The sequence below is a fragment of the Hevea brasiliensis genome, chromosome 3 (assembly GCF_030052815.1).
Source record: "Hevea brasiliensis isolate MT/VB/25A 57/8 chromosome 3, ASM3005281v1, whole genome shotgun sequence".
In the NCBI taxonomy this organism is placed as follows: domain Eukaryota; kingdom Viridiplantae; phylum Streptophyta; class Magnoliopsida; order Malpighiales; family Euphorbiaceae; genus Hevea; species Hevea brasiliensis.
The window spans coordinates 5,645,759-5,717,847 of record NC_079495.1 but is presented as its reverse complement, the minus strand read 5'-3'; the positions used below and the strand labels follow the sequence as shown (position 1 = coordinate 5,717,847).

Below are 72,089 nucleotides of genomic sequence, written 5' to 3'. Positions count from 1 at the left end.
AAGAAATTAAATTTATATTCAATTAAATAAGACAAGATTAGGTGCTTTGGTACAAGATGTGGCATTCCTTTGCTCGACTACATTGTAAATCAGGTAAGGGGGTGTTACAGTCTTAAACTGCTAACTAGGAGTCCCAAACTCTTGTACAGAAATAGAACTCTGTTATGGCATAACTATATCAAAATAGAGGCTGTCTGCAATCACTGTCATTATGGTGCACCATGGGGAAGCACGCAACTCTATACAATAATCCCATGTCGGTACTGTAATCTGCAGCTTATAGCACAAACATTGAGAACATTGCATAGTTAATATGGTACATCCCAACAGACTAGGTTTCCCAATCTCTTATCTCTCTTGAGCCCACTAATAACATAAACTTACTTTGACTGAGCTATCCACTAACGATTGCCAACAGTGATATCCTCACCCCTATCTAGGGTAGTTATACTATCATAACTCACCTTTCTGTACTCATGCCTCGTGCTAGATAGGCATGCCATCTAGCCCCATACTAACAAAACACAGAACTTTTTGGAGAACGTATTCTCATGGCAGACCTCAACACATTTGCTAGCTCTTGTTCACATTACCATGTACTCCATGAAAAATTAAGACACTAAACTGAAGCACTCTTATACTACTCAAGGAATAACACAAAGTCTATAAACAAGGAATTACAGAAGAAGATGAAACAGGATCCTATACTCCGCATATGACCTCCTAACAAGACTCTTTTTAAAACCCTAGACATGCACTTCCCATGAATCTAGAGTCTAAGCTCTGATACCAACTTTGTCATAGCTCAAATTATGGGCCGGATCGGCACTAAGACTCAGGTCAGCATAAGGCCCCCAAAGCTTGTAGTAAGCCTAACTATTTTCTAAGCTAACTATAAAGCCCATATTTGAGCCCAATTTCAAGAAATCAACCGGACAGAGTTCGACCATAATCTGGACCATCCAACGAGGAGTTCTCAACTCACCTAACCTGTAATCATAAAATATACAAATTTGGGGAGCTCAGTTCATCCTTACAATCCTCAATCAATCAATGAAGTCTAATAGGAGCTCAGCTCCCTCATCTATCATAAATAACCATTCCATCCAACATACATGCATAATATTAAGTTTACAATTTCAAAACAACAATCTTTTACCATTCCCAAACCAAATACGATAATCGTAGCACATGCGGAATTCTAAAGTTCAAATTAACAACATAAAATATTGATGCAGCAGCTAATGGACTTGCGAGGAAGGAAGTAGGTTAAACGCAAGAAAAGAAAAGCCCTCCTGTAACCTGAAAAAAATGGGGTGAACAGAAATGAGCGTTCAACTCATAGAGTAAGATATTGATTTTACATACAATTTCTATAACTATCTAAGTCTAATGCATCCCTAAGAATGAAATACATCTTCACATAATTCAAAAAAAGTCAAGTCATAATCACACTAAAGGCAATCTGGAGTACTCACATACCCGCGTGTCAAATCTATACTCACACACACACACACACACACACACACATATATATGGGAGCTGATCTCCTATACAGCTCTCTTAGTTCCAATCTCTGCCAACGAGATCAACTCAAAGTCGGACTTTCTCTTAATATCCAAATGCGGGGGCCAGCAAGATCAACTCGAGCCTTGTCTACCCTGACTTATCCATAATAAGGATTGGGTCCCAGCGAGTTAAGCTCCAGCCCCATCTACCCTTCCTACTCATATCCATATACACACCACATGCACACCAACTCACACACGCGGCTCTAGATCGCCATAAAGCAACAACCACAGCAATGTCATTAACTACAAATGCAATATAAGGCATACCTAGCAAATAATAATGTATATATATCTATAAGTGAAGCATGAACATGCCTTGAATACATAATAATATTAAAATTATAAGTAAAATCAATATCTACTCACAGTAATTCACAAGTCACTGTAGTGACTAGGCGAAGGAGGAAAGCTGATTCTGATCACCTAAATAATTTTATTAATGAATTCATCAGTATCAACACAAAATAATTATTTAAAAATTTAGGGTGTTACAAAAATAATCAATTTTAACTTGATTTAAAATTAATTTTAATCAAGCTAATGTTGATTTGATTTTATTTTAATCAAGTTATTAACTTTTGTTTATATTTTTAGTGTGAGAAGAAAATGACTTTCTTTTCAAAAAAATTAAACTTAAACTCAATTTATTAAAAATTTAATTTTTATCAAATCGAGCGGCTCAATTTATTTACACTTATTAGTTAGCCCATTAATTTAGAAATATATGCTTAGAATTTGAAACATTATACAGTTTTTTTAATGAAAATTTTATTAAAAAGTGGATCACCATCATAAAAAAACTTATTAAATATCTCATCTTTTAATCATATTAAATTGACATAGAAAGTTTATAAGAAAAATACTAAATTGTGTAACATTAAAAAAAGAGTTTGATTGAATTTTCTATAATTTTTCAACTAAATTTAATAAAAATACTTTGAAAATTTTAAAAATTTCAGGTGTGACTTATTAATTTATCACCATCTTTTACACAAACAGATTGTTCTAATTCATTCACTCATTCAACATCTTCTTTAAATTTATAAATTTAAAAAATTATTTATCTTAACTAATAAACTGATTTAACCAGCTTATAAGTTCTAAAAATAAATTCACTTATTTATTTATAATAATTTTTAAACTTATAAATTAAATTTATATGCTAAAATAATAAGCTGAAAGACCTTATTTTTTATTTCAGTATTTATAAACCTTGTGCTTATAAATTTTGTACTTATAAAATAATATAATTATTTATTTTATTATATTATCATCATTTAATTTTAAAATTTTATTATAAATCTTATTTAGTATTATTTTTAGTCATTTAAATAATAAATGTACTTATAAACTATTTTTTATCAAATACATTAACTACTCATTAGTCACTTATAAGTCAATTTAACCAAACATGCAAATGCTTATAAGTTCAAAAGTACTTACAAGTTAATTTTCATTCATAAGTTAAGTCAAACAACTTACTATTAAACTTGAAATCTTATCTGTGAGAGGAATACAAAGATTTATTGGGTCATTTTGGCCGAAGAATAAATATATACAATGGTACGATTAATCCATATAAAAATATTTCTGTAATTCTATGGAAGCTATCATTGATCCACTTATGTGGATGTAAAGATTACAGTCACCATCTAAATTTCTTCCCTCTCAAGGTATCATTTACCGGTGGCTCAGACTGAAGCAACACAACCTACGGTTATTCCGCCAGCTCAATTTCTTCTCTACCTGCAAACCATTTTCATGGATTCCATTTACCTCAATATCCATTTGCTTTTCGTTTCGCAATGTTCGATCCACAATTGATAGGTCTGTGATGCCATCTTTGGATGAACGCAACACCTGGTTACTTTCAATGGGAATTGGAAGATACTGTTCTGGTGATGCTGGTGCTATCTTGTTATGGTTCACTTCCCTTGCATGAGAATTTGATCCCACACGCCTGCTGAGCAAGATCAGACCAGTAATCAAACTATAGTATATAGCAACCAAGAACAACCAAAAGATGTATGATGAGAGTATCATTTTTCCTTGCTTTTCGGTTGAAGGGGCAAGTTAAAGAAAGCAAATGTTTCAGTATCTCATTCTCAAGCATTGTCATTTTTTCAGAAACAGAATTAAGAAAGATGGCATATAAATTGTTACAATAATGAAATTTTTGCTAAACAAAGACTTTAAAATGAAAGGAAGTGGAGAACAAAAAACAAATGAGTAACAAGAGATTATATGATTAAAATTCAAAATGTTTGTGATCATGGAATTTGAATAAGTATCATCACTAACAACATTATAATTATTGTAATCATGACAGGAATATATTTGACATTTAAGTACCTGACATCACAATTGCTGGACCTATTCCTGGATTCATGTGAAGTCCTCTCCACAGTTGTAACTTCTTCGGATACTTCAACAGAGACCTCTGAGTCTGAAGATTCTCCATCTTCTACAAAAGTTGAATCCTTTTCTGCACCCTTTTGTAGATTTGGAGTACCTTCACTGATTAAGCCAGAGGAAAACCTGCCTAGACTCTTAAATCCATGTTCCCGGACCAAAGAAATGGCCTGCTCTAGAGTTTCTAAAGCTTGTTCTACCTCAGGACTAACATGAATATTTGTTTTGCAGTTCACAAGACTCTCCTGTACAACTTTATCAGTTAAGGGTTGACCTATACTTTTGCCATAGTTCTTTAATTCTACACTAACATCACTCTCTTCTTCCTCAATTTCGCCAAATGTTTTCATGCCTGTAGTCAGATTAGTATTTTGCAAAATTTCAATCACACTGTCATTGCTTTGAACTTTCTGTTCTGTGTCGTCAATTTCATCTTTCAATTGTATGATTTCATCACTCTCATTTTCTTCAATCTCACAAAAAACTTTCTTGTCTGTAACTTGTGCATTCTCTGGCATGGATTCACTTGCACTTTCACCTCCCTGAACCTTCTGTTCCATTTCCTCCAAGTTTTTCTGCACATCTTTCAGAGAATGCTCTTGCAATGGAAGGCATGCATCATTCTTGAGTTCTTTCCCTTCCATAGTTTCATTTGCCTCATCAGTGGAATAAAGAGACTTGCGTATTCGAGCATACATTGGATCCTCCAAAGCTTTACTATAATCTTCATCATAGCTGGACACAGAAGCCACTGCCTGTAGTAGTTTAGAAATTGGCAGTCAGAGAAACAGTTGAACAATGAACAGGAATCGTGTATTCATGAGAATGCAAGGATGTATCCTCATGCATGGGCCATCAGATGCAGACCCTTACCAACCTATTGAGTTGAAATGCAGTAGATCCCAATGTGCCCTTAGTTTCACACCCCTATAATGTAAGACAATAGATAGAAAATTCAAGACCCTGCAGCTCCCATTGCAGCTAGAACACAAGAGTGCCTCTACAGAAGTTATTTTGGCTGGTGCCAGTTTTAGTAATTCTGTGAAGAGCCTGAAGCCTTTAAAGAGCCAAATGAGTTGGTCCCATTGGCTGGTGTTCAGTGCACAAAAATGATCCCAAACCAAATAATGAAGGGAAGAGCATCAGAGAAGAAATGTACAACCTTTTGATAGAGCTTGAAACCACCACCAATAAGCTGCCTTGAGATAAAGTTTATAAGGGATGGAGGGACAAAGTCCAGCTTCAAATCCACGTTTGCTATAGTCCTAAGAAATTCAGTGACAGTATTCAAAGCTATATAATAAAGAAGGTATAAAAAAAAAGAAGGAAGGTGAAATATAATGTCCTCTTCCTTCTTTCAGGTTATTTTCATCTTCTTTCTAATTAGCCAATCTTCTTTCTTAAGCTGCAAACATCCTCACTTTTATTCAAATATAAGAGAAACCGCCATACAGGAATGACCATAGGTCAATTCAAAGTTAATGTTGACAAGGTGAAAGCTTATACATTGGCTAATCATTCAGGTCATATCCCAAGACACCACTCTACAGTTCTACAGTGAGTCACATTGAATAAAAATCAATGGATGCTTGCATACATGGGTTTGGAACCTCTGAACTCTCTACATGTTCCTAATTCAAGATGTTATGAACCTGCACCTCCAACCAATTATGAGTTACCATGGAAGCAAAACCCTATTATTGGATGGACTATTGATTCAACTATGCATCAACTAAAAACCAACTCAGATTTACAAAATTTGGAGAGTTTCTTTTGGACTTAGATTTGAAATACATGAAATGATAGGATTTTACAAAGACAGAATCTGTGTCAAACTTTCAGACACGACTTGAAAATAAAAGTACCAAACATTGTAGTAGTACTAGAATAGATTCCAAAATCCATTAGTAGAATAGCATCTCTCTCTCTCATTTCAAGTAATTCAAATACACATCATGCGTTCTTTACTGATAACCATGTGCTATCAAACTACTTAGATTTCTATTCATCCAGTTATAAGCACAGATAGAGTACACAATTCACCTTCATTGTCTCGTTCGAGGTCTAATTGACTAGATAAGGGACACAAACACCTTTTTGAAAGGATTAAGGATGGATATTTGCAGTAATACACAAAACAAAGGATAAAGGAACAAACACATTCATAAAAGCTAGAAATTGCACAGATTAAGGAAAACTTGCTATAGATGGCGTTGCCATGTGCAGCATAGATGGTTGAATTCATTCAAGTTGAAGGGGTCAAAAAGGTAAAAGCCAGACCAAAAAATAACATAGTTTGAAATCTAACAGGATATTTTTATTACTGAGAATACAGTATTAAAACAAGACAAAATAGAAGAGGAATAAAAACATAACAGTTGACCACAACTATACTGGATTAAGATTTAGTTTAGTTAAGCTGTTTCTATTTCTACCAAACTCAAGTTTTCCTCTTATGGAACGCAAGATACTTGCATGTAAGTTACATTAAAAGGATTCATATGATACAGCCAATAATCACAACTCACCGAAAGTAACTTCTTTCTGAGGTCACTTTTTGTATGGCAAAACCTCCAACAACATCAATCCTTACCACATCCTTCACTTCAGGTATCCCATCCCTGGAAAATCCATGGGTAGTTTTGTCAATGCTCTCCAAATCCGATATCTGAAAACAATATTGTAATGAAGTTTTACTTGTTTAGCTTCAACCTAGGAAAGGATTAGCTGGATTTCAAAAAGTATGGCTAGAAAAGTAATTGCAGCTGAAATAGTAATGAATTTCACCATTTAAAAAAAATACCGTGTTTGAAAGAACAACCACCAGACCATCTTTGAGGTATTCAAATAAAAAATAGTGCACGACTGCCTCCCTAGCTGAGAGTGGCCATGTTACCTTCACCCTTTCTTCCAAAATTTAAGAAAAAATCAGCCTTTTTAAGCTGTGGGATTGAATCAAAGGAATCCAACAAGTTACTTTAAACAACTGCTAAAGTTTAAGCTTGACAAACCTCACTAAACATATTTGTTCACCAATCCGGACTTTTTGCAAACATTTGCATACTGTAATTTTAAAAGGCGGGAAACTAATCTGTGGCCACCTGGGAAAAAAAAATTTAAACAACATATCACCAAACTACAGTGAGCTTCAGTCCCACACTAAAAGTTCTTGCCAAACATCAATCCTCATCTCAAACCATGTAACTCGACATATAGTGTCTGTGATGCAGAGCATCCCCAATCCCCAAGAAATTTTAAAGGCATAAAAAAATAAATAAAGGAAAATCAAACAAACATATGTGCATTAGCACACACATATCCTTCCTATTTTAAGGGCAGGATCGCCCATGGAGATTCTTATTCTTCTAGTCGTGAACCTCCTTACTAATGAACTCATTGGTAAGCTATGGATATAAATGTGCCATATAAGCAATGTTCTTTCTTTAAAGAAATAAACGAGAAAGATATGGTTAACAAAGGAATATAGAAAAAAAAAAAAAAGAAGAAAAAAGTTAATTTTCAATCAACTTGCGGATGCTGCAACTAAAATTTCACCACATAAAGAAAAATATTAAATTCGCAACATGTACATCTGTTTTATCTCATGAACTCATAAAAATCATCTCAGTGAACATGACACATTACAAAATGAAGCAATACTCAAAGATGGACTCAATTGTTACCATTTCTTGTAGAGGGCTGACTCCCAAGAAATACATAAACCTGCAATAAATATGTTACTTATCAAATAAGTTTCTGATATGTATAGCATCAAAAGGCCTTAAATAACTGCCTACTTTTTGCTTGTAATTATAACTTGTACAATGAATCTCAAATTTTTATGTACATTTAATCCAAACTTACAAGTATCAATTGGCCCATCTACATAGCCTTCAACAAGTAAGGTATGAAGGGGAGTACCATGGGGTCCTTCGCGATACATCACACGGTACTCTTCCTTATCATCCTTTAACTATCAAGACAAGCAAACTTTAGCAATATCAGTACTGACGTCAAACAGAGAGGAAAAAGAATAAGATAAAAGAAAGCATGTGTTTGCAAGTGTCTGATGATACGAACCTGATAAAACTAATGGCCAACTACAAGAACTTTTTCACAAAAATTTCAATGTAAAAACAAGATGACATGTTCTCATCAGTTATTATTTGCTCACTTTTCATCGGACAAGATTTAGATTAACAAAATTTTCATTAGAAAAAAAAAAGGAGTTGGTTAAGAGGGCATACTTTCCATTCACCATGTGATGTCTGAGATGTTTTTGATGCCTCATGCTCACTAACAGAAGCACTCCTCAACATGTCAAGAAAATTGGATACTTCAGTAGTCCTTTTTTCTATTACATTCTCAGCACATCCTGCAAACACAGAGGTAAACAAAATTAGAGTGTTTGACAAATGCCACAGATCTTGACGGTTATTAGCTTACATGACGCTGTAACAAAAGCTACATCCCAAATGTTTGGAAGAGCAAATAAAAAAGTTTGAAAAATACTAGCCTTCATTCTCATTAGGTGAAGACTGGAGGAGCTGATTCCTCACAAGGGTTTTAAGTGCAACATTATTTGTCAGTTCATGGGATGCCAGTGTCCTGTCCAGCCTTTCTCTGTATTCTGAGATCTTCCCATTCTTCCCCATCTTTGCATCCACAAGCAAGTAAATGGACCCCTTTCTGAACTTTAGGGTATAAACTCACTCGCTTGATAACAAATTGCTATTATCTCCTAGCAAAATATTAAAACAAATAAATAAATAAATAAATAAAATTAAGAACTTATGATATTAATAGAAAGGCTAATGGTATGCAAAATCATAAACTTTGATGCTTTTAATTTTACCAATTTGGTACATCAGTTGTTGATTTTGTTTCAATTCTATCTAATGATTGGTAATGGATGTGTGCCAACATTATTGCACTTAGATGCAAGGCAAATAGGACATAACTTGTTCCCTTGGAAGATGTGTTCAGTCCTGAATCTAAAAACTACCAAATGCTTTTACTTTGCAAAATTTTTCCCCCTCATGCAGCTGCTTAAAATTCATTTTGAGATTTGTATTTTGCAAAAAACAACCATTTTTTGGCTCTTTAGGTTCAAGAAGCATCATCCAAGTTAGCCATTTTTGTTCATATTGACAGTCTACTTCAACACAACATCAGCATAGGCACATGTATTATACTTATTGGATATGATGGATAGATTTCAAGATTTTTCAAATCATTCAGCCTTATAAAAACATGCAGGAGTCATAAGGTCTCTAAAAATACTAGCATCAATAAGCGAATTGGAATAAAAACCCACTTATTGTGCTTTTATCATGCCTAGATAATCAGAACAGTTCCAAGATATTTCCGGTGTAAAACACTAAGAGGGACAAAGTTTGGGCTCCATTAGATTTATGCCCAGTATTCTCTATCAACATGGTCAGGGGGTAAGCATTGAATTTTGCTCTAGTAAATCCAAACCAGCCTTGCAGTTCGCTATCCATATCAACATTTAATATGCCCAGTTTTCTCTATCAAAAACACAAACTAAGCTGACTATTTCCAAGATGCAAACATAATCAACCTCACAGAAATGGTATTCAAAAACATAAGCAGAAAATAGAAGAAGGAAGAGTTCCCAGATGCAGAAACTATGAATATAATAAAAATTCTACCTCAATTGAAGCTCCCTAGCTGGAATCCAGTTCCCCTTTTCTGAAACTCAGAACACCACCCCAATTAAAAGCGCTGAAAATTCTCAGAAACCTAATGGGTGAAGATCTCAATATAAAACCATCATTATAGGTGAGGCAAAGGCACCTGATTCGTGACCATCCAGACGGGTAAAGAACATGGACTCTTCTTGAACTTGACGAATTCCAGACACAAAGCAGAAGAATCAGCCCAAAAACAAAAGAAATACCTTTCCCAAAATAACTAATAAACATTACAAAAGCAATTAATATACATTAATAAACAGTGAAGTTGACGCTGGTTGGATGGAATCATACTGATTTTAGGACACTTACGAGAGTGGTCCACGAGTAGGTGAACCAACAAGATAAAATCTAGGCAGTGGATTATGGATTAAATGACAGGTAATTAAAGATTGTAATTTAAAAAAAAAAAAAAACTTGAAATGAAATTGACCGGCGATCTTTTTCTGACATCTCTAACGTAACGTGAAATTACAGAACACTCTCAAGGTTGTTTTTTCTTCATACAAATGTCGCGGTGGCTCCTCACTTGCTGTGAAGGATTGTTTGGATGGGTGTGAAAAGTGTAAATAACGAATGGATAACTGAGAATAAAAGGAAAAGTAAAAAAAAAATAATAAAAAAAAATTTATATTTGAAAATGAATAAATTAATGAAAAAATAAAGGATGATAATATATATTTTTATATTTAAAGAGAGATGAAGAAAAGTTAAATTTAGAATGTGTATTTTAAATTTTATCTCTCTCTTCTTTTTTTTTATATGGTAACTAGTATAATGTTCATATTATGTGAATAATTTATAATTTTTATTTTTTAATTTAATTTTTAATTATATTTTAAATAATATAAATTATTATTAATAAACTAATTTAAATAAATTTATATTTAATTTAAATAAATTTTTATTTATTATAATAATAAATTTTTAGCTAATTTATGATATAATTAATTAAAATATTTATTTAATTCTTTTTATACAGATATTAATAATATTTTTTTAATCAAAATATTTTATTTAAAAAATAATTTAAATTTTATGAAATTTTTATATTTTATCTCATAATTTATATAAATTAATATTTATTTTTTATAAATTATAAAAAACACATTAAATTAATGATAAAATAATATTATTTTACAAATATATATATATATATTCTTTGTTATTAATATAATAAAAAAATTAAACTTTCTAATAATGAATTGAATTATTTAATTTAATAATAATGAAATTATATAACATTATTATTAATTAAAAATAACATTTTATTATATTATTTTTTAAAAATACTATATCTAAGTGTAAATTATTTTTTATTAATATGATATATTTTTTATTAAATAATTTTTTAAAAAAATAGTTATCACTTTACATAATTTATAATATAAAATAAATACATTTTCATAATAATTAAAATTTTAAAATATTCTCATTTTCTATTAATATAATAAATATAAAAAATATATATATTATTTTTCAAAATACATATTTCATAATTTTAATACTGTAACTTTAATTATTTTTAATCATCTTTATTTGCTGCTAAATTTTCGATGCAATCATATTTGTAATTTATCTTTGAAATTCTATTTCTAGATAATTTATGTATAAAAATATAGAAAATTAATTAAAATTTAAAAATAATTCTATTGAAAATTAATGATAATAAAATATGGATAATTAAAATATTAATTATCATTGCATTCAATATATAATTATAATAAAATAAAATATTCAAAAGTTTAAAAAATATTAAATAATGTATTTATATAAAAATTAATAATTAAATAAATATTAATTAAATATATTTAAATAAATAAATTTTGAAAATTACCATTAATAACTTCTGAAAGAAATAATAAAAAAAATAGTGTAAATAAAAAAAATTAAGAGCATTTAGGTGAAATGAAAACACTTTGTGAGAAGAGAGTGCTTGATATGTATTAAATGTCTCGTATGACATATTATATATAGACAAGTAAATGAAAACTATTTAAATAAAAAATTAATTTATAATTAAATATTATTTAATTGAAAAATGATAATAAACATTCAAATTCAATTTTTATAATACTAAAATATTTGCTATCCACTTGACCATTTGAATTAAATCGTCATAAGTTGGTCATAATGATAATAATAATAATAATAATAATAATAATAAGCATTAATCAATATTAGGAAAATGAAATAAACAAAAATTAAATTATTAACATAAAAAATAATACATACTAATTATAAATAAATTAAATCTCTATATTTTATTTTTATAACTTTTTATGTAAACTATATTTTTTGTCTTTTAAATTTTTTAATAAATATTTTATAATAAAAATAATAGAAAATATAACAATGTAATAAAAATATTTGTTAAAGATATGAAATAATTTAAGGTTAATTAAATTATATAATAATTGATTATGAGATTATAAATTAATGATCAATTTTCTTTAAACTAATGGCCATCAATGACCTTATTATTATTATTATTATTATTATTATTATTATTATTATTATTAGATTTTAAATTAGTTTTTACTTTAAACTAATACTACTATTATTATTAATATTATTATTATTATGGAAGGCAACATATGACAAATAATATTTTTGCATAAATAAATTTATTTAAAAAATAATATAAATAATTTTTAAATATTATATTTAATCATAAAGGGTCATAATTTTTTAAAAATAGAATTTTAAAGAAAATAATAATTTAAATCATAAATTTAAGATAGTATTATAAATAATAATGATAATTAAAAGAGAAATAAAAAATTAAATAATAATTAGTATTTATAAAATAATATAAATAATTTTTAAATATTATATTTAATTACAAAATGTCTTAATTTTTAAAAATTAAATTTTAAAGAAAATAATAATTGAAATCATAAATGTTAAGGTAGTATTATAAATAACAATGATAATTAAAAAAAATAAAAAAAAAATAAATAATAATTAATATAAAGGAGAATACGTATGATTAATTATAAAATCATAAATTAATAGTCAATTTTCTTCAAATTAATGACTATCTATGACTTATTATTATTATTAAGAAGAAAGATAACATGTGGCAAATAATATTTTTACATAAATAAATTTATAAAAAAATAATATAAATAATTTTTAAATATGACATTTAATTATAAAAGGTCTTAATTTTTTAAAAAATTAAATTTTAAAGAAAATAATAATTTAAATCATAAATATTAAGTACTATTGTAAATAATAATAACAATCAAATGATAAAAAAAATTTAAATAATAATTAATATTTATAAAATAATATATAAAATATTTAAATATTACATTTAATTATAAAAGGTCTTAATTTTTAAAAATTAATGTTTAAAGAAAATAATAATTTAAATAATAAATGATAAGTAGTATTGTAAATAATAATAATAACAATTAAAAAAGAAATAAAAAAATATATTAAATTATTAATAATGAATTAAATTATTTACTTTTAATAATAATGAAAATATATAACATTATTATTAATTAAAAACAATATTTTATTATATGTTTTTTAAAAATATTATATCTTTAAATTCTTATAAAGTGTAAATTTTTTTTATTAATCAGATGTATTTTTTATAAAATAATCCTTTCACAAAAATGGTTATCATTTTACATAAATTTATGATATATGATAAATATATTTCATAAAAATTAAAACTTTAAAATATCATTATTAAAAATACATACTAATTTTTAAAAAACAGATTCTATAATTTTAATATTGTAATTTTATTTTTTTTTAATCAGTTTTGCTTATAGTTAAATTTTTTTTATAATCATATTTATATTTTATTTTTGAAATTATACTTCTATAAAAAAAATATAGTTGAGAAATAATTTATGCATAAAAATTTATATATTTAATTAAAATTTAAAAATATTTCTATTGAAAATTAATGATAATAAAATATAAATAATCAAAATATTAGTTATAATTGTATTTGATATATAATTATAATAAAATAAAATATTAAAAAGTTTAAGAAATATTAAATAAGAAACTTATAAAAAAATAGTAATTAGATAAATATTAATTAAATATATTTAAATAAATAAATTTTAAGAATGATAACTAATAACTTTTAAAAGAAATAATAAAAAAAATAGAGTAAATAAAAAAAAAGTTGAGAGCAATTAGGTAAAATTATTTTTTACTTTAAATTATTATTATTATAATTATTATGAAAGGTTACATGTGATAAATAATATTTTAAATAATTTTTAAATATTACATTTAATCATAAAAAATTTTAATTTTTTAAAAATTAAATTTTAAAGAAAATAATAAATGATTATAGATCTAAAGAAGAAAATACCAAATCCTTATAGAAGATGAGACATAAAATTCTCTCAAAAGTGGTGATAAAACTCAAATCTATTAATAAAAATAGATTGAGAATAAATATAGATATGTTCTAAAAGGATACACATCTATAAATTATTAAAAAAAGACACAAAAAAAAAAGAAAAAAAAAAAGGGGTATGTACCAGTAAAAATACTCACCGGTGGTCACCCAAAAAGCTCACAAAAAGAAAATTGAGTTTAGAGAAAGAGGTGGCTAAGGTTTACAACTTTCTCCCTTTCTTTCTTTCTTTTTTTAAGTAAAATATAATACGCGAATATAACATCTCAAAAAATAAAATTTAAAGAAAAATATATTTTAGAAAAAAAAATATTTTCAAGAAGAAATTCTTTTCCAAAAGAAACTTATTTTGAAGAATAAATTTTACCAAGAAGTTTTTATAAGAATTTTTCATTATTTAAGAAATTTCCCCAATTGAGCATGAATGTTTGAAAGGGGGTTAAAATTTGTTTATTATTTATTATTTTAAAAACAAATATTTTTTTTTTTGGAACTTTTTATATAAAAGATTAGCATCAACACTACATGATCTTAATTATATGATATGCTGATATTAGCCATCCGCCACCTACCAGCTTTTATTTTCTTTTATCATCAAGTGGTCCAGTGTTTGATAATTAGAATTGGAATAGTCACAAAATAATGGTGATTGATAATTACATTTAACGACTTGGCCATACTATTTTAGCAACAAAGCATTATTTGGGTTAGACTAAAATAATTGGCGAAATTGAATTAATTTGAAAATTCAGTTCAATTTTTACAGATAATTTAATTTGATTCAGTTTTATTTTTAAATTTTTTATTTATTTAGTTTGATTGGATTTTAAAGATTAAAAAAATTTTCAAAAATTCCAACAAAAATAAATTAAAATTAATGATACTAATATTCATTTGTATCTTTTTCTAGCTTGGTGGTTAGCTATCTCTTCATTTGAAGGTCTTGAGTTTTGAGACACACACTCACCTTCCTTCTTTTTTTTTTTTTAAATAAACTTCTTGACATTAAATTATAACCATTCATTCTTGAGAAATAATCTCAACCATCCATTTCATATATATATATACTTCTTCTTCATTTTCATTTAATCTCCCTATTGCTGCTACCCTACCTCCCCAACCCCTTATCTCTTAAGCCCTGTTTGGTATTGAGTTTCAAGGCCTGAAACTGCTTTTCTGAATAAAAGCACCATTTTAGATGTTGTTGAGAAAACAGTTTGAAAAAAGCTATTTTGTTATTTTAGTGTTCTTGTGACACCCCTTACCCGTCTATAGTGTAGCCGAGCAAGATATGCCACGCAGTGTACTGGAACACCCTATTTTAATTCAATCATTTTTTTTATTCTTCCTAATTTATTTTTTTCATAGTTATGAAGTACAATTTATGAAATATAATTCATTTAAGTCATTTATTGAAATTATAATTTATTTGAGGTTCTGAAAATTTTATAGAAAATCCGGCAGAGTACCGGCTAAAAATGGAGAAAACAGTTCTTCGGAATTTGTGAAAAACACTTCCAATAATCATTTCCAATCATTCTCAAACTCCAATAACCATCAACATGGTCTCAACATTAGCAATCATTTCAAGTTCTCAACATTAATCCACAATTTCATTCAAATTCAAAATCAACTAAAATTTCATGTAGATATTCTCAAATTATATTAATTAACAAAATTCTTCAAAATATGTACATCAACATATGATTACATAAATTTACTATTTACATAAGTTCATAATTTACAAATCTCAAACTACTACCTAATACAAAATGCAAAAACATAATTTGAAAAGGGACCTAAAGGTCCTACCACTGATGCACTGTAGATGAGAGGTGACTCTGACGCTAGGCAGATCTGTGACCTCACCCAGTTTATGGTCTGCTAGGCTCTCTGTCTGTCTCTCCAGAACCTACGCGTGGCAAAAAGCGACGCGCTAAGCAATAATGCTTAGTGGTGCCAATAATAAAATAAAAAGAATTAATAAAAAAAAATGCAGTGAGTGCATTGATGTCTCATGCAGACAAATTTTTGATAATTATTGGTAGTTTTATTTATTTGGTACTTGTTATATTCATTATTTCATTAAATTTATCAACTTTCATTTTTTGTTGCCCAAGTAACCTATACTGGATGACTGGACTGGATAAACGGGTAAACTAGCACTGGGTATCAAGTACCTCGGGCCGTCACACCATCCGTCACATGTGTGTCTCCCGGTGTGCAATAAAACAGCTAATAAGCTGTAATAACATTAAGCACAAGGCCAAGTCTCAACACAATGTCAGAATGGCTAAAAGCCATGAAATCACAGAATGACATAATGCCATATGCAGTACTACTAACTGAACCCTATTGGCATGCCAACCTATCCAAACCAATCTTGCTAGGTATATTAGGGCATGTTACACTTTTAAACTTTACAATTCTTGAAATTTAAGTTTAGGTGTTACTATTCATTTCATTAGTCAACTAAAATGTTGACTTTTGCATAGACAATAGGTACATTGGTTCTAATACTCCCAACATACCACATTTTACATTCTAAAATTGTTGGTATTGGTTGCCAATATCATTTCTAAGCTTAGTGCTAGTTGTTCAAAATTTTCAAATTTCAAGCCTTGTGTTTACTGTTCCATTGGTCATTTTTACAGTAGGAATTTGGCAAAATTGTCTTCATGAAAGTTGTTCTTTATTTTGTCTAGTTACATTTCCTTTTTTGAATCACTCCATTTGGAGTTTTGTAGCTCAAGTTATGGCCTAAACACCATAACTGGACGGATTGGATAGAATCCAAAATTCTAGGCAAAACTGATTCTGCCTGATTTGGTAACCTAAGTTTGGTTGGTAATTTGACTAGGTTATGGTCAGAATTAGGATTTTTGTTCTCATGAAAGTTGTAGGTCTATGTCTCAGCTTTCTGTTGGTAAAATTTCAGATCAATTAGACCTTTCTACACTGAGTTATGACCAAATGAATAAACACTATTCATTTGGTCATTTTGCCCAGGCAGACTACAGGTCACCCAGATTAGGGCAATTTTTAGGTCAACTTAGTTTGGTTTTCTGGGCAAGGTTTCTATACCAAAGTTGTGCCATTATGTGTCTAGTTTCATGTCCAATTGGCCTTGCACCAATTGAACCTGTACAACCCAAGTTATAGCTGCCCAAACTGGCTGGACTCACATCCAGACCTGCAGGTCACACAAGGCAACTCAGCCAAACTCAAATCCCAAGCTACAACTCACTTCAATTCTTCATCATACACAGCCAAATGGTCACTAATTGACCATTTAAACTTTCATTCACCAACACATGAACAAGATCCAAGTTTTTGTGTCCAAACCCTAGCTCAAATTCAATGTTCACACAACACATGTCAATTAGGCATACTAATTCATTTCAAATTTATGTCTACACATCAACACCATTTCTAAGCTATTTTAAATCCATCAAAACCATCAACTACCACTCCCATAAAGCTGGCCAAAATTCCATTCTCAATTTCACGCATGATTTATCTCAATTTCTTAATTATTTGTTCATATTCAAACTAAATTTTAAGAAATAAACAAGATTAAGTAATTAACATGCACTAACCTCTTTGGTCTCTTTATTGGCTTGTATAAACCTTAGAGTTTCTTCACTTTATGATAATCAAAACCTTGCTCTTGATGTGAGGGTTAATTTTTGTGAAGGGTGTTTAGGGTTTTGGGGTGAGATTTGGTGAGTTTTAAAGCTTGTGTAAGCTTTAATGGTGGAAGGGCTAGGAGAAGAGGAAACGGGAAGGAGAAGAAGCTGATGACTTTTCTGATTTTTCTTTCTTTTTTTATCTTCTTTTATTACTTAATTTAGTGGCTTTTAATTTTGATTGGTGGAGATAGGGGTGATGATATCATGTGATGTCAAAATTATCATTTAATCTCATTTTCTTTCATTTTCTTGTCTACTTAATTTCAATTTAATTTTTAGCAATATTTATTCAAATTTTATGTCATAATAATTATTTACTTAACTGGACAAGTCGGCCAAAAATCATCTCTGAAGACGAAATGACCAAAATGCCCTCTGTTTAGCTTAACAGACTAAAATTGTCTGTACCGATTGAAAAATTTTTCTAAGCATTTTCTTGTCATTCTAATGCCATAAGAACCTCAATGACCCTTCTCTGGAGTCCCAAAAATTATTTTATGAATTTTCTCTCGGGTCTAGGGCTCCCAGTTGCGAGAACCGCAACTTTCCACTAGGTTACCCATCGCTAGGGCACCGATTCATTTAACTTAGTTGTATTTTATTTCTAAAATTTTTTCTAAATTTTTCTTATTAATATTTGAGTTAATTATGGTTCCTCACTTTAGTTTAAATATTTTTCCGGACGTTCTAACTATCCAGACAGACACTGGTCACCGGAACAGTAGAATGTACGGAGTTGCTACAGGGAGGGTGTTACAACTCTTCCCCTCTAAATGTGACACCCCTTACCCGTCTACAGTGTAGCTGAGCAAGATATGCCACGCAGTATACCGGAACACCCTATTTTAATTCAATCATTTTTTTTATTCTTCCTAATTTATTTTTTTTCATAGTTATGAAGTACAATTTATGAAATATAATTCATTGAAGTCATTTATTGAAATTATAATTTATTTGAGATTCCAAAAATTTTATAGAAAATCCAACAGAGTACCGACTAAAAATGGAGAAAACAGTTCTTCGGAACCTGTGAAAAACACTTCCAATAATCATTTCCAATCATTCTCAAACTCCAATAACTATCAACATGGTCTCAACATTAGCAATCATTTCAAGTTCTCAACATTAATCCACAATTTCATTCAAATTCAAAATCAACTAAAATTTTATGAAGATATTCTCAAATTATATTAATTAACAAAATTCTTCAAAATATGTACATCAACATATGATCACATAAATTTACTATTTACATGAGTTCATAATTTACAAATCACAAACTACTACCTAATACAAAATGCAAAAACATAATTTCAAAAGGGACCTAAAGGTCCTACCATTGATGCACTGTAGATGAGAGGTGACTCTGACGCTAGGCAGATCTGTGACCTCACCCAGTTTGTGGTCTGCTGGGCTCTCTGTCTGTCTCTCCAGAACCTACGCATGGCAAAAAGCGACGCGCTAAGCAATAATGCTTAGTGGTGCCGATAATAAAAAGAACTAATAAAAAAAAATATGCAGTGAGTGTATTGATGTCTCATGCAGACAAATTTTTAATAATTATTGGTAGTCTTATTTATTTGGTACTTGTTATATTCATTATTTCATTAAATTTATCAACTTTTATTTTTGGTTGCCCAAGTAACCTATACTGGATGACTGAACCGGATAAACGGGTAAACTGATACTGGATATCAAGTACCTCGGGCTGTCACATCATCGGTCACATGTGTGTCTCCCGGTGTGCAACAGAACAGCTAATAAGCTGTAATAATATTAAGCACAAGGCCAAGTCTCAACACAATGTCAGAATGGCTAAAAGCCATGAAATCACAGAATGGCATAATGCCATGTGCAGTACTGCTAACTGAACCCTATTGGCATGCCAACCTATCCAAACCAATCTTGCTAGGTGTACTAGGGCATGTTACACTTTTAAACTTTACAATTCTTGAAATTTAAGTTTAGGTATTACTATTCATTTCATTAGTCAACTAAAATGTTGACTTTTGCATAGACAATAGGTACATTGGTTCTAATACTCCCAACATACCATATTTTGCATTCTAAAATTGTTGGTATTGGTTGCCAATATCATTTCTAAGCTTAGTGATAGTTGTTCAAAATTTTCAGATTTCAAGCCTTGTGTTTACTGTTCCATTGGTCATTTTTACAGTAGGAATTTGGCAAAATTGTCTTCAAGAAAGTTGGTCATTATTTTGTCTAGTTACATTTCCTTTTTTAAATCACTCCATTTGGAGTTTTGTAGCTCAAGTTATGGTCTAAACACCATAACTGGCCAGATTGGATAGAATCCAAAATTCTGGGCAAAACTGGTTCTGCCAGATTTGGTAACCTAAGTTTGGTTGGCAATTTGACTAGGTTATGGTCAGAATTGGGATTTGTGTTCTTCATGAAAGTTGTAGGTCTATGTCTCAGCTTTCTGCTGGTAAAATTTCAGGTCAATTGGGCTTTTCTACACTGAGTTATGACCAAATGAATAAACACTGTTTATTTGGTCATTTTGCCCAGGCAGACTGTAGGTCACCCGGATTAGGGCAATTTTTAGGTCAACTTAATTTGGTTTTCTGGGCAAGGTTTCTATACCAAAGTTATGCCATTATGTGTCTAGTTTCACGTTCAATTGGCATTGCACCAATTGAACCTGCACAACCCAAGTTATAGCTACCCAAACAAGCTGGACTCACATCCAGACCTGCAGGTCACACAAGGCAGCTCAGCCAAACTCAAATCCCAAGCTACAACTCACTTCAATTCTTCATCATATACAGCTAAAAGGTCACTAATTGACCATTTAAACTTTCATTCACCAACACATGAACAAGATCCAAGTTTTTGTGTCCAAACCCTAGCTCAAATTTAAGGTTCACACAACACATGTCAATTAGGCATACTAATCCATTTTAAATTTATGTCTACATATCAACACCATTTCTAAGCTATTTTAAATCCATCAAAACCATCAACTACCACTCCCATAAAGCTGGCCAAAATTCCATTCTTAATTTCACACATGATTTATCTCAATTTCTTAATTATTTGTTCATATTCAAACTAATTTTAAGAAATAAACAAGATTAAGTAATTAACATGCACTAACCTCTTTGGTCTCTTTATTGGCTTGTATAAACCTTGGAATTTCTTCACTTTATGATAATCAAAACCTTGCTCTTGATGTGGGGGTTAATTTTTGTGAAGGGTGTTTAGGGTTTTGGGGTGAGATTTGGTGAGTTTTAAAGCTTGTGTAAGCTTTAATGGTGGAAGGGCTGGGAGAAGAGGAAACGACAAGGAGAAGAAGCTGACTTTTCTGATTTTTCTTTCTTTTTTATCTTCTTTTATTACTTAATTTAGTGGCTTTTAATTTTGATTGGTGGAGATAGGGGTGATGACATCATGTGATGTCAAAATTATCATTTAATCTCATTTTCTTTCCTTTTCTTGTCTACTTAATTTCAATTTAATTTTTAGCAATATTTATTCACATTTTATGTCATAATAATTATTTGCTTAACTGGACAAATCGGCCAAAAATCATCTCTGAAGACGAAATGACCAAAATGCCCTCCGTTTGGCTTAACAGACTAAAATTATCTGTACCGATTGAAAAATTTTTCTAAGCATTTTCTTGGCATTCTAATGCCATAGGAACCTCAATGACCATTCTCTAGAGTCCCAAAAATTATTTTATGAATTTTCCCTCGGGTCTAGAGCTCCTAGTTGCGAGAACCGCAACTTTCCACTAGGTTACCTATCGCTAGGGCACCGACTCATTTAACTTAGTTGTATTTTATTTCTAAAATTTTTCCTAAATTTTTCTTATTAATATTTGAGTTAATTATGGTTCCTCACTTTAGTTTAAATATTTTTCCGAACGTTCTAGCTGTCCAGACCGACACTGGTCACCGGAACAGTAGAATGTACGGAGTTGCTACAGGGAGGGTGTTACAATTCTTATAACTAAAACTGATCATATTTAATTTTTAATTATTTTTTAACACTATCTAATTGTCACGACCCAACTCATGGGCCGGATTGGCACTAGGACCTGGATCAGCCTAAAGCCCCTAAGGCTCATAGTAAGCCTAACTATTCCTCAACCCAATCCTAAGGCCCATTTGGGCCCAATTTCAAGAATTCAACCGAACAAAGTCCGATCATACAATGGACCATTCAACGGGGAGTTTTTGACTCGTCCGACCTATAAATACAATATAAAATAAATTGGGGAGCTCAGCTCACCCTTCACATGCTCATAATATCAAAAATCCAATGGGACCTTAGCTCCCTCATCCAATTCAGTCATACATGCAATCAATAATCTTACAAATTCAACATCATATTATATTATAGATCCAAATTAATTAAAATAATCATAACACATGCAGAGTCTAAAATTTAACTCAATTGTACAAAATATATTAAATACTACTAATTGACCTGCGAAGAAGAAGAGCAGGTTAGTCACAATAAGTAATCCTCCTATAGCCTTGAAAAATAGATGAACATGAGTGAGCGTTCGACTCAGAAAGTAAAATACTAATTTTAACCACAATTTCTATAGCTAACTAAAGTTAATGCATCCTAAGGAATGGAATGCAACATCATCATAATTTTCATACAAACCACATCATAGCAGTAAAAAGGCAATTTGGAGCACTCACCCACCCAACACTGTTCAAACAGTACATATATAAGAGCTGATATCCTATACAGCTCTCTTAATCTAACCTCTGCCAGCGAGTGTCTCTCAAGCCGAACTTTCGCTTAATAAACCAAATGCGGGGTCCCAGTGAGTGTCTCTCAAGCCGTGTCTACCCCGACTCCATAAAGGACCGGGTCCCAGCAAATGTCTCTCAAGCCGTGTCTACCCGTCCTGTCCATATCCAATACCATACCATACCATATCACACACACGCCAACGCACGCACACTGCTTCAAATTACCACAAACAACATCCATGGCACTTCATCAATTATGAATGCAAGATAAAAACATGCCTAGTATTTAACTACATAGATACATATTTATAAGTGATGCATGGACATGCTTGAACATATAACAATATCGATATTATAATTAAAATTAATATTTTACTCACTGACTTAACCGCGGTCATTGCGGCGGCTGGGCGGAGGAGAAAGGCTATTCCAGCTCACCTGACAAAATTTCATTGCAATTTTAATATATTTAACTCAATACAAGTTTGGACAAGACCAAAGACACCCTAAGTCATGCCAAAAATCTGGCAGAGTCTTCCTTATACCTAGAACCTACCCAACCTGAAAAATGGTTCAAAATGCACTTCTATATCCACAAGTCACACATCCACAACTCAATCACATCACATGGCCCCTCCTGGGCCCACCCAAACAATCAACAATCACAATTTGAAAAATTATAATTTAGTCCCTACAATTACCCCTTTCTAAAAACTACTCAAATGAGCTCTAAAAATTCTAAAATTTTGCCCTGCGGTCCTTAGCAATATTATAGAGCTAACACAAAAGGAATTATATTTTTCTAACCTACTACGAATATTTTAAAAGTTTTTAATCGAAATCAAGCACTAGATAATTAAGAAAAATGAGGGTTCGGGTTTACCTATGCCAATTCTGACCCTGGAAACGCGTTCAGGACGTCTGAAAACGATGGGGTAGCTTATAACCTCGACCCAATTCGGAGATTTTTTCGATAGCCTATCTGTCCGGCCCGAAATTGTAGACCTGAGCAACTGTTGAATTTCAGTGAATTGAAGGTACCTACGCGAAGCCCACAATACGGGGGTTAGTATCTAATTTTTATGAAATTTTCTAAGCTCATTTAATACTCGAAAAAATACTGTGAAGTCTCGTGGGACCTATCGAAAAACAGTGTTGAAAAAATTTGAAATGGGTATTGCCGCGAAGCTCTCGACGAGGGGAGCACTCCGGTACCCTCAGATTTTTGGTGGGGTTTACGTTTTCGGGAAATCTAGCTTGAAAGTCAAAATGGGCTAAAACTTCCTAAACAAAAATTGGGCAAACCGCTCAATGGATTTTGGTATTCTTGGTATCTATGGAAAGCTTTCGAGGTGTAGAAGTGTTTTGGGATGAGACACGGTCCGATTGGTGGCTGGATTGGCCGGAATCGGCCCGAGAAAGTGAAGCGGCTCGCGCGGGCAGGAGTGGTTTCGCGCGACGTTTTCGGCAGTGGAGGAGGGGCAAGGGAGATGCGCCGATGATTAAGGAGGGTTGGGGCGGTGGTTGGCCTGCAAGGGGCGGAGGGAGGAGAGAGAAAACGCGAGAGAGAGGGAGAGTGTCGGGGGCGCGAAGAAGAAGAAGAAAGAAAAAGAAAAAGAAAATGGGAGGAGAGAGAAAATGCGAGAGAGAGAGAGTGTGTGTCGAGGGCACGAAGAAGAAGAAGAAAGAAAAAGAAAATGGGCCGGTCCGATTCGACAAGTCCGATTCGGTTCGATTTGATTAGGCCGATTCGATTCAAGATAATTGAAATTAAATTTTTACTCTGCCCTGGGACAAAAAATGAGGGCCCAAAAATTTCAAAAACCCTGTTTTGATCTCAGACGATGGGTACATGGAATCTCATATCCGTCAATATCCATTACATTGAAAAATTTTCATTTTGGATCGTTGAGAATAAGATCTTTTCCCCCTTTTTCCCATTGTTATTAATTTAGAGTAACAAATAAGTTTGATCATGGAAGCTAGATTTGAGGGGGGAAATGTCATCAAATAACTCGACTAAGCATGGAAGTCATTGAGTTAATAGTACACAATATTCCTTTCGGATGAATGTTATTTCAATTTTCACATTCCATTCTATTTTGATATATTTATATCTTATTAAAATTGCCAAATTTTAGGTAAGTTTCAATGCATTTTTTTATTCAAAATTTTCTTATTGTCGTCATCATGATTAACAATATAACTAATACAAAGCTAAAGACTAAAGTGGAGTACATATATCCCAGAAATATTAGAAAATGTAGTCACCAAATCCAGAGCAAATAATGCTTTAAAAACTGCCAAACTGAATTCCATTTCCACTAGTGAAGTTGAAACTGCTGATATAACAGAAATGAAGAAGTACCAAATACAAGTATATAATTATAATGGAGAAAAGATTAAATAAATCCTAGTCAAATAGGTTCAAAATCAAGTTTTAGACTAAATAAATCTTTATACTTTTAATTAAGACTAAATAAACTCATATTTAATAAAATATTTTTTTAATAATAACATATTTTTTTTTATTTTTAAATAATAAAATATTAAAATTAATAATTTTTATTTATCATGTTTTTCAATTTTTTTTAAATTTTATTTTGATTAAAACTAATAAATAATTTTTAATATTTAAAATTTAAAAATAATAATAATATTTTATTATGCATAGATTTATTTAAGATGTAAGTGCTTATTTAACTCAAAATTTAATTTTAAACTTATTTAATCCTAGGACTTATTTAGTTTTTTTTTCCTAATATTATTATTGTTGTTATTTTGGTTACTAAAATTCAAACCATTAGTATTGGTGTATATTAATTTAGTTTGGAACATCGACGCTCCTGCATCTGAGAATCCCAACTCCCGAATAATCCAGAGGACCATGAACAGCAACATGAGGCTTCCCAACTTTTACACGGACAGCAGATATTTGGGGACACTTTGTCCGGGTGGCAGAAGCAATTTGTTGAGCCACTGACTCAAGAAGATTATGAGGTGTTCACTCAACAACTTCGTTAACTAAGCTGTTCCAGAACCAAGTAAACAGTTAAGATAATTATCATATTAAAAAAGGTTATATTTTTTAGCAGATGTTTTTGTAAAAAATTATGACTACTGTGATAATATTTATAGCCATCATCTAGCAAGAATAAAAGATTAAAATTATGAATATAATGTAATTAATTATATAATATAATTAAAATTATAATGTAATTATCATTATATTTTTATATTTAATTACAAAATAAAAATAAAAATAATTTAATATAATGATAATTTTAATTTTAATATTTAATTTATTTATAGTGTTAATAATAAGTGGTAATGATCACAATGATTAATAGTCGAGTGATAGTGATAGTGATGGTAACAGTGATGATAGCAATAACAGTGATTAGATAGTAATGGTGGTAAAATGTGATAGTTATAGTAGCCAGGTGAGAATTGCGATAGTAGTGATTAAATGATAATAGCGGTGATCAAGTGGTGATGGTAGAGTGATTAGATAGTAGTGGTGGCAAAATGTAGTAGTGATAGTAACCAGGTGAGGATTGCGATAATAGTGGTTAAATGATAATAACGGTGATCAAGTGGTGGTAATAGCGATGATAGCGGTGGTGATTGTGATAAGGTGGAAGTAATGATGGTAATATCAGTGGTGATTAGGTATTGATAGTGTTGACAATTAATAAAAAATTAAAATAAATAATCATGGTTACATTTATTTTTATATGTAACTGATTTTTTTTTAAAACATGCATTGCACTTTTTTATACTCGTTGAATATATTTGTAATTTAACATTTTTACATATTATTTTTTATTAGTTTTTTTATAATATTATATTAAAATATATTAATTATTACTATGCTAATATAATAATTTTTCATTTTTTTGTAATATATACGTTTCATATGCACTTATCATTTTCAAATTAAGTTAACAAAAATAAAAGTATATCAATAAAAATAAAAAATTATAAAAGTGAATTTATAATGAAAATTTTATTATTATAATATAATTTTATAATTATAAGTGTTTTATAAATATATAAATTTAATTATTTGTTATTTTATTAGTTTATAAGTTTTGAGTTTATCAACACTAATTGATTTTTACCATTTTATAATTTTTACTAAACATATATAATTAACATGAAAAAATTAAATTTTTTCAAATACTATTTAAGAATTTATGCACATAATAGTAAAATAAATTCAATTTGGTCTTCATGTAATGTTGATTTTTTTTTATATTTTTAGTTATTTTTAATTTATTTTATTACTTTTATTTGACAAGATTAATTGTGCACATTCACATTCATATCAATAAGTATCAATATTATTAATTTTTGTTTGATATATAATATTTTACATAATTTATTTTTTTTTATGACATGGAGAAAAATTTTTAAAATAAAATTGAAAAATATATTACTACTAATAAATTATTTATAAAAAAAAATAATAACTAAAATATCCTTTTTCTATAAAAAAAAAATAAAAAATCAATGCTAATAGAGTAAAAAATATTGATGTTAATATATTATTATTTTTAATTAAAATGATTATAATAAAAAACGTAAAGACAATTATTCGGTTTATATGGTTTATAGTAAAAATATTTTACCAAATTAAGTATTTTTAAATTAAATTTTTTATAATTATTTTTCTAGAAGTAAGGGTCAAATTTCAATAAAATATATTATTGAATCCAAATAAATAAAAATTCTATTAAATTAGGTAATACTTGTATTTATATGAAAATTCTGACTTTTTTAATTAAATTATCAATTTATGATTATATTTAAATATAAATTTATTAAATTAAAATAACAATTCTCTATTTAAAATATGATTTCTAATTCTTTTTATATATATTTACTATTTACCAAGTTAAGATAACATTATAGTATTAAAAAATTAAAAAAATATATTATATTTTTTTATATATACAACATTAACATTTTTAAATTTTTAATAATGTATTATTTTAAAACAAAAAATAGTATTAAAAAATATAATCATCCTATTAATTATATTAATTTTATAATTAAATTTAGACTTAATATATTCTGTTAATTATTAATTTTTTAAATAATATATGTTTATCTATTTGAATTTTTTTTCTTATATATATAATTTGTTTTTTTTATGTTTTGTACTTAATTATTTATTATTTAAAAATTTTATATTCATATCATTTAATATATATTACATATTAATTAATTAATTTTTTTATAATTCAATGAATATATATATATATATATATATATATATATATATATATATATATATATATATAGCTTATTAATTAATAGCATTTACATATGACTTATAAATTCAATTTTAATTAGAATTAATTTATATATTAATGTAATAATTAAGAATTTTAAAAATATATCTATAATTAAGAAAAATATAATTTATTTTATATGAATTTTTTTAATGAACTAATAAGAAATTAAATTAAATGAGAATTTAAGAAATATTAATAAAAAAATTCAAATGTTTAGCTGACAAAAATTAATTTTTTTTCTTTTTCTTTACATAAATTTAAATATAATTATGTTAAAATAAATTTACATAAATAATTAGAAGATATAGATAAAATTTATTAGGATTCATTAAAAAAGTTATTCATATAAATAAAACATCTTTCTATTTTTGTACATAATATAAATCATAAAAGTATTTTTATAAAATTATATTACATAAAAATTTAATTAAGTAGACTTTAAATAGATCTATGTAAACTCTAAAATTATATAAACAATTAAATTTTAAGTTTTAAAAATTTTAAATTTATATAAACTCTAAAATTAAATTAAATATTAAAAATATAATTGCAATACTATAAATAATAAAGAACAATCTGATTAAAACCAATGTTCCCCCTTCACGCATATATATATATAGATGATCATTACGCTACTTTAAGTATAATTAATTATATTATATAATTGTCATTCCATTGTATCAAATTTTTTAGTGTTATCAAATATTGTAATCAAATATGTAATATAATTACGATTATATTATAAGTTTAATTATGTCATACCAAACATAACCTAACTGTATAAAATAGATATCAATATAGGAATAATGATGAACATGGTTTACGAAGACATGAGGGACTACTTATTAACTTTGGATAATCAGAAGCACTAATTAGGAAATTTTGTTCTCATATAAAAAAATTAGGTGGAACATGTTGCTCACCGATAAATTTCAGCGTAGCTAAGAGTATCTGACTGCTGGTTAGATTTACCAGCTGCCCTGAGATCCATCCAGGCATCTACATCTATCATGAACTTCTGACCCAATGTCCTTTCTGCTTTCACCCCATGGAAGCCACGGAACTTCAACCCTCCTAATATGAGTGTGTCTCCCCCAATTATCTTATCGTTTTCCATCATTCCCTGATGAATAACATTATTGTTAACCATATTCATAAATAGCAAATTTAAAAATGCAGCATTAATAGAAAATGTAAAGTCAAAAACATGTTTTCAAGTTCAGCATACAGATGCCTAAGAGGACATGATAACTTGACGTTTCTCTTCCTTTCTAGCCAGACATGATGATGTTAATGTAATAAAGATAATATATATTGAAATGTTACAAGAAACAAATTGATGACAAGTTCAATAAGCATTAGACATTTTCACATCATAGTACACACTTGCTAGCCTCTTAAACGTGACCAGTATAACATGCCGCAAGAAGAAGATAAGGTTGTGCAATAAATAACAAGAGGACTAACCTCCAAAAAAGGGGTCATCCCACATCCTGGCATCCAGTTCAGAAATCTCTAGTCATGGCACAACAAAGTCAAGATATGCTGACTGGTCCAGTCTTAAGAACACAGTATCACTAAGAGTTATAAGAAACACTATGGGCCTGTTCTGGAGAAAGGGATTGTTTTTTGAAAAAATTTTTTAAAAAAATAGGAATTTTCGTATTCATGTGTGTCAGTTTTTTTAATTATAAAAGATATAAATATTTTTTTATTTTTTTAAATTAGAAAATCATTTTTTATTATTTACCAATGAACACGTTTTTTATATTTTAGAAAATGAAATCCGTAATTTTCTTATAAAATAGAAAATAAAAAACCGAAAACTACTTTCCATAAGTGAATAGACCCTAGACTTCTTTAACTTGCTTTTTGGTATTGTACCAATCTTCTATTTGGCAAGTTAAGAAAGCAAGGGACTCCCAAATAATCAGCAAATATTAACATATTAGAAAAAAAAAGTGAGGCTCTACCATGATAAATCAGATTATATTTAATTTTCCTAAATATCCGTATCATCTTCTAAATACATAAATCATTATAGCCATTCTGGTAATGTTGACTACTATTTTATAAGCTATTGCTTAGACAGAGTCTATAACCGCATCAATCATTTCTTTTGCATTTGTCAGATGAAGAAAAAGAAAGAATTCCTACTCATTTTCTCTAGTACCTGCATAATGGAGTTTGAAAGAGAGAAAGGGAGACTTTGCCCCTTTCATGACGGTTCAAGGGGAAAGTGCACTGTCTGCCTATCAACTAAGGAAAGGGCGATATTCATGTGCGCCAAAAATCAAACACATTGTAAGCATGCAGCAGACCCTCCCAAACAACCACACTAGGAATGTACCTTTAGGATGATTCAAAATGAACATTTAAATCATTACTTTAATATCTCTTCTTCTTTTTTTAATAAACCAATATCAAACTACAAAAATCCTACACAAAATAATAACAAATTAAAAATACAAAAAGCACCATATACTACATTCACTCATCCTGTGCTATATAGCTAGGGAAGAATACCCAATACTGAAATAAATTAGATAAGCCGTGAAATTAATATATTAAACATCATTAAAATTTACAAAAATTTAATCAAGTTCAGAGACATATACTGGTTAATAGAATCTAAGTAATCGTAAATTCAAATCAGCAATCCAAAATTCAAAACCCTAACCTTGGGGCAAAACCCTGCAGCGATTCCCCACCAGATGTTCGTACACTGCTTGTGTTGCCGCTTCTAACCGCCAGGCTAGCCCGCACTAGGCACGAGCTACCAGCGGTTTTACCTCCTCCGGCGAATGATGATGGCTGCGCAGGAAAAAGCACTTTGCGTTTGTGGTGTGGGATTTCCAATCATTTTAGCCCATTGGGTTTTCCAAATTCCAACTATAGGCATGGGCCGGCAAACTTATTTTAGATGATTAGGAAAGAAAGTTCTACGACACCGTTTAGCAGTTTTACTTTTGCAATCCCACTCCAGCCCAATTTTTAAAATCAGAATGGTGAATAAACTAGACTAATAACTAATCAACTATTAAATTAAAGTTAAATAAATTATCAAACTTTAAAAGATTAAATTTTTAAGAGAACAAAAAAAGATATTTTTCCCAAAAAAAAAAAAAGAAACGCACCAAACTAGCTAGTCATTAATTTAATCTTGTTGCAATGAAGCTTAAAGAAAAATGTCTAAGAAAGTGATATGCAAGGGATGCTTGAAGAAGCCAGGATTCCAACTATACAAAGTTTCCTTTAACCATCGGAAAGAATTTTTAAAGCAATATACATTTTAAGGAATGGGTAACTTGGACCCCTGAAAAAATTTTTTTGTCAAAACTATCATTGTTCTTCACGTGAAACATTATATATACATGTAATACAAAAGGTAGTCGATCAATTTGTAATCAACTTTCATCTATCACCAGAACCTTCCAAAAACTGTATGACTTTGTCTTGTGTTCATATTTCTTGTGTTCATATTTGTTTTCTCCAATTCCAATCTCTAAGCAAAAGGATGATGACTTCTGAAAAAACAACCACACTTAACCCAGATTTCAAATTGTGATTAGTGCCCAACAATGTCAAGTAACTCTCTTGTAGAAGAGGACATATGCAGCAGACGTTTTGATCCTATCCTCGCTAACAGAAGAAACATTCTCATCATCAAATTCATACCACCTACAATGGCCATGCTGCAGTGGAACAGACAATTTGCGTTAGAACATGATTTAACTCAGTAGCATGCATGACATACACCTCAAATATAATTGACCACACCAAAGGACATGGAATCATTTAAGTTTCAATTACAATTACGCAGAAATAAGAATAGGCTGCACCCCAGATTCTCAAAAACAAAACCAACCCATCTCAATATTGGATCTGTTGCTTCATGCACCATATTCTAAAATACCTTGGAAAACTTTTAAACATCATGTCAAATGGAAGAGAAAAAACACTATATTAGAGAAAGCAAAATCGATAGAAGCTCCAGTGGGAAAAAGGCATAAAGAGAAAGAAATTAAAAAAATATATATATTTGTTACTGTATGAATTTCTTCTTTTTTGAGTCACTGGGCATTAGGACAGGCATATATGCATGTACCATAGATCAATGAACGACATTTGACAGAAGGAGGAGCAGAATGAATAGCACATACATCAACAAATGCAGTATAGTGACCACCTCCCATGCCTCCATAATGATTACTTATAGCATACAGTTCATAACGATTAGAAAATTGGCCATCCTTGTGAGCCATGTAAGTTGAAAGATCAAAATCCTCAACTGGGAAGTCAACATATGTTTCCAGCTTGTTCTTAATGATTCGACTGTATGAGAACCTCTTTAAATGAACAACCAATATTTCTGGCAATCTCCACAGATCCAACTTTTTACTAGCTTGTCGAGGCCTTTTACAGCTGGGACAGTACCTACATTAGATATAATTGAAACATCTTCTGGCATCAGAAGGGGCAAGTATGATCAATATGATTTTTGAGTCCATACGGAGACAATCCTCAAAAATGCAAATAGATTACATACAAACATGCACAAGCAAATACAAAATATGCAAAACAGACTACCATGAATGTGAGAACAATAATTATGAACCTTATACACCTACATACATAGATAACATTGGAAAATAAAAATTTTATAGCCCAAGTTCTAGTTATAATCAGGTTACGCACATACCACATGTCTTCTGGTCCCAAAGGCTCTTCCTTCAAAAATGCTTCTAGGCATTTATACAAAGAAACAGACTCTTGAGGCCTCCTTGCGCAAAACTGCGACTTAAAAACCTCAGGCAAAGAGCTAAGAACGTATGTATCATATCTCTCAACCATCTTTTCAGACCAGAGAACATGCACTTCTAATCTATTGTTATTTGGAACCGGTAACGGTTTATTCATCTTTATTTCTGTCAATCCACCATGATCATCTTTGATACAGAACTGAAAATCAGTACTGAATGGAGGGTCACTATTTGTTTCACCATCAGAGTCTGCATTACTATCAGACACATTTGGGCTAGGGACATCCTCCATCGCAGAATCTTCATTAGCTGTGATTCCCGATTCATCACCATCATTTAATACATCATCAGCAGGCATTAGAAATGGATTAAGCAGTTTCAGATACTTTCTACGGAGATCAAATCCATTAGAAAGATCAGACAATCTTGCTACAAGAGGAATGCCAAATAACTTCCAATTTGGGGCTGCTCTCTCCAATACAGAGGGCCTGAACCCCAAAAGTCAAATAAATCGGTAAATAAGTAAAAGGAATTGCAGAATGTCTAACATCAATATTAAGGATCTGAATGAGCTTACCTGTCCATTAGTTCATGCATAAACACAACCAAGGGGGATGCCTCATTAACTTTGGGCAACTGATAGGCAACAAGATTGTCATCATCTCTGATCAAAGCTAATGAATCAGATGGCTCCTCCAGGAAACGGAATATTTTATTCTTGTATATCTACACACCACTCAAGTTAGTTCAAAGCTCAAAGTTCATACACAAAAATGCATATGCGAATTCTAAATCCTAACACACAGCCATTAAAGATCCTAAATTGCCAACCTATTTTAGCAACTACAATAAAATGCGAGTGATAGGGTGTTTGGTTTGGATTATAAGTTAGTCAAACCTACTTATAAGAAGAAAGCCATAAGTAGAATAGTTTAGCTTAAGTAGTTAAAAAAAAAATTACTTAAAATAAGTCAAAAGTCATAAATACCACTTCTGACTATCTACTAATATCTAAAACTATTCTTTGTCCAAGTAAAATACCATTATCCTAGTAATTTTGAAAAATACCAACACTACCCTCATTTTCATAAACTCTCAACTAGTTAAAAATACAACATGCCCTTTTTTGTCATTTTGACAAATTAAGTTACTTTTAAACACTTGTTAACCAAACAATTAAACTATTTAAAAGTAACTTTTAAGTAGTTTTAAAAAAACTCAACTACTTGTTTTCAAATTGACTTAAAAAGTATATTTTAAGTAAAAAATTAAAAGTAAACAATCAAACCAAATACCTTCTTAAGTTTCCATATGAAATTTTCTGAAAGAAATGAGAATGAAAATGTTAACTGGAGTCTGGAGGAAACAACTCAAATACAGATATTGATATTAAAGTTCACTTAACCTGGCAATGGAGAACCCATGCTTTGATTAAGCATTCTGTCACATGACAGGATTGGCAATTAAACATGTTCTAATTTTTTAGTAATTAATTGGGTTTTTTTTTAGTAATTAAGTGCATTTCATTAAAAAAATAAAAAATAAAAAAAAATATAAAAAGCAATTTGCAAAGCACAAATCCATAATTGTATACTGCCAGCTTATAAAAGCAAAGCAGTAGTAATGCCCAAGACTCATTAACATGGTCTAGAGCCCATGTGATGCAGTCAAGGAAGATTCCATTTAGGAATTCTGTTGATTTAATTTTTCATTGTAAAATTTGGAAGTTTAGATTTCTATTACATATGAATTATATTATTATTTAGGAATATATACATCTATTAGGCTTAGTATTTCGTAGTCAGCTTTGGTTTAGTATTTTCTCATATTGGGATTTCTAATCCTAATATTAGTAAGACTAGTTACTATACTATAAATACCTATGTTATTTAGGTATTTTGGGAGAGTTTATTATGATTTTTATTGATTTTAAAAATTAATACAACAAATTGAGAATTATTCTTATCCCCCTTTTTACTGTTGTATTGTGTTCTACATCACCATGCCAAGGGTGAAGGTATAGTAGAATAAGCGCCTAATGTTTCATTGAAAAGCAATCAAGTTATTTGAAAGCATGACATAGCAGCACACCTCAACCACTAGCAGGGTTTTGTCATTTCTTAAGGAACATGCAGTGCTCAAGGCATCAATAAGATCCTTTAACCTCCCACAATTTGGCACAGATACAGTAATAGGAGAATGCAGGGTAATCCCATCACTGCTCAACATGGTCAAAGTCATAGTCCGCATTGTTGTCGAGGGTAATGGCAGTGATAGGTACATAAATGGATCAAATGTAACAGACTTCTGCTTGCAAATGGGGCAAACCAATGTTGAACGATATTGACCCTATAATTAAAAAATAATAATTAAAAAAACTCCAATTTGACCAAAAAAAAAAACAAGTTAGTTCATTCATCAGCTAATTTCAAGAAAAACATCACGAGGAATTTATATTTTTGAAAAATAACTATCCTAATGCACTTTCTGGATCTGGCAGGACTACTCATAAAAGACTCACTTGGTACAAATCAACTATAATGGAGTCATTGCGAGCCAGGTGATTCTGCCAATATTCATCTGCCACTTCTTTGTCTGAACGGTTATCTGCATCTTTCACTTCTATGTACGGCTTGCATTTCACATGATTCAAATCTTCATGCAGTCCATCCAACAAAAAGGAAAGAAATTCCTGCATTTAGAGACACATGAGAGTTTTAAAAAGTTGTCAAACGAGTGATTTCTCCCACATGAAACAAAATATTAATCACTAGCAGAATACGAATGAGCTAAAACTGCACTAGAATCAAACAGCCATACTGACTTGAGAATCATGCTGATTATATCCACTGAACTGAGGAGCAAATTTAGCAAGTTTTAGCTTGAACATTCTAGGAGCAACTGGGGATGCCCCTGGAGCCCATAGCTTCCTTAATAAGTCTCCAAATGCCAAAGCAAGCTCACCCTGAACAAGAAGCAGAAATTTACTCAAAAAGGATGAGCAATGTGAAGGAAGCAAAACAAATACTAAAAGATGATAAGCCCATGGTCACGTACATTCATCCCTAGCGGATTTTCACGATTTATCTCTTTTCTGTAATCTCTTAGAAAATAATCAACAAGCTTTGGAGTGTGTGCCAAGCACTGAATTGCACTATTCATGAAACATGTATTCCCAAGATTCTGTAATCCTGTCAAACCCAAGAAACGAACTCTTCTATAGCCATACCCAGAAACTGGTGAGTTTTTGGGCATTGAAAAGGAGTTCATGTAATCACTGGTTCCATTCATTTTAACCGAACCACTGCTGAAGGAACTATCTTTTCTGTCATGTTCTATCATCTCATCTGCACTTTCATCCCTACTATTCTTGGAATCTGAAAATCCATGGACTTGCAATTCAAGGAGAATCTGCATAGATAATAAGCAAAGACAATAGCATAGAATATAAGCAAAACAAGCAGCAATTGCCAGAAAGAGAAGTACATAACTGCATTACATGGAAGTTCAATGGTAACATCTTCTTCAACCAAGTTACAACTCAAAAGGCCAAAAACACAGATAAAATGTGGAATTGAAGAGAAAAAAATAATAATAAACCAGTCACCTCTTCAGCAAATTGTCCCATAGAACCATTAGGCAAGTTAATCCTCTCATTCACAAACTGGGTTGTTTGCCCTGAGAAGTCCCAAATGTGCACCTGCACAACAGATGAATTCAATAACAAATAATTTTTGCTAGAATACATAAACGTTTTAATGTGATATTAAATAATCATTGACAACCTAACCTGCTCAGCCTTGGAAACAAAAATATCACAGGCTTTCCTGTAAAAAGCAATCATATTGTCCTGTAAAATTGAAGTCAATTGTGAAGTGAAAAGAAGTAGACTAACAAAAGAATAAATTCTAGAATTGAGCATCAGTAATTGCCAAAAAATATAATATACATTTATACTCCGTAATTGCAATGAAATTTCAGTATATGCTCACCTTAATGTAATTGATCTAACTGAAAGACATGTTGGCAAGGCCTTACAAAAATTTTTCTGTATGTGAATGCCTCTTCTAATTTAATTCCCATGTACATTGTGTTTAAAAGGATGTCAGATACAGATTCAGTGTTTGAAGATATGCAACTCATTCACGAATCATCATTCCACATGTCAGCCATAAAAATTCAATAATGACAGCAATTACAACAAAGAGAAAAAAGCCAGAATAGAAAACTTTACCTTTAAACTGATCTTCACAACCAAAGAATTTGTTTCCCAAGAAACTGAAAGCCTAATTTGTAAAGGAAAGACATCTTCTAGATCATCTTCTGAAAGAAAAGGGTGATGAACATCCTTCACTGCCTTTTTAGAATCATTATGCCTGTAGAAGTTGAGCAAATCAATGCCCAATATACCAGGAAGACATCAACTCCAAAAGAACTCTCCAGAAAATAACATTTCTGCATAAATTGCAGCAGTGCATATCTAGAATATTGTAAAACCATGGATGCTGTCAAAACTTTTGTAAAGATAGGGAGACAAAGAAAAAAGAACAAAAAATACAATCACAATATAGATGAAAGAGGACTTTTTAACATTTCAATTCACTAAAACTCCCCTAAGTTTCTGGGTACTACATATTTCCCAACTGAACTTTGATTAATTCAAAAATATATGATTAGGATTATTGAATCCATATAGAATGAGTATCGTACATTATCAATTTTAAGCATGCTTACAATTAATTTTAAAGTTCAGAATTGTGAGAGATAAGCATAAACATAAATTAAGAGAAGTAAAAAAAAAAAAAAATCACTTGGTAATATGCTCCAATCTCATGAATAAAATTTATAATTTCTGCACATTTTCAAATTACTTGCAAAATTTGCTCATAACAATTCAATCCTACGGTTCATTATTAGTTTTATATAATCATCAACAAGAAATTAATATTTAGTATAGAAAATAGATTGATAAAAATGTTGAAAAGAACATTACCATAGGAAAATATATAGATAATTTTACAATCAACACAAACATTCAAGTAATAAAAACTAATCATCTTATGAAACCACATGACAAAATGCCTAGTGCTTTGAAAATACCATGTGAAGAATTAGGGGCCGTTCTATGTGAACCCAACATGCTAGGTTTTAGGTGATTGGAAAAATATGCTGAGGATCAAAACTAATTCTTGCCTAAGCCTAATCTTACCATTAACTTACAGCATTCAATTGCTATCTAAAACTGTTACTTCTCATAATTCATACTGTTAATTTTGAAGTAGAAATCCTTGATTTTATTCATTCATAATACACACACATATATGTACAACTCAAATCCCTAAATAGGAAAAGAATAAAATCACTAAAGTTATGCTAATCAATATAGGAATATATACACGTATTTACTTTCTATTCTATATGACATTACCCCTCAAGTTGAGGCATGAAATCTTATCAATTCCAACACTCCCCCTTGACCCCTTGATGAGATTCTTGTTCAAACCAATAACTACCTCACAATAGCTCACAAATAGCACAACTAGCAGCTCACAAGGTTGCATAGGGCTACAAAACACGAAAGTTCCAAAGCACCACAAGCACAGTAGCCTCAAAGTAACAATATTGTACCAAATTCAGAAACACCTACACAAGAGCACTAACACAAAGCACCAACACACAAAGGAACTCACAAGGTTGCACTTCCACTCTAAAGGCGACACTGATGAGGAAACACCAATACAACGCAACTCATAAGGTTGCACTTCCCCCTCCAAAGGCGACATTTTCGAGGAAGAGGACGAAATAGTAGGTGGATTTTTATTTAATAACTCACAGGGCTATGATACATTGCCGATGAACAATACCCATGAATAGTACCAATGAACAATACCAAAGCCCTAATGATTCGAGAGCTCTGATACCATGTTAATTTTGAACTAAAAATCCTTAATTTTATTCATTCATAATACACATACATATACAACTCAAATCCCTAAATAGGAAAAGAATAAAATCCCTAAAATTATGCTAACCAATATAGGAATATATACACATATTTACTTCCTATTATATAACGCTCTTCCTCAAGTTGAAGCATGGAATCTCATCAATCTCAACACATAACTTCATTAAATTAATCTGCTTATAGATACACCAATATAACAGATATTCGCATCAACCTGCTCTTCACTTAGCACTTCTATTGGAACTTTGGAAGCTTTCTCCAAGTCAAAAACGACTACATAGAAGTCTCTTGCCCCCCTTCCAAATTAATCCATTAATTAACCAAATAATATTTAGTTTTTGTAACTCATCTCCGAGAATAGTTACATGAATCACCAAAAATCATAGTACCTAAGGTCATTACAGATAAAGAACTTTTAACCTCTTGAGATTGTTTATACAATCTCATATTGAACTAAGAACTTAAAAACAAATATCCAGACCATATTGAACTTTTTAGTGCTAGAAAGCTTTGATGATGCATTAACCTGCATAACTTATTTTTTGGGGGGCAGTCTATTACTAATTGCAATCCTTTTGAAAGGACTCTTTTCAACATATGGTTACATCTTTTCACAGCCATCAAAAAGGACAACAGGGGTTTGTTGCTGCTCACTTAGCACATAAACAACAGATTGTGCAAATAAATGAAAGAATGGACATCATATTCAACTTTTCTTTGTATATATCTACTAAACATCAGATTGTCCCACCTCGTATAAGGAATGGAGGGGAGATTTGATTGGACCGATGGAGTTTTAATGCTAAACTAATTCAAGTATTTAGGTTCTATCATCCAGAAAAACAAAGTAATAGATGAAGGAGGATCAAAATAGGATGGATGAAGTGTGATATGCGACTATAAGATCCCTAACAAAGTGAAAGATAAGTTATACATAACTATAGTCAGGTGAGCTATGCTGTATAGGAATGAATATTTGGTATCTAAGGTACCACAAATCCACAAGATGAATGTAATAGAATGCAGCTGTTAAGATGGATATTTAGTATTACGATAATGGATAAGACTAGGAATGACCACATCAGTCAAAAGTGCATGTAGCACACGTTAGGGATAAAATGAGAGAGGATCGATCAAGATGGTTTGGCCATATTCAATCTAGAGCATCGAATGCCCCAATACAAAAATGTAATAAGTTAACGGTGGAAGGATTAATAAGGAAAAAGGGAGACCTAAAATTATAGAGAGGAAAGTAGTATCAAAAGATTTACAATTTTTTAATATTGATACAAAATTGGTCTCAAACAAAGTTGAATGGTGAAAAACGGTCCATATAACCGACCCTAACTAGTTTAGGGTTAAGGCTTAGTTGCTCTTGTTGTTGTTATTGTTGCATTACAATATGAATGTCCAATTACAATCATTTTCAACAGGTGCTAGCAGATCCTAGATGTCACGTGCTGACCTCTAAAAACGAGAAGACTGTCACAGTGGCCCAATGTCCTCTGCAGCCTCCATTAGCCAATAAGTAATGCTAAACTAAGAGTTCACAAAAAAATATCTAGTAAAACCCTCAGCAACAGCATTTATTCAAACATAATTAGAAATTCATAAGTTTTTCTATGGTGAACCAACAGCAACCTGAAAATTACTTCCAACTGCAAGATATCATATTTCACCATTAATCACAATTCACCTTTATGCATCATAAGACTCTTTGAAAATCTTACATATGAAATATGTCAACTAATGGCATAATGACCCAAGTACTTTAGAACAGTATGCCTAAGTTTCATATATCTAAATCAAGTTGTTGTTGATCAAATACAAACAATGTGGCACAAGTTTTACGCAAAGGGGTTTTTAGCAAGAAAATAAATATTGAATTAGTTTCCACCTTATAAATTCATTTTGAGATAGCATCATCATACAGGAAGCAGTCCAATTCAGTAACACCAGCCTACAAAGCAGAACTGGCAACTACGCATACACAGAGCATGAAACATTGTAAATTATAGTAGTTAGCTCATAAAATTAAACAATTCTTGTGGAATAAGATAGCAAAGTGAATCAATTCCCCTCACCATTTCAGTGCCTGCAACCACATTGTCCCAGAGACCAAAGCACACTCCTGACCAGAAAACCCTTCAGCTGCATTACTACTTTTCCTGGAGTCCTCTATCTCCCTTAAATCCAGTACAATTTCCATATCATCATCATCATTACTTACTGACACATCATACAAGACTCCCGTTTCATTAGCACCAATTTGCGTCTCCCTCCACCAACTGAAAATGGGCAGAAACACAATAAAACTGCGTAAGTATTCTATTTTCCACCCATAAAACCAACAAACACTAGCTACAATGTAAACATTCCTCGCTCAATCGCTGCCAAGCCCCACAATTTTCAACCAAACACGTTATTTCCAACAATTTTTTTTTTTAAATATAAATTACAAATTCGATAAATTGGAAATCATCTCAAAGAACGTACTCACTGTAAGCTCGATTAAAACTAGCCACGCATGCAACTTGACAAATAAAATCCAGCTAAGAAAAATTTTCAAATCCCCTTCTTATTAATCACAAACTCATTTGCAACTCATTTTCCCTTTACCTACCTATCATCAAATACCTAAGTGAAGGTGAAATGAACGCACCTGCAGGGAACCAAGTAAAGCTTGTCAACGCCATTGTCGTCATCGTCGAGAAAGTAACGGTAAGAGTGATTGGAAGTGGAGGCAGAGGAGAATTCGAGGTCGAGGAAGTTATCGTCGGCGGTGGAGAACAAATCGTCATCCATTAGAGAAGGGACAAGAGCTAGGGTTTTGAGGAAGAAAGAGCGAGCGAGGGATTTGCAGAGTCGGAAAGTGGAGAGAGAAAAGTAAGAAAGCTTGAGAGAGAGGAAGCGGGTGGATTCGGTGATTAGCGAGAGACGCAGCTGCTGTGCGAGACGGTTCATAGAGACATCTATTATTGCCTGTGGTGCGTCAGTTTATTATGAGAAGAAAATAAAAATTAAAACCGCTATCATTTTATTAATTTTTATTTTTATTTTTTTGTAAATATGATAAATAGTAATTTTAAATCTATAATATTATAATTTACACTGTTACTAATTGTATTAACTTCAATAATAGATTCTTTAATTCATGTCAAATTATTATATTAAAATAATTTTCTACATAATTTTATTAAATTATTTTTTTATTTACTTTAAAAAATTATTTTATTATATTTAATATTTTCATTATTAAAATTTAATAAATTTAATTTTAAATTATATTTTAAATATTTCTTTCGGTTGTTAGGTGTCAGAGCCCTCAATCAATGGAGAGCATTGATTAAATTATAATATTTTGGTGGTGGGAATTAACGCTAAATCTTCGAGAGAAGGTTATTGAAGAGAGATCTGATTGGCATTTTTGGGATTTTTGAGTGCGGGGAGGGTGTTTGTGTGTTGGGAACACGAGTCAATACAATAATGGGGGAGGGAGATTTGTCCAGGCGGTTCTAGGTGGATGTTTTGCCACTTTTTTTTATCCAAACAAAAACAAAATGGACTTGGCATAATTAGATAGTTGACAAGTGGCTATTTGAGCTTCAAGGACCCACCTAAGGATTGTTAGTCAGCCGGTTTTGGGACATCGGGGATTGGGCCGAGCCTTTCTTCCCTAGGAATTAATCATCTGTTTGGATGGGTAGAAAATTAGAGAGCTAAAATAACTTAAGAAAAGAAAAAAAATATATAGAAATAAATGTTATTGGATCAAATACTTTTTGAAAAAAAAAAAGGAACTATGTAAATTGGCAAATGGGAAATACCTAAATATTTTGGAAAAAAAATAGAATTGTTTAAAGAATATTTTTTTTCAAGAAAAAATGGTTTTTAAAGAAAAAGATAAGCCGGGAGCCCTTACCACACATATAATGAACTCATGCTATGCCTCTTCCCTCTCCATAGGTACTCTCTGGCTGTGCCCTTTTGTTCATTACACATGTGATAACGCACCTTAATGTCAAAACAAAGATATTTACGATGATCCTCTTAAAGAGGCAAGTGTAGAGCATACGTATCTCTGATTATAAGAGTATGATACACATTCAAAGGTTTTCGGAGAGAAGGAGAAGAGTTTAGAAAGCCATAGAAGAGAACTTCAGAGGATATTATTAAAAGGGAACTAAGTCTGATTACAACTGAAGAGAGCAACTCCTTATATAGGCGAGGAGGCTCTTGACATTACAGGCAACCGGTTAGAAACTGGCTACCGACACTCTTAAAGCAACATAAATAAAGACAAATACACATTATTACATTATTGACAAACTTTTGCTTTTATCATGGAGTGGTGGGCCATTGAGGGTGTCAAAGTCGAGTCATCAGTCGATTCCAAAAAGTCTTTTGCCCTTGTTGGTGAGCAGGAGATGGTGGGTCCGCACTGAATGGCATCTCGTGACTCTGTGTCCATCGGATCACGGGAATCTTGTCACATGGGATGAGTCCAGTCAATAGGCTCATCATTGAGAGCGGATGGGGCCGAGTGATGTACAACTCACATGGGAGGCACTAGACAAAAATAACTATTGATTTCACAAAGGTACTCGGCTAGTTGTCTTCTCAAGGGTCCCATGGCATCTTTGTCAATAATTGATCCTTCGTAGGTCCTCCATTCGTATTGATGCAGGTCCAGAGGAGTCCATCCGCCTTAGAGAAAGGCTGTGAAAGATGAACAAGGTCCCGATGTTGATTTGAGTAGCGATGGGCTGTCTTCTATTCCATGGGTATCTATGATGCGCTTGTCAGCGCCATCTTTGAAATGGGCTTGAACCATTCTAGAAATGCAGACGGAGAGTCGTTAGTGTTGTTCATAACATGCGTCTGAGGGCCATGAGGGGAATTCGATCTGTGGAATAGAGTGTAATCATGCACGGAGGAGCCATAGTTCTTCTAGGATGAGTTCTGCGGGTTGGATCTTGAAACAGGTGAGAAAGGGTTATCGGGGATAAAAGCGATCGAGGAGGAGTAATCCCTTAGGGTGTTTCTTGCACTCAGTAGTGAAACAGGTGATCCCTTGCGAACTTAGCCATTTTGAGATAGGTGGTTTGGTGAACATCCGGGGAAAAGCTATGCGGAGTAGGAACCGTGAAATTGTGCATTGGAGTGGAGAGGATGAGGATGATGCCATGAGGATCAAGGAGAGAAGAGGAAGCTTGGATTAGGTGAAGGATTTTTGGCACGGATAGGAGTCGGGAACCAAGTTGTGCTTCCCTTTGATATCTTTGGATGTGAATTTATACTTGGCGAACCAGTCCTTAAGCCTCGATAATTGTGGTTCGGGAAGAGACTTGTTTTGAAGTCTAGAACCTTTGGGAAGGATGAGTGTCCATGACCACGGTGAAGTGGTGGCCAATCGGATGAAATTCGAATCTCTTGATCCCATTTTTGTGACCAATATCTCTTTATAGTGAATGATAATGTTTTTGAGGCTCGGGAACTCTCCACTAGCATGTCATGAGATATGCTTTTCTCCTTGAATTTCTTCGATGAGTGCACGATGGGTGTCACTAGCATCGATCGAAGGATGCGGCATCCAATCTGGAATCTTTAGTGGTGGCGGGTTTAAGGCCACTTCTTTTAATTTTGCACATGTACATTCTTCCCTCCATGGTGGGGATCCTTTTAAGCATCTTTGGGCAAGTGTGGCGGCCACATGCGGGATAAACTTCGATGTAATTGATAATACCAAGGAACTGTTGTATTTGTTTCTTATCAAGTCCTTATCAGGAACTTGATAATTCTTACGCAATGTGAGGTCGGTTGGTATTTTCCATCCTTGAATTTCATTCCAAGGAAGTCGATGTCGATTTGGGCGGTGAGCTCTTCTTTTACGATAGCATAATTCCATAGGAATCCACGATTGTTGGAATGTGGAGAGGAGTGTCCTATGGGCGTAACATCTTTGGAGAAGAGAAGGATATCGTCTATGTAGATAAGAACCTTTGTGTAGTATGGGCTCAAATATCCTTGTCATGGCCTTTTGGAAAAGCGATGGGGCCGTCTTAAGGCGAATGGAAGGATCCATTGATATTGGGCGTAGGAATGCGAGCGATCTTGGGCCTATCGGAGGGTTAATACCCAGTTGCCAAAAACCAGCTTTGAGATCAAACTTTGAGAAGATATGGGCTTCGTGCAGTTGAGTGAACAAGGCTTCAGGTTTTGTAACGGGAATTTGTCATCCTGAAGGAAGTGGTTGAGGGGCTTGTAGTCAATGACAAGCCGTTTCTTTCCTCTTAATCGCTCGGATCTTTTTCAACATAAAAGGCACTCCGCCGAGAAGAAGTGGGTTCTATGAGACCTTCTTTGGAGGAGTGTTTGCACTCTTCTTGGGCTAGAGCCAAGTGCGTAGGGTTCATCCCGGGTGTGATGCCTTTGTCGGATTGATATCTTCATTAAGCTTGAGCGGAAGATTGACAAAGAAATCGAGGATTACGCCACGAGGGTGGCGATGGCGAAAATGTGCATGGGAATCGACAGACCGTAGAGCGACTCCTTGTGTTCTTGGAACTCGGTGAGGCATCGGCAGAGAATATAACCTTGGGACCAGTAAATGGTGAAAGCTCCTCTTATATTTCAATCTGTGGGGAGGATCTTCAAATGCTTACTTTGTTGGTACAAGTCAAAGCCTATCAATAGATCCTTGTCGGGAAGATCGACCCGATGACCCTAGTCCAAAGGATACAAGTGGGAAGAAGCTGAATTCCAATTGGGTGCTTAGTGATAAGGCTAGTTTTGAAAACATTTCCATCTGTGACCTTAAAGTATTCTTCATGGGGACCCAGATTCGAGGGTAAGATGGTGGGTTCATCATGCTTTTGTGAGCCGGTATCCGTGAAGCCAATGACACTAATGGGCCGTTCATACTGGGAAGAATATGAATCGGGACTAAAGGAATTGGAATAGTGCAGGCCATAGGTGGATTGGATATGTTGGGCTAGGTAAGGCGGGTAATGGGCTTGATGGATTCTTGAAGTGAATGAGTAATCTTCTTACGATCGATTATGCTCCAAGGGCAAAGCGTATCTTCATCGAGCTCATCTGTTGAGAGAATAGGGATTCAACATCATCATGTTCGGGGAGATGTGAGAGGCTGCTTGTATGTGTTATTAAGCGCCTTATTAGGGTTTTGGGCGATTCTTGGCATAATGACCTCGATTGCCACAAATATAACACCTTTCGGACTTCTTTGTACCCGTTCTTTTCTTTGAAAGTATGACCTTCTTCCTTTCTTACGCTTGAAAGGGGTTTGAACCAGAGGATGCTTCTTGTAATGTGCTTTCTTCTTTGTCTTGCATTCACAATTCTTTTCCTTGCATTTAATGGCAAGGTGAGACTTCTGGCATACATTCTTCAAAGCTTTGCTGTTGTCAATGATATCTTTGAATAGTTTCTGTTGTTCGCACATTTTATCCAGACAAGCCAGAGTCATTTGATGAATTTCTCCTATGGTGATGGCATTGATCGCTCTTACGTAGCGACAATACTTCTATGGAGTTAGTTGCAATGCTTACGGCGGGAGGCAATATAGGTATCTGGGAGGTTGACATCATTGTAACCATTAAGCGGATAATAACGTTGAGTCATGCGATAGTGTTTCTCAATGTCCGATCTTTTCAAAGAACGCATATCAAAGAACTCTTGTCTTAGCGCCTTTGTATAAGGATGCATCTCGAAACTCAAAGAGAGCGTTGATTGCTTGTAAGAAGTCGGTGGCAAAATTGAGCTTCGATATTCTCCAATGGAGAAAACCGGTCTTGTAATGTGCCATTCGAGAGATGAATTCTCCGAGTATAGCATGGGAGTCGACACCTTCGGAGCATTTGGACATCAAGCCAAGCTTTAAATTCTGTAAGACGGTCTCTCCATCTTGATGGGGAACATTATCCAAGGTGAACCATGGGCTGGGCACGGCCTATTGGAGCGCCTGGTAGCCCAAAGTCTAGAATTGGTTCATCATCAGGGATCTCAACATGGGGGTCTTGAGGAGGCCCTGTAGGGCCTGTAGTGCCACTGGTAGAATCTGTGGTTGGTGAAGGACCTGTTTGGGAGGCTGTTGGCTGAGGATCAGCCATGAGCAGTGTCGTGATATCCATTCGTCCGTCCTCACTATCATCGACGAGTCTTGAGAAGAATCTTCTTACAGTTGCTCAGAGGGTATAGACACCATATCTTTGTGGAGGAGGATCAGGATACATTTTGTCATTCCCTTTATCAATCTTCCTTTTTGAAGGATGGGATTCTTCTGAGGAAGATGGACTCTTTTGCTCATACCTGGCAGGTGTTGGAGTAGGTTTGAACAAAGGAGATGGGTGATAAGTCGGAGGTGGTTCATATGAATAGTTAAAAGGTCCAAAGGGGAATAAGCGAGTTCAGTGTAGGAAGGAAAGGGTTAGGAGTTGTTTGGGCGGTGAAAGTGAATAAATTTGAAAGAAGCTTACGTGGGCTTGTGCAAGTCTGCTTCAACTTGGGCTAATTGTTTCTTGACCTTCTTATTTCTGTTCCTTTTGATTGAATTCTACACCAAATCTCGTTCTTTGGATCAAAGCCTTGAGATCTCTATCAGGTAATCGCTTTGGAGATCCTTGTACATGTTTTGGGCAAAAGCAGTGAAGGAGTCAATCTTTTGATCAACATGCTGAGTCCTGGTGAGGACCTGGTCAATCTTGGAATCAATACGTTGTAGCGTCTTATTCTGGACAGCAGCATTCTTGGTTTGCCAGTTTAAAACTTCTTCAGCTTGAGTGATCGGAGTTGTCTGACCTTCACTATCAACCTTAGTTGAGTGAATGAAAGGTCTGGTGGAGATCTTGGTCTGCTGGTCGGTCTGTTGTGCCAATGGAGGAAAATCTGCTTCATAGGAGGCAGGTGAGAACATCATACAAGGTTGTACTAGGGGAAGTGCAGGAGGAGGAGAAGAAACTGGTTTAAGAGGGGGTAGTTTCTTTCCTTCCTTTCTGATGATCTCAAGGGCAAGCTCATAGATAGGAAGAGGCTTCTTCTGTTTGGTTTCCTCATGGATACAAATCCATGGGCTACTATCTGTATAGTCTCTGCTGAGAACTTGTTGTGGCTTGCAAGAGGCTCTTCTTGTTTGTTTGGTGAGCTTCCTCCAATTTCTATCAGACAGGGGATGGTCATATTCATTTTCCCAGTAATTGTCTTGACAATCACAATCTTCATCGCATGCTCCAGAACCTGGGAGATCCCAGGGGCAGTGACCATCTATTTTCTGAGGATAGATGTAATGATTGTCTGGTGTTACTGCTCCAATGGGATAGTAGTCTTGCTCCTTTTCTAATGGCTGGACCATCATGGTCTGGAATACAGGCAAAGAGCCTGTAGAATGCCGAGGAGGTTGAAACGTGGTCTGTACCGTTCCATCAGGGTTTCTCCTGAAAGAAGACTCAGTGATCTGGATTGGCTGAGAGGTTGAATGAAGCCTTTCGTAATTGGTTAACCAATCCTTTGGAATGAGCTGTTCAAGCTCATTTCTAAGCGATTGCCTAGGTATCCGAACAATTGTTGGGGTGGTTTCCAATACAAGCGAGCATCATTGGAGACAGATGGTGTGAAAAATCTACATGATCTTGCAATGTAGATAATTTGATGGTGTAAGGTGGCCATCATCGAAGAGGTCACTGATGAGTTGAACTGAACTTTAAGAGGCGGTGCTAAGATGTGGATCTCTTAGCGAGAGATTATAGTTTGGGAAGAATGTCAACACCACGCTCGGCATGCAAAGTGGTGAGGCGAGTTCCTATAACCGCATGTTCATCTTGCAAGAATCGCGTATCAAGGAGAGATACTCTGGCGTGGCTGGAAGACCTGCGTCTCCCATGTAGGCGAGGATAAGTCGTCTGACTCCAAAATGAAGATGAGAAAACCCTTCTTGTCTCCATCTGGGGATGAGCTGCGGAGGGATTTCTAGAGTCACATATTGTTCAGCAGATGAACTCTGGAGAGAGCATTGGTCCATTCTGGAGGCCTGAACATATTCTTTTGACAAAGATCTTCGGGATGAAATGAGAGATCGATAGATCAGTTAAAGATCCGGATCGTCTATAGATGTTGTATGGGTGAGAAGAGGAAGGAGGATTCTCCAACTTTGAGCATCTTGAGTAAAGTGGATATTTCTATGAGATTATCAATTCTGGAGGATAGTGTTCACCGAAGTGGTGAAGAAAAAGAAAGAGAAGAAGTAAGGTTAACAATCTCCGAGGGAGAAGGGGTCTGAAGATGAGTTTCAGAAACAGGGTTAGGTGTCTGACAAGCCATGTTTGGTACGTGGCGTTGTGGCCAGAGATCGCTCTACCTTCTAAGAAGGAGTTAAGCAGTTACTGGTTTCCAGCCGATATACCAAGGTAAGAGAAGATGGCAGAAAACAGTGATACAGAATTTAAGAGAAATACAAGAGTTTGAAGATTTCTCCCCTACTTACCAATGAAGTATGTATAATACAAACATAATCAGGCTCTGATACCAAGATAAGCCGGGAGCCCTTACCACACATATAATGAACTCATGCTATGCCTCTTCCCTCTCCATAGGTACTCTCTGGCTGTGCCCTTTTGTTCATTACACATGTGATAACGGGACCGTCGCACCTTAATGTCAAAACAAAGATATTTCTGATACACAGGATCCTCTTAAAGAGGCAAGTGTAGAGCATACGTATCTCTGATTATAAGAGTATGATACAAGCTTGTTGATTGAATTTGTTGCAGAAAAACTTGTTAATTCTCCTTTGATGGGGAAAGCTCTTGCATTGCATTTATCCAAGCAAGTTATTAAAGGCCCTTTACTACCTCTTGCCTTGTTCTTAATCTTGCCTGTCCAATACCAAACTAGGTGAAGAAGTTTGGCCCAAATCTTTGTGCATAACATATCAACCCACTTGACTAAAAAGTGTTTTGGATGCCAGTCGAAGTTAGTTCAATTGGTAAAATTTAATGAGCACTCCCATTAAATAGAAATTTCGAGTCTCATCAATTGTTTTTCTCAGTAGACAATCTGTCATTTGGGGAGGCAACAGCAGTCGCTGAATAGTTAATTAAAACACTGCTACTTTTCATTATATGCCCCAGCTTTCCATAACCGTGATGTGTGTTCTAGATTTGAATGGTGTATGAACAATTGAAATACAGTGTTTGAGAGCTTGTTATCAATTGCAATAGTATATCTTTGAAAGTAAATGCTAATATCACTAAATTAAATATGATTAATAATTTGGTTAAAATTTTAATTGTGCTCATTTTATTTAATTAGATTGTTGATAACATGGCAAAGAAAGTTTTTACTTATGTTTTTATATTAGAAAACTCTCTTTTTCTTATTTGGTTAGTTTTTTTTTTTTTTTTTTTTTTTGCTTTTAACTGAAGTTTGATTTCGAAACTTTATAATTATGAAAATAATTTTAATATTATTGTTAATTTTGAAATAACTTGGTGCAAGGAAATTATTGTAGATATTTTTATTCATCCTATCATTTCCCTTGTTAATAAAACCTTGGTAATGTTATTTCAACAAAGGATCATTACTCATTATTATCGACAAAAATCACTAAATCAGTAAAAAATAATTTCTGGGTTCTACCTAAAATTTTTCTGCTCATGGAGATATTCTTGATGTTAACGTTAAGAGTAAGAAACAATCCAGGACAATGAATATTAAGAGGGGTATCAATTCTAAAAATATAAAATCAAGAGGAAAGATAGAGATTAGAGAATAATAATTTAGCTGGACGTGAATCATAGAGCTGAAATGGTGGGCATTGGTTCTATAACTCTGTTCAAATTCTTCTAATCTTCTTCTTTCCTTCAGCAGAAAAGAGTTACTTCTTTTGTGCACTGAAGTGTAAACTTAAATATCAAGTTGTGGGAGGGAGGGAGGCTGCTGAATACTTAAATGGGTTGTAAATAATGGGCTAGCTTATAATGGGTATTAATTATAATGCATAATTGGCTCAGTAAAATTATTTTATGAGAAGTATTGGTGAGTTGGACTTTGGGCCAGAGTGAGCTGGGCTTTTGGGTGGGGGGTATTGAGCTTAAAAGCCCTATTATTAAGGACAAAATTTTTATGGTAGTGGGCAATGCCCCCTGCCTGTCCCCCCTAATTACGCCAGGCAAAATTTTCTTAGAGCCTATTTATTATGACTATTGAAGTTACTATTAAGAAAATTATTTTTTTAAATATATTAATTAGATAATATTAAAAATTAATTTAAAATTAAATTTAATAATTTTTAATTATAATAATATTAAAATAATAAAATAATTTTTTTAAATTACTTTTTTAATATTTAAAATAATATTTTTATTCAGAAAAGTAATTTTAAACTTTTAATCTTAATGTCAAACAAGCACTTAAAAGTTTCCATGTGATGATTATTTTTAGTGCTACCGTGTGACGATTGCCATATAAAAATTAATTTTATTATAATTAATAGTTATTGTTATTTATATTAGATATTTAATATTTTTTTATTTTTTAACTATCTTTGTTAATGTCATTATTACCTTAATTTTTACTATTTAAAATGATTATTTTATTTATTAATTAATTATCAAAACTCAAGGCCTTAATAATTAAATTTATTATATTACTTTTTTTAGTTTATCAAAGATATAATTATAATTTTTCTTTAATACTCATGTATATTTATCGTATTATTATTTATATTTTTTATAATAGATAATATATATATATATAATTTTCTTTGAAATTGTCACGTGACACTTATTCTTGGTGTTGCTGCATAGCACTTACCATATAGAAATTAATTTATTAATAATTATTGCTATTTATATTAGGTATTTTTTTTTTCTATTTTTCTTTTAACTGTCTTTATTATTGTTATTATTGCTTTAATTTTCATAATTAAATGATTATTATATTTATTAATTGATTATCAAAACTTAAGCCCTAATTAATTAAATTTATATATATATATATATATATATATATCATTGAGTTAAAACTCATTCCTAATTCATTATTTATTATAAGGAAAATAACAATATATGATTTTTTGAGTTAAATTATTTTCTATCTTTAATAAAAAAATATTAATTTAGTAAAATAATCTACATAAAAATATCTATAAGAAAAAGTGTGTTCATATGCAAATCTAATCTGAATTTTTTTTTTAAAAAAAGAAATCAGTTTCATTTCAAATTATATTGAAATCAATAGGAAAAAAGGATACTAAACACATTGATTAACAATTATTAAAGAGGATGAGTTGCAAGAATATACTTGGATATAAATATATATGATTAAGGTGAGGCATATAGAAAGGAATCAAACATGGATGTACTTGTTTTGAATGAAATAGGAAAAGGCAAATGCCAAATGCACAAGCTATGCTTTAGTTTTAAAAATGGTGGATTGGAACTTTGATGAGGCAAATTGGTTGCCCTACAAAAAGGAAGAAATATGTTAGTGAGGGCACCAATTCATGGGATTCCTTCACAATCCAACCTCACTAAGCTGAGGATGAAAATTAAAGTGGAAATTGTGGCCCTCTTATCCTTCATAGCACCCACTAATATGGCCTCTAATCATGGCTTCTATTCCAAGGTCAAAAGTCCCACCTTCTTCTCTTTTTGCATTTGATTTTCTAACTTCATTATCAACTAGAAAATTATTATAGCCACAAACACATTATGTGAATAGTTAATTAATTGTGGCTAGTAAATTATTTATTTATTCATTTATTTATTTTGGCTAAGGGATTAGCAATAGAATTCAAACTTAATTTCATTGGGTAAATAATATATTTTTAGTTACTAAATTAGATTAAGAGGCTATTAAATTATTATTATTATTAATTCTTAAAGTGTTGATATAGTACTAATAAAGTTGAATTTTTATGAATAGTTGTAGATAGATTAAAAAATAAATCTAAAAATTTAAGTAATGAAAATTAAATAAAATTTTAATATGCCTTATTAATTTGAATAAAATTATCAAAATTAAAAAATTTAAATTAGATTAAAAAAATAAAAAAAAAATTTCCATTAATCATTTTCTAAAACATTTGTTGATTATTGATTTGATGTGAATGCAAATTGGACAAACCCATCAATCGCTTCCTCCTCCATTACATTTTTTACTTTTACATTTATCCACGTTTGAGACTTCATGACTTGTCAAAAATTTTCTTCATTCAAAAAAAAAAAAAAAAAAAAAACCTCATATTAAAATCATAGAACACATGGATATTTAATTTGATTATTTATTTTTAATTTTTAATTTATAAATTAAATTAAAAATAATTAATTAATTATTTAATAAAATTATTTAAAAATAATTTTTAAATAATTTAATTTAATTAAAATATTTTTATTAATTAAAATTATAAAAATATATATAATTAAATATTATAATTATTAAAATAAAATAATATTAATATTTTTAAAAAATATTAATATAATATAATTAAAAATTATAAATAAAATATTTTTATTTATAATTTTTTATTTATTTTAAATAAAATTTTTAAATTATTAATTAAATTAAATATTAAATTAATTATCACATTTTACTTATAAATAAATTTAATTAACTTATGGGTTAAATCAAATATGCAATTCATTACTTGGAAGGGATATTTATATCAGAAATTTTTAGTTGACAGGTTTTTAAAACTCAGATGAGCTCAAAGTCGGTTTAATTTAGCGTGCTAAACTATCTCGTCGGTTTAATTTAACGTGCTAAACTATCTTTTCATCTTGAATGATAGAAGCAAATCCTACATCAGCACAACTAATTGATCTTATCTCCAAGTTTGCTTAGCCATACTTAGATTAAGTAACTGTCTAACGTTGCTGTCTAACGTTGCTGTTAAAATAATTATTGAAAAAATTATTTTTTTTAAATATATTAATTAGATAATATTAAAAAAATAATTTAAAATTAAATTTAATAAATTTTAATTATAAAAATATTAAAATAATAAAATAACATTTTTTCACAGCATTTAAAATAATATTTTTATTCAAAAAAGTAATTTGAGCTCTCTAAACTCAACATCAAACATATACTAAATTTTTTTTTTAATATAAATAGTGTCTCCATCTAGAATTTAAACTTGAAACTTTATAAATTTTGAGAGGATTTAAGTATCATTGAACTAAAGTTTATTAGTAAATTAAATATTTTTTTTGTTAAAAAAATAAATAGAATATTTGACACTAAGAAAAAATATTTTGAAAATTTCTTATTATAATAATAGTAATAATTCAATAAATGAGTGTTAAATATAGTGTATGTTAGATTATGTAGTAATTATTCTGTCGCGACTAGATCCTATCCTAGGGCCTAGATTGGCACTTGGGCATTGACCGGTTTAAAGCCCTCGAAATCCATAGTAAGTCTTATTGTTTTCAAATCCATGACCAGGGCCAAAAACTGAGGCTCATCTTATAAATAAAATAAAATAAAATAAAATATTACATTTTTATTCGGGTCAATCCAACCCGATAACCATCAAAAGCTAAAGTTATGGGAGCTCAGCTCTACGTGATACCACTATTTACAAACATTTTGAATATCATAAAAATTATGCATTTATTAAAACACCAAAACTTAAATTTACATAGTAACTAATAAAATTATTACTACTGCTAATACTTGCAGAGTTCTAAATTATAATTTTAGAAAATAATAATACAAATAAATAACTGCTAATAAACTTGCGAGGAATGAAGTAGATTATTCTGAAAAGAACTCCCCATGTAGCCAGGAAAAATAGAGTGAACAGGAGTGAGTGTTTGATTCATAGAGTAAAATATTGATTTTCAATACAATTTCTATAACTACCTAGGTCTAGTGCATCCCTAAGAATGAAACACAATATCTTCATACAATTTAAATAAGTCAAGTCATAATCACACTAAAGGTAATCTGAAACACTCACACACCCATGTGTCAAACCTATACTCGCACATATATATATGAGAGTTGATCCTCTATACAGCTTTCTTAGTTTCAACCTCTGCCAACGATATCAACTCAAAGCCAGACTTTCTCTTAATATCCAAATGAGGAGGTCAACGAAATCAACTCGAGCCTTGCCTACCCCGACTTATCCATAATAAGGATCAAGTCCCAGCAAGTCAAGCTCCAGCCATGTTTACCTGTCCCACCCTCATCCATATGCCCACCATATGCATAGCAACTCACACACGCGGCTTCAGATCGCCGTGAAGCAACAACCACATCAATGTTATCAAATACAAATGCAATATAAGGCATGCCTAGCAAATAACTATGTACATATATCTATAGGTGATGTATAAATATGCATTGAATACATAATAATATTGAAATTATAAGTAAAATCAATATCTACTCACAATACTTTACAAGTCACTGCGGCGGCTAGGCAGAGGAGAAAGACTGACCCGGCTCACCTAAAAATTATATTACAAATTTATCAATATTTACTTAAAACAAAACTTTAAAGAGTCAAAAAACAACCTAAGTTTTGCCGAAAATTCGGCAGAGTTTTCCCTATACCTAGGACCTACCCAACCTGCAACGTAGTTCAAATAACACTTCCAATATCACAAACCTCAAGCCCATATATTAGCAACATCACATGACCCCTCCTAGGCCCTCCAAACCAAACTCACACAATCAGACAATTTAATTATAAGACTTAAAATTAATAATTTTTCAAAAATCATCCAAACTAGCTTTAAAAATTCTATAAACTCGTCCTGCGGTCCCTGACAATATTATGAGGCTGTTGCAAAAGAAATTACAATTTTCTAATCTCCCACAAATATTTTATGAATTTTATTCTAAACCCAATATTAGACAAAAATTGAGCAACCTAGAGTTCGGGTTTACCTATGTCAAATTTGATACATGGAACGCGTCCAACACATTTGAAAATGCCAGGATTGACTGTAATATTGGCCATGTTCTGGGACGAGTGCCGAGCAACGGGACATAATCAAAAACTCGATCTTGGGCACCGGTGAACTATCATCAATATGATCGTACTTAAATTAAGCCCAAAAATTGTTAATAATTATCATAAAATTATTTTTAATTTTTTAGAATTAAAAAAGTTTGAAAATCTCACCAAGTGATTTGGACCGTACGATGATCGCCTTTTTCAAATGACGTCTGATTGGAGCGGGATCAGTCCCATCTCGAAGGTTTCGTTACCCTGAGTCAATCGGTGGTCTCAAATTTTTGATCTGACTGTCGGATTGCCGAAAAAGTGATCGAAAATCTCAAAAACTACCCATTTTCTCTCTCCCCGGTATGCATGAATCTAGCAACCATGGGAGCTGCCACTGGTCGAAAACTTTTCCTCGGGCGAGAGGTGTCGATCTAGACTAATGGGGTCGCCGGTCAACTTCCTTCCCTCTATTCTCTCTCTCTCTCTCTCTCTCTCTCTCTCTCTTCATTTTGGCTTCTACCGTCGTTTTCCTTTGCCGCTGCCGGCCTTCCTGCTATCGCCAGAGTGTTGCCTTGCCTCCTGGGGGGGTAGCCGCCATTGTCGTTTGGCCGGCAATGGTGAATCGGCACTCAAAAGTGGGAGGGGAAAAGAGAGAGCGAGGGATGGGGAGGGAGGAGTTCCGCTAGGTTTAAAATTATTATTATTTTTTTAATTAACCTGAACGTTGGTCACGTCCAGGTATAGGTACAGTACATTTTTTGACTTATTTATTATTATTATTATTTTACCAAACCTAATAAAATAATTAAATAAATTTTTAATTAAATTTTCTTTAAATATAACTAAGTAATAATTTAAATATTACTACTAAATATTTAAATTATTTCATTTAACTAAGTATAAATAAAAATCTAACTATAAATAAAAGCATGATAATATTAATACTTTAATACTTGATATAATATTAAACTTTAAAACTAATCATTTAAATTTAAAATTGAAGCTTTAAAATAATTTACAAAATATGTTTAAAAATAACACTAAAAATATATAAATGAAAATATTATAAAAATTATAATTTAATTAGATAATATTAAAATAATATTTAAGTATTATATAAAATTATAAAATTTATATTTTAAAAATTCAGGTTATTACATATTGATGGACCAAATGTAACTTTTTTAAGGTACTTGCCATTCTTCCATTGAGTTTATGCAATATTTTTGACATGTGAAAGTCCAATCTAAATATTTCTTAGAGCCTATTTGGGATTAACGTTCTCAATTAAAAAAAATTATGCTTTTCGAAAATATATTATTTTAAAAATTTTATAATTAAAACATTTAAATTTTAATTTAAATTAATTTTTCATATTTCTAATTAATGTTTTTTAAAAATATTTTTTAATAATAATTTTAAGAGCAATGTCAAATAGATTTATACTGAATGATATTAATCTAATTAATAAAATTATAACTTCATTTTTTCAATTAAAATTAAAATTAGAAATTGTTGAGAATCATTTATTTATTTTTTTTTAAGATAGGAAGATTTCATTAATGTAATCAAAATATAGATGAAGATAAAACTCATAAAATAAAGAAGTTCATACATTTGTACTCATAAACAAAGCTTGAAGAAGAAAAGAGACACCCTTTCAAAGATTTTGAGAATAAAAATGTAAATTGTTTTTTATTTATTTTTACTACACGAATGAAAATCATGTTGATCCTTAAGTAGATTGGTTCAGAAATTTTATACTATTTTTAAATTAGTAGCATCATATCATATAATTTCATATATATTTCATGGTTGCTTGAAAATGTCTTTATTGTTGAGAATCACTCAAAAAGTAATTTTTAAGTATACTAAATTAATGTAAAGAATGTACCTTAAAATTGTTAAAGGAAATAATTCAACTATTACCAATAGAAAAAAAAAAAATAAAAAACCCAGAAAGTGCTGTAGAATTGTGCTGTCATGAAAGATATTATTAGGCACTTGGCAGTCAAAAGAGGTTATGGATAGAAAGGGATAGCATTATAGTTTTCTATAGCATTATTTGGTAACAGTTTTTAAGATGGTATTTAATATTTTAATTATAATTAAAATATTATTTTTTTATTTATATTATTTGAAGGTATAATATTTATATTAGTATTTAAAAATTAAGAGAGTGATTCATTAAAAGTTATATTTAACAATAAAGTAATTTTAAAAATTGAGAGAGCATTTTAAGTATATTCAATAAGATTATATCATTATTTTTATATTTAACAATAAATTTAATAATCATTTTTACTGAACGCTTCTATTTTAACAGCTATATAAACGGCTAACTAGTAAAGGTTAATATGTAATAGCTATTAGAACAGCTAATACTACTGAACAAAATCTATGTTATTCTAACAAATTAAAACATCATATGATAACGACAACAGGTAGTTATCCGCGAAAATCATTTTACTTGAACTCGAACTTAATTAATATTTATATTATTTGAATTCATCTTAAATATATTAAATTTTATCCTTAATTACTCAAATTCATCAAATACTTTATTATTATTATCTAAATAATACTCGAATCAATTTAATTTTATATATTTTAATCAACATATTATATAAAAAATATTTTTAATTAATAATTTATATTTTATAAATTTATTTAATTATTTATTTATATAAATAAATTCAATAATAAATATCTATTATACATAATCTAAATTTATGATAAATATTATTTTTCAATTCTAAAATTATGACAAACTTAATTATATATTATATAAATTTATTTTATTAGAATTTAATTGAAATAAATATTTGGCCCCTCAATTAGCTGTTGCAGCATCAATTTGTTTTTACAGTGGGTGAAGGGAAATGGTGTTTGGGTCTGATTCCTGCTAAGGTCTGCATCGGTTGCTATTTTGTTCCTTCCTATGCGCGTTGGTATTTTCAATGCCCTTCGATTTTAGAAAACGACATGCTTTTGTTATTTGTAATTTGAGACTCCACCAACCATTTGTCACATCCATATATCTCAAGCCTCATTTTAATAATCATATTTCGATCCTAATTTTTTTTTTCTTAGTATTTATTTTAATTTATAAATTAATTATATTAATTTATAAATTTTAAAAATAAATTTATTTTATTTTATTTTAAATTATAAATTAAAATTTTATTTTTTCTCTCCCTCTAAATCCATAGTTTTAGTTCAAAACCGACTTCAATTCTGGCAAGACTAGAAAGAATCAGTCAAAACTTTGCGAAGGGATGATTCCATGGAATTCTGACTCACAGCCGGCTGTTCCTTGCAGTTTGTCAGAGTTACATTCTTTATTATTACTTTACAAATAAACTATTTAATTAATTTAATTAAATAAAAAATTAAGATTGTAATCAGCTTCTAAATACAAGAGCACAAGGACAGAGCTCAATGTGATGCCTGAGTTTTTCTCTGTGTCTTGTGTTGGTGAACTGGTAAATTTATATTTTGTGCAAATGGTCGGTTCGGTTCTAAATTGAACTGAATTGATAAAATTAAAAATTAAAAATTAAAAATTTTAAAAATTAAATCAAATCGATTAATAAGAGAAAATTAAATCGAATTAAATCGATAAATATCGGTTCGATTTGATTTTAAACCGATCAAATTGAAATTTATAAATTGAGCATTTGATTTTCCATTGGGTTCGGTTTGATTTTAAACTGATCAACCTAAATCTTATGGTTCGGTTTGGTTTTATTTTCTTTGATTTCCTTTATATATATTAATAATTTCGGTTCGGTTCATTTTTTTTTATTTTTTATGAAAATAACCGAACCAAACTGATTAATCAAAATTATCAAAATTATAAATCGAATCAAACCGATTAAATTTTAAAATCAAGCTAATTGAACCGAATTGAATCAATTCGATTTGATTTTTCAGTTAAAACCGAAAACCGCTCTCCCCTATATATATATTACAAATCATTAGGTGGCATCTTGCTATTGGTTATTGGTTATAAATATATTACAAATATATTTATATTTTATTTTTAATTAATATATAAATATATTTTTTTAGAAAAAATGAAAATTTTCATAAATATATGTGAATAGGATATAAAAAATAAATACTTTATATGTTGCAAATAAAAAATAGGGTTTTTTTTTTATAAAAATTATTAGAGAACACAATCTCATACTCAGTCCTCTTAAATGTGAATTGAGTGACATTAAAATAAATTATTATTCAAATATCTTATAAAAATAAAGAGAGATCACATAAGACAAGGTCCAAAACAATCGAACCAACCAATTAAAAAAAAATTAATTGAATATACATAAATCACATAACTTTGAACGAGAATGAATGCTGACCTTTTACTAGCATGTTAATTTAATTTACTAGAAATCAATGACTTGTTCAAAATAGTTATATTTTGCCCCTGTGATTCCTGAGTTTGTCTAGTTCCCATGTTATATTACGTTGACCTCGAATTTAACTTAGAGGAGTTGTCTTGTTTCTAAAACGACAGCAAATTCAAAGATTAATTATTGTTTTTGGAAACAAATTAAGAATTACAAGATCATTATGTCATAATTAATAATAATAATTTTCTTTAGCAATTGCAAAATGAAGATCTATTACTTTTTTATGATTTCATTTCATCTAATTTTCCTTATCTTAAAAAATTAAAAATTATATCTAACTTCACTTCTTATAATAACTAAAAGTATATCACTCACTTGGCAGGTGTTAGATTTAAATATTTATTTTATTAACTTCCCTCTAAAAAAAAAAGTTGACCTAGCCAAAAATTCAACAAATTCACATATCCAAGCTGTGAATGATGTGTCCCATGAAGAGAGAAAAATAGGAATGAATCCCCATATGGGAACCTATCATCTTGTTCAATGTTCACACAAGGAATATTAATTCCAAAGAGATTCTTTGTATGATCCCTACCCACCTTTTCAAGCCAAACAAAGAAATACAAAAACAGCTTACCAAAGATATCTTCATGTGATGCACATGCAACTCAAAAAGGTTCATTTCCAAGCTACAAGTCATCCCTCTTTGCATATGATAAAAGAAAACAATTTAATTAAGTTGAACAAATAAATTAACTTAATTAAATGCTAACTTAATCATTATCGGGTGATCATTACATCACTAAAGAGAAGGAACAATTCAAAAGAAGGGAAAATGTAGGATATCCAAATGGAAGGAAGAGTTTGCTTTATTTTCTTTCTTTTTCACTTTAATTATTGAGAGTAGTACACAATTTGATTTGAATCCATTCCAACCTTTGAAGATTATTATAAATTGAACTTGTAGAAAGATTCTTGAATCAAACAATGAATATAGATAGTTAAGTACTTAATTAAATGTGTGTTTCGTTGATTGATCAAATTAAATATTCTATTAACATGATTAAACCTTTAAATTAAGACAATTATTTTTACTTTTTGTATAAGTAATTTGTATTGAATTTGCTCGTATAAAAGTACAGTATCATGATAATTTATATTTTAAATTTTATTCTGTTTTAAATTAATGAAATATATTTCTCTCTAAAAAAATCACTAAAAGAGAATATATTATGCATAAAATATTGCTAATTTGGATAAAAGAAGTGATTTTCATTTATAAAAGCAAAAGGATGGTTATTAATAATTAATAAACAAACTTAAAATTTTATGATGTAATATATCATATTGACAACAAATACATAAGAATTTGGATTCAAGCAACATTAATTTTTATATGTAAAGCCTTCTTGTCACCCCTATTTTGTGAATTGTAATAAATAAGGGATTAAGGAATGAATTGGACAATAACTTACAATCTTACAAGCTTTTACCACAATTGGAGATTTCTTGAGATAGGTTCAAAGAGTTCTAAACTTTTATGGGATGGGGTTTATTGAGAGATCTTTAATACATACACTCACTACACTAACAAATTTGAAGAGAAATTAAAATAAAATAAAATGGAAGACATGCATTTTGGCTATCTCAAAATTTTTATTTGGATAAATTCTTAAATAGATCGACTCTATCATATTAATTATTCATAGATTAAAACAATAAGATTGTTTTATGGTAATAGAGATTAATTTATTAATTAAAAAAAGATATATTTTTAAATCATTTATATATTTGGTACAATTAAGTCTGATTGATACTTGAATTCTCATAGCCATAGAGACGACTCTAGTACACTAATCTAATGCTCATTGACTTAATTATTTATATATTTGATTTATACAACTTATATTAAATTTATCTAATACCAAAATTCAATATTATAAGAATATTTTGTACATCTAATTTGAATTTTCTTTTCAATGGAAACTTATATTTTCTTGTTAAAAAATTGCTCTCCAAGCTAAAAATTCATATGTTATTTTTTTTTTATTAGAATTTTGAGGAAATGCACCAAGGATATCGTTCCAATTTTTCTGAAGAGAAAAAAAAAAAAACTCCAACAATACAATTTGATATTCACTTAATTTAGAATTGATGGTATATCTACCTCAAATCTATTGTTTGATAGATGTATCTTATTATGCAATTATTAGTCATTTTAAATATGTTAAAATTATAAATATAATATTACAAATCATACTCCATTCCCATCATATGGATATATAATGAATTTTTTTAATGTTTGATTCTCACTCATTTTTTGAAAAATTATATTTATTTTATGATTAATTCAATAATTATTAATTTTTAAATATAATTAATATACAATAATAATAATTTTTGCTATATTTATATAATTTTTTTTAATAATAATTTTTGCTATATTTATATAAATTTTTTTTAGGAAATAATTTGTATGTCAACATTCTTCAAATTGCATTTTTGTTATACACAAATACATATAACAAAAAGGTGCAAGTATTATCAATAAGTGTTTAGCATAGTGATAAGGTCTATTGCTCAGGTAAGAAAGATGTTAAAGATCAAGGAATTCAAAGCATCTAGGGAGAATCCTTGTTGATGACCTTAAGAAAACGAGTCATTCCCACTTTTATGTCTCTCATTCATCCCATCTTTTTCTGATATGAGAATTTTACACTTACATATTCATAACAATTTCCCCCTCAATTGTGAATCTACTCCATTAAACCCACTCGAACATGTACCTAGAGTCTCCACTCCATTAGTCTGCCATCACTCTCCACTCTAGAAGAGTGCCTTTCTGCTCCATTGGGCCTACCAAGAGTCTCCCAGCTCTTCCTGTCCACGTGTCAGAGCATTACAGGAATCACCGACCACTGTTTCCATACTTATTCTTGCCAAACCATTAGCTCTGATACCACTTGTTAGAGATCAAAGAGCTCAAAGTGCCTGGAGAGAATCATTCTTGATGAGTTTTATGAAAGAACACATTCATGGTCTTGACACCACATCCAACCCAAAACCTTAGGTTATATTTGATAGAGCGTAATGTAATGTAATATAATATAATTAATTATATAATGCAATCAAAATTATAATATAATATAATGTATTGTCATTACATTTCTCTGTTTGATGAAAAAATAAAAATATAAGTATTATAATGTAATAATAATTTTTATTTTAAAATTTAATTTGTTTATAATGTTAATAATAAGTAAATAATGATTGCAGTAATTGGTAGTGGTGTTGGTGGTGATAGTGGAGATAGCGATAGTTAGATGGTGGTGGTAGCGGCAATGTGAGATAGTGGTAGTGATAGTGACCAGATGGTGGTAAAAGTGACAAATGGCTAAATGGTGATAACGGTGGTCAAGTGATGATGATAGTGATAATGGTGGTGGTCGTGGTGGTGACAGAGTAGGAGTAGTGGTGATAGTAGCAGTGATAGCTGAGTAGTGGTGGTAGTGATAATATTGGCAATAAATTAAAAAAATCGAAATAAGTGATCATAATTACATTTATTTTTATATACAATGACTATTACGCTATTTTACGTGTAATTAATTATGTTACGTAATTGTCATTGTATTACATCAATTTTTTTTATTACCAAATAATGTAATTAAATATATAATATAATTATGATTACATTATAATTTTAATTACGACACACCAAACATTATCCTAAAGTAATGATTTATGAGTCATTTTCACTTATATGTTTCTCACTCATTCTGTCTTTTTTTAAAGTAAAAATTCAACACTTACATATTTCCAATAGAAGAAAAATTAGATTCTATCCCTAAAGAAGGTATTATTGAAAGGAGCAGTCACAAATTTAAAAAAAAAAAATAATCTTCTATAAACCATAAAACAAATATAAAAGATGCCTAATATTAAAAAAAAAAAAAAAGCGCAAGTATTAGTTAGAAATTTTGAGAAATAAGCATTGATTACTAAAAAAGAATTGATTGCCAAATAAAGCATTTGCGTTGAGTAGAAGAGTAAACTTAAATTTTGTGTTTTACCAAACGATATCTATGTTGGGTTATTATGGAAAATACTTATTCCATACTCATATAGTCATTGTGTGCTATCTAACTAAGCCGTAACATTTTGTCAAAATGAAGCTTTTCCACTTCCCAACCTAACCCCACCATTTGTCACTTTCACTTTTTCCACTCTTTTGTCACCATTATCACTACTTACCCTTTGACAAACCACTTTTTGAATTTGTGAAACACTCAATATTTTCAATTAAAACTAAATCTTTTGTTATAATATTACGAGAAATGCAATCAATAAACTTTATTTTAATAGCATTAAAGTCTTTACTAAAATTATAAAATTTTAGATTTAAGTTTTAATCAGATTTTTTTTTCCTAATTTTATTACAAGATATTGTCATTCACTTGTGTGAATTAGACGAATCTTCACTTAGGGTGAAGAAATCCCTTAGTCACGAAATACTTTCAGTGAGACTCAAACTCCTAATTATCTAGATAAAGTTTGCCGCTTTTTATCAGGAGATGTCTCTGCTCATTTATGTGTTTTGGATTAATCCTCACTTAATATGAAGAAATCTCTTAACCAGGAAATGTTTTTAATAAATTTTGAAGTCCTAATTACCTAGATAAACCTCGCTAACTTGATAGCCTATTTATCACCTAAGCCACATCTTGTGGTTAAGGATGAACAAGAGTTAATTACAAAAAGATTGCAAGAATATCTATATTTATACAAAAGTGAAAACCTTAGAAAAAAATTAATATCCTATCAAAAATTATAATATAATTGATTGTCAATAATAAAAGGAACAATTCAATTTAGTCTCCATTAGTTCACAAATTAATTTAAAAATACCTTAATTTTTTAAAATTAATTAAATACTAATGATAACTAACATTATCAAAATAATAATTTCAAATAGTGAATTAGTGTGAATGATGGTCTAAATTGCTTCAATCCACAACTTTATTAAATGGTTTGAAGCAAAGATTTGGAGACCAAGAATTACTCATTGATCTTACCTTTTCAATTACTTATCCAGACGTCATTTAGTTGGCACCATACTCTAAATACTAACTTCCAACTAACCATTTATATACTCGAAAACAAATATTGAAACTTAATTTACAAAATTAAAGCAATATTCCAAAAACTGATTCTTTCAAATTTTCTAATTTTATAAAATTCAAAATAAATGCCCAACTTTTTCAGGCAAACTTTTAAAAGTTGTTAATTTATTTAGGAATAAAATCTTTTTATTTTTAAATACAAATATTTATACTTTTACATCAAAATGAAAATATTGATTAATGTGTGCTTAATATGAGTGATTCGATACTGTTATTCTTTAAATGAGAATAATCATATACAGAGAAGATATTTATTAAGAGAATTTTACTTTTTAATAAATTGATTCGGTGTAACAGATTAATTCTGATATATTAAATTAATAATATATATATATATAAAAAATTTAAATTTTTTCTTGTAATCTTGAATTGGTCAAGATGGAATAAATTACTATAAAAATTAAAAAATTAAAATTCCTTTTTTTTAAAGCTATCCTAGTTCTATCTAATAAATAGGAAATAGATAGAAAAAAAAAAAAGGAAAAAACATGGAAGTCAACTACCGCTAATAGCTTGTAGATACGCCGTTACACACGGGATGCCTTCCTAAGTTTTCTAATCCACAGAACTCTGCCTCCTCCGAACCACAACCACCACGACCACCACGACCACCACCACTTTTAACCCTAACCCTCTTCTGTTGTTGCTGTTTTAACCCTAGTTAACTTCTTATTTGTCTTTTTTTTTTTCTAGCCCAATATCCTGCACTGTTTTGTCTCTTAGATAAAGGCTCTTTCTTTATTTCCCCTCTTTGAGTACCAACAACTCTAATTTTCTTTAAAAATCCATTCCCCAAATAACGGCATATTCTCTTTCTCTCCCTCTCTCACTGAAATCCCAAGAAACAACCATTGATCTTGGTTTTCGCTTTCATTTTTATTTAACTTGTGTGAAAGGGGGGGAGAGAGAGAGTGAGAGAGCGAAGAAAAGAACAGAAAATTTTGATATTTTTTTTGATTATTTAGAAGTTGGAGATATTGAGGTTTGTTGTTGCGCATTTTTCGGTTTTTCAAGAGATTTTGAAGAATGGTGGTGAGGATGATGAGGTGGCGGCCTTGGCCACTGTCGGGTCCTCGGAAGTATGAGGTGAGGCTGGTGGTCCGGAGGATGGAGGGGTGGGATCTGGTGCTGGAGGGTGGAGAGGACAAGGAAAAGAATTCGGGGAAATTAACGGTGGAGATTCGATGGAAGGGTCCGAAATTTGCGTTGAGTTCTTTGAGGAGGACTGTGAAGAGGAATTTCACCAAAGAAGTGGAGGTTTTTGGTAAGGAAAACGGTGTCGTTGAGTGGGACGAGGAGTTTCAGAGTCTCTGTACTCTGTCGCCTCAGAAGGAGAATGTGTTTCATCCTTGGGAGATCGCTTTCACAGTCTTCAATGTGGGCTTGCTTCTTCTCTCTCTGCCATTTGTATTAAAAATTGTCTTTTATCTGTTCTTTCGCTTTTTTCTTCTGGGTGTTGAGAGAATTGCAGCTGTCTACTGGTGAATTTCAGGGACGAATATTTGTTCTCTTGGCTTCATATTTTTTGTTGGTTTGGGTTGCCTGCTATTGAAGCCAAAATGGGTTGTGATTGAACTATACGAATATGTGAAGATTAGTGTCTATTATTCAGTTATTGATTTTTATTTTTGTTTTTGCTGATTGTATTTGGTAGTCTGTTTGAGTGGATGAAAGATTCTTAATTTATCTTTACAGATTTAAAACTTGGATTTACTAATATTTTCAATGTTGCATCCTTTTGATCTAGAATTTTAGATTGACAGAGAATTTATATTCTTGTTCACAGCTGAAGATTGGTGTTTGATCGGATTGTTTGAAAGCATTTTCTATGTGTTCTTTTTGAAACATTATCATTTGATTTTGTTGTTTGTGGTTTCTGCTATTTTGGAATTATAATCATTTGGTTGCTATTCTTATATGATTTCTATAATTAATTTCTATGTGTGTTTTTAGTGTTTGTGATTGCAAAGTTCGTTAAGTTATGTTCTTTAAACCTTTGGAGAGTTAAGCTGCTGCTTTCTGATTCAGGGCACGAACCAAGGTCCAAAGAACAAGGTTCCTGCTGTTGGAACTGCGATGCTGAACCTTGCTGAATATGCTTCTACTGCTGAACAGAAAGAGTTGGAATTAAGCCTACCTCTTTTGCTTCCCGCTGGTGCAGCTGAGCCTCGGCCCTTGCTCCTTGTATGTGCATTAGAATCTTTTGCTATGCCCTTCTCGATTCTGCAAGTTTTTAGCAATTATCCTTTAACATTTCTGATTTGCTTCTTTGCTTCATTGATATGGATTACATAAACACAGAATTTTGTGCTTTTCATATTTTCCTAAAGGTGGTGGTATTAGAACTCTACCTATTAGTGAATTTCTTACTATAAGGTGAAGTGCTGATAGCCTCCCTTGTCCCCACCCCTTCAATCCCCCGACCGCCGGCCCCCACCCCCCCACCACACCCCCCCCCCCCCGGTCTGTGGCCTTTTTTTTTTTTTGAGTGCCAATTGCATTCCCTTCTTATACAAAGTTTGTACAAACCATACAGATATCACTTAGCTTATTGGAATTGAGAACAGTTCCAGAAGCCACAGAGCCATTGCAGAGAGCGATAGTTCCTGTTTCATCTCCACCTCAATCAGGAGAAACTGTCTCAACTGAAAAGGATGAGCTATCTGCAATAAAAGCTGGTCTCAGAAAGGTGAAGATTTTTACAGAGTATGTTTCCACCAGGAGAGCAAAAAAGGCTTGCCGTGAGGAGGAGGGAAGTGAAGGCAGGTGCTCTGCCAGAAGTGATGAAGGAGAGTATAACTATCCATTTGACTCAGACTCAATTGATGATTTTGAGGAAGGGGAATCGGATGAGATCAAGGAGGATTCTACTATTAGGAAGTCATTCAGTTATGGCACACTGGCTTATGCAAATTATGCTGGAGGATCATTTTACTTTGATATGAGGAAAAATGGTGAAGATGAAGATTGGGTTTACTACAGCAATCGAAAGTCAGATGTGGGTTGCTCACACTTTGACGATTTAACTCAAACCTCTGAGCCATCTCTATTGCAAAGCTCAAAGCGTAGTATACTATCTTGGAGGAAGAGGAAATTGAGCTTTAGGTCACCCAAGGCGAAAGGAGAGCCATTGTTGAAAAAAGCATATGGAGAAGAAGGTGGAGATGATATTGACTTTGATCGTCGGCAGCTTAGCTCTGATGATGCTGGTGCTCTTGGAGTAAGATCAGTTATTCATATATATTATTTTCATGTTTTAAGCTAATATTTTCTTTTATGGTTTTAATTCCAGTGGGTGGTATTTAAAAAATGAACTTCATTGGTCTTCTTGGAATATGATTCAGGGCATTCTTGTGATTATTTTTATTCCTTTTTTTGGGTTATTAATAATTGCTTAGATAAACTGGAATTAAGTTCTAGCTCTGATGATGGCAACTGTTTTGCAGTCTCATAAAGCAGATGAGGATTCATCTGTAAATCGATCATCAGTTTCTGATTTTGGAGATGACAATTTTGCTGTGGGCAGTTGGGAAAGCAAGGAAATAATAAGCCGTGATGGGCACATGATGCTTCAAACGGAGGTCTTTTTTGCTTCTATTGATCAGAGAAGTGAGCAGGCAGCAGGTGAGAGTGCATGTACAGCACTTGTTGCTGTCATTGCTGATTGGTTTCAGAACAATCATGATATAATGCCGATCAAGTCCCAATTTGATAGTTTGATCAGGGAAGGATCACTGGAATGGAGGAACCTGTGTGAGAATGAGACCTACAGGGAGCAATTCCCAGACAAGCACTTTGACCTTGAAACTGTCCTCCAAGCCAAAATACGCTCTCTTTCTGTTGTTCCTCGCAAGTCTTTCATTGGATTTTTCCATCCTGATGGGATGGATGAGGGAAGATTTGACTTTTTGCAAGGTGCCATGTCCTTTGATAATATTTGGGATGAGATTAGTGGCACTGGATCAGGAAATCCTAACAATGATGGGCCTCAGGTCTATATAGTAAGCTGGAATGATCATTTTTTCATCCTCAAGGTTGAACCAGAAGCTTACTATATTATTGACACATTAGGAGAAAGGCTCTATGAGGGATGCAATCAGGCATACATTTTGAAATTTGACAGTAATACAGTTATTCGCAAACTGCCAAATGTTGCTCAGCCATCCGATGAGAAAACAATGGGTGATCAGCCTATTGTGGCAGTTGATGTGGAGCCCAAGAACCAGCAGGTGAACTCAAAGGAGGGGGCTTCTGTATCAGGGGCACTAGTAATCAAGCCTCAGGAACCAATGAAGGGTGAGGAGGAAGGAGAGGTGGTTTGCCAAGGAAAGGACTCTTGCAAGGAGTATATAAAGAGCTTCTTGGCTGCAATTCCAATCCGGGAATTGCAGGCAGATATTAAGAAAGGTTTAATGGCATTGACACCTCTTCATCACCGTTTGCAGATCGAGTTCCACTACACCCAGCACTTACAAGCATTGCAAGAAACTCGTGCAGCAGCAGCAATAGCAATGCCAATGATAGCACCACTAGAATCGGTTTGATGTTGCAATAACAAAGGTTACTGCATAGGGACTTGCTGTAAATTTTAGGAAGTGTGATTAGCCTAACTTGTTTTAATTTGTTAATGGATTTCATATGATGTGAATGGGATTAACAAAGAGGAACCTTTTATCAGCTTTTTGAGGAGTTTGCAAGAAAGGGCTGTGTTTATTCAAATGGAACTCTTTATTTTTCTTATATTGGCACCTTGTCTGTCACCTTGTCTGTGTCTTTTTTACTGTTACTGACTAGTTATGACATCTACCAATTGCTTTTGCCAAGTCTTTCCATGGAAAAAGATGATATAGTGTTCTGTATGGCACTGGAATTTCTATTTCAGCCTGACTAATTCCTCATTATCTTTTCAACTTTTTGGACATTTCTTAAAACCTTCTTGTATGATTTTGTGACTTTTGCAGACTGGTGTAAAGGTAACATTTTGAAGCTCCTTTCTGATTTCAAGTTCCTATACAAAGGCAATTATATCAAATCTATCTTTAGATTTTGTGGTGAGAATCTGAATGGTTTAACATTTGTTGGATTCTGGTTATGTGCCAATTATTTTGATTAGAAGCAGATATTCCTTTCCTTTCCCCATTATTATGTAAGCTGTAAAGAGTAACTTTTAAAGGTTGTTCTTTTAAGGGCTTCAAAAGATTCTTTCAACTGAGGAAAAATTCCAACCGTAACTTGCCTATTTGGCCCTTTGAGTTGTTCAAAAGGACAATAATTTTTTTTTATAAAAAAAGTAAATTATTATTTTATCTCTTTATTTTAATAAAATTAATTACTTGATTTTTATATTTTAAAAAATACACTAGGTAAATTATTATTTTATCTTTTTATTTTAATAAAATTAATTACTTAATTTTTATATTTTAAAAAATATATTATTTTAAAAAATACACTATTTAGCTTATATATTTTGCTATTAAGTTGTTTAGTCCCTTCATTAATTTTGCTGCTAGTCAATACTGGTTGAATTATTATTTTATTTTTATATTTTAATGAAATTAATTAGTTAGTCTCTATATTTAAAAAAAATATATTAATTAGTTCCTTTAATTTAACTCTATTAACTATTTAGTCCCATAATATTTTTTATATCTAAACTATCCTAATTTTTTCCCTTTTATTTTTCTCTGTTATCCATCGTTATTTCTCTCTACATGTTTTTTCTCCTCTATACTCACAAACTTCTTTCTCTCATTCTCTTTTTGTTTTCAACTGTTGATAAAAATGATACAAAATGTTTACACAATAAAATTAATCAGTTTTCTTAAATTTCTTAGAAAAAATATTTTTCAGCAGAGAAAACACAAAAATGATGTCTGAGAAATTTAAAATTTTAAAAAATATCAATTAAAATTTAGTCTTCACACAGCAAGATTTCTATTTTGATCTAAGAATAAATTTTTTAAAATATTGTATTTTTCAAAATATATAGACCAACTAATTAGTTTCACTAAAATAGATAGACTAAATAGTAATACTTTTTAAAATATAGGGATCAACTAATTAGTTGTCTTAAAATAAGAAGACTAATTAATAATTTGAATAACATGAACAACGAAATTTGACAAAAGGATTAAATAGTTTAATAAAAGTAAAATATAGGGACTAAACATTATATTTTTCAAAATATAAAAATTAAGTAATTCGTTTCATTAAAATACAAAAAATAAATAGTATTTTTAAAAAAATAACTAATACAGGTCAAGTAAAGAATGAGGTCTCATATATTTAATTATTTATTGTCAATTAGTGAATTATAGTAGCAATTACACATTTTGGAAATTTAGTTTTATTTTTAATTTGGTTCGATTTTTAATTTTAAGAAATTTAATCAATTAGATTGTGTATGGTTTTTTAGGAAACAAATCAGTAAAATCAAATGAAAGTTTATTTTTTCTAATTAATTATTATTATGACTCAAATTAGAGTTAAAGAATAAGAAATTTAATTGAAATTAATCTAAAATAAATTTAAAATATGTCAAGAAAAAGCCCAAATCCACAAATTTAACTAGTTTTCTTTTTAGTAAACTATAATTTAACATCTGAAATTTGATAAAACTTATAATTTAATTACTATATTTTTAAAATCAAGTAGTTTGATTTTTGAGGTTTGACAAAATTTAAAATTTAGTTGTTGTAGTTAGAATTTCAGTTAAATTATTATTAATTTTATAAAAAAAATCAAAATACCTTTAACTTTATTTTTAATTTGAAAATAATTTAATCCTCAAATTTTACTTTATTAACAATTTAATATTTAAAGATTTAGTTAAACCTATAAATTAGTCTCAGTAGTTTTAAAATCAAATAATTTGATCATTGACATTTTAATAAATCTATAAGTTAGTACTTATAGTTAGAATTATGGTTAATTTTTTATTAAATTTAGCAAAAATACCAAAATGCTTTTAACTCTATTTTTAATATAAAAATAATTTAGT

The 72,089-nt window shown here is 31.1% G+C and overlaps 4 protein-coding genes across 9 annotated transcripts; 1 reads left to right on the top strand and 3 right to left on the bottom strand.

Moving 5' to 3' along the window:
* Nucleotides 1-3,031: 3,031 nt before the first annotated feature.
* On the bottom strand, nt 3,032-10,111 carry LOC110652458 (uncharacterized). 4 transcript variants are annotated; one of them, XM_058143697.1, is made up of 12 exons: nt 9,804-10,111; nt 9,659-9,698; nt 8,500-8,724; nt 8,231-8,358; nt 7,848-7,956; nt 7,667-7,706; nt 6,995-7,084; nt 6,787-6,886; nt 6,512-6,651; nt 5,146-5,248; nt 3,924-4,738; nt 3,032-3,534 (listed from the first exon to the last, which is right to left on the bottom strand). In XM_058143697.1, exons 3-12 carry the CDS (start codon nt 8,636-8,638, stop codon nt 3,252-3,254), a joined length of 1,947 nt encoding a protein of 648 aa, XP_057999680.1. In that variant the 5' UTR covers nt 8,639-8,724; nt 9,659-9,698; nt 9,804-10,111; the 3' UTR covers nt 3,032-3,251. The 4 variants fall into 4 exon arrangements, with proteins under 4 accessions (XP_057999680.1, XP_057999679.1, XP_057999681.1 ...); XM_058143696.1 differs by having other exon boundaries at nt 9,659-10,111; XM_058143698.1 differs by having other exon boundaries at nt 3,032-3,531; nt 9,659-10,111.
* A 12,828-nt stretch (nt 10,112-22,939) lies between these two features.
* Nucleotides 22,940-30,727, bottom strand: LOC110644103 (dihydroneopterin aldolase 2-like). The gene is made up of 4 exons (XM_058143695.1): nt 30,514-30,727; nt 28,757-28,956; nt 23,414-23,571; nt 22,940-22,968 (listed from the first exon to the last, which is right to left on the bottom strand). Exons 2-4 carry the CDS (start codon nt 28,951-28,953, stop codon nt 22,955-22,957), a joined length of 369 nt encoding a protein of 122 aa, XP_057999678.1. The 5' UTR covers nt 28,954-28,956; nt 30,514-30,727; the 3' UTR covers nt 22,940-22,954.
* Nucleotides 30,728-31,024: 297 nt separating this feature from the next.
* Nucleotides 31,025-41,562, bottom strand: LOC110644089 (ubiquitin carboxyl-terminal hydrolase 8). Of its 3 annotated transcripts, XM_021796712.2 has the most exons (13): nt 41,224-41,560; nt 40,646-40,849; nt 36,831-36,972; nt 36,387-36,446; nt 36,204-36,296; nt 35,654-36,007; nt 35,421-35,561; nt 35,118-35,288; nt 34,688-34,945; nt 33,174-33,322; nt 32,536-33,084; nt 31,997-32,270; nt 31,025-31,528 (listed from the first exon to the last, which is right to left on the bottom strand). In XM_021796712.2, exons 1-13 carry the CDS (start codon nt 41,523-41,525, stop codon nt 31,418-31,420), a joined length of 2,808 nt encoding a protein of 935 aa, XP_021652404.2. In that variant the 5' UTR covers nt 41,526-41,560; the 3' UTR covers nt 31,025-31,417. The 3 variants fall into 3 exon arrangements, with proteins under 3 accessions (XP_021652404.2, XP_021652406.2, XP_021652407.2); XM_021796714.2 differs by lacking the exon at nt 34,688-34,945 and having other exon boundaries at nt 41,224-41,561; XM_021796715.2 differs by lacking the exon at nt 31,025-31,528 and having other exon boundaries at nt 32,103-32,270; nt 32,532-33,084; nt 41,224-41,562.
* A 24,102-nt stretch (nt 41,563-65,664) lies between these two features.
* Nucleotides 65,665-69,849, top strand: LOC110644091 (uncharacterized). The gene is made up of 4 exons (XM_058143694.1): nt 65,665-66,466; nt 67,118-67,273; nt 67,626-68,309; nt 68,536-69,849. Exons 1-4 carry the CDS (start codon nt 66,116-66,118, stop codon nt 69,631-69,633), a joined length of 2,289 nt encoding a protein of 762 aa, XP_057999677.1. The 5' UTR covers nt 65,665-66,115; the 3' UTR covers nt 69,634-69,849.
* Nucleotides 69,850-72,089: the final 2,240 nt, after the last annotated feature.

Coding starts and splice junctions, on each gene's coding strand:
- LOC110652458 (XM_058143696.1), bottom strand. CDS start 8,638: ATGGGGAAGAATGGGAAGATCTCAGAATACAGAGAAAGGCTGGACAGG. Junction 7,957..8,230: donor CATCACATGGTGAATGGAAA/GTATGCCCTCTT, acceptor TTGTCTTGATAG/TTAAAGGATGATAAGGAAGA. Junction 7,707..7,847: donor AGATGGGCCAATTGATACTT/GTAAGTTTGGAT, acceptor TATTTATTGCAG/GTTTATGTATTTCTTGGGAG.
- LOC110644103 (XM_058143695.1), bottom strand. CDS start 28,953: ATGATGGAAAACGATAAGATAATTGGGGGAGACACACTCATATTAGGA. Junction 23,572..28,756: donor AGCTACGCTGAAATTTATCG/GTGAGCAACATG, acceptor GGCTTCGCGTAG/GTACCTTCAATTCACTGAAA.
- LOC110644089 (XM_021796712.2), bottom strand. CDS start 41,525: ATGAACCGTCTCGCACAGCAGCTGCGTCTCTCGCTAATCACCGAATCC. Junction 35,562..35,653: donor AAAATCCGCTAGGGATGAAT/GTACGTGACCAT, acceptor CTTCTTGTTCAG/GGTGAGCTTGCTTTGGCATT. Junction 32,271..32,535: donor TTGGGACCAGAAGACATGTG/GTATGTGCGTAA, acceptor TATCTAATGTAG/GTACTGTCCCAGCTGTAAAA.
- LOC110644091 (XM_058143694.1), top strand. CDS start 66,116: ATGGTGGTGAGGATGATGAGGTGGCGGCCTTGGCCACTGTCGGGTCCT. Junction 67,274..67,625: donor AGCCTCGGCCCTTGCTCCTT/GTATGTGCATTA, acceptor CAAACCATACAG/ATATCACTTAGCTTATTGGA. Junction 68,310..68,535: donor ATGATGCTGGTGCTCTTGGA/GTAAGATCAGTT, acceptor ACTGTTTTGCAG/TCTCATAAAGCAGATGAGGA.